Genomic DNA, 71956 nt, shown 5'->3' on the forward strand with positions numbered 1-71956 from the left:
AAATATTATGCAATAACAGTGGATTGTTAAAAACAGACAAGTCTTTTAGTGGTATTACACATTTAATTATACAAATTGAATGTGAATCTATACATACATAGTATACAGTGTGTAATACTTTAAACCTAATGCATTGTACTGTTAATTATAATACACATGAACTTGATAACTTTATGTTTCACATGGCGGTCCAGAGAAAGTGATATTCACATCTAAAATTGATATTCTTATGAACAAACTTGAAAGAGCAACTATTCTTCAAAACAAACTCAGGCGCTATTCTAAATGTAGATATGTCAAACACCAGCCAGTCATATCTGGTTTCTGTAAACGCGTAGTCCAATCAGCAGTCTCGTTATATTTCGGTAAAAGTGTGTATAAAAATAATCTAACTGAGATATTGACAGCACTGCTCTGTTTTAATTATAGTCATAAAATACTTATTGTATAATAGTGTCGTCGGGCATCCATGCCTATCGCCCGCACCAACGTGATATTCAGACAGGCCTATCGGCCTCGGTGAACACCACCTTGCCAAGCACTGACAATGATACGCTTGCAAGCAATATTAAACATGCGAAAAAGTCTCGGAACAGACAAAAGGCTGAATGAACATGTCATACGCGGAGAGTCGGGTCTTTGTAAAGCCATAACCGCGCTCTTAAAATATTAGTGCGTATTAACTTGCAGACATGATGTGCTGAGCAATGTATTTCAACAATGACATATACTAAGAAAAGTTTTCAAGCACCTACCTAGGAGTTACACAAGATACAAATATGAAGGTCAGTATCCACTTTCAAGAACACTCTTTAAAAGCAAAGAACTCCTCGGGCTACATCCATAAGGATTAAATCCCTTAACAACAACCAGTCTGTACAAAATGGTTATCAATTACTCTGTATGGCTTTGAATTGTATAACTCTGTGATTATAGCCGATTTTTTGCCAAAAAGATACAAAGTTTGCAAGTCACCCTCGGATATGGGCGAAGCAATACTTAGACTAATCACACTCTCGTCTGAAGTTGAAAAAAAAGCGAAATGTTTTCTTTCTTCACAGAATATCAACCATTCGGTGCGACACTATTCCTAGCGGCTTATTCTTGCGCAATTTCATCATGTACGCGACATAGGACAAGCCGGTAACAAGCATTTACATCCCAGATGTAAGTAAACTTCTGTAAAGTACAAGCCACATTATTTCAGTAATTACTTTTCCGGACAAGACATACCGACTTAACTGACATGGAAAACAAAGGTAAAGGATGTTATAAGTAGGGTATAATATGCATTGTGGCAACGCCACTTAAATACAGGCCCCGAGTTTGACTATTTCAAATTACTCCGGACTGACTGACACGCCATGGCCTAGTGAGTATAGGGAAATAACTAGAGATGTAATGGCAACATATGGACAAGATCCACAGATTTAACACGAGACTTATGTTCTAAATGTGGTATCCAACACGTCATAACACAATGCTCAAATAGTGTTGAATTTGCAATTAGTTCCAATCCTTACAGACAATAACAATGCCAGTATCAGTTGTTAAATGGAAAAATGTTTACTCTAAAATTGTTGAGAGTCATGTCTGAGAATGAGGCCGAGTATTCGCATGAAAGAAATATCGATTTTTAACGGCTCTGCTATAATTACATTATAGACTGATTTTGATTTTGATATGAATTTCGAGCAAATATTCGTACAGAAAAATGAAGAATCAATGGACATGAAAGAGCAGTAGAACTTTACCTTCTTCGTACATATTTGCAAATGATCGTAGTTTGTCTGGCATCATAATTGTATATATTACCTATGTCACCTGTACATAGGTGAAATGTAATAGCAACAGATGGACAATGTACTTTGATATGCATGCATGTGTATTGTTAGTTGTAATTGTAAATATACACCTGGCAATCTCCTGACTGGAGAAAATAAAGAATCAGTGCAGTTCAATATATCAAAAGAGAAATCAAAATTAAATCTGGTTACTAAAAGATCAATCAGAAAACAGTAAGCTTAATAGAAACAATAAAATGTCCTTTCAATAATTTCACAATAAACACGTGAAAGCTTTTTGTAAGTATTTGATTCTCATTAAGGTAAATCAATGATGTCAAAAGCAAAATAACACAGACATTTTGTCCAGTATATTGATGGTCACGGCTTCAAATAAAAAAGGTAAATGATTCATTCAATTAATATTTGTTTTCTATTCGGTGTTTAACAAAGCTGGATTAACTCCAATCTACTATCCCCTGGACTTGCGTACATCCGGGTTTTTTTATCTATTTTGATCGCAATAGAGTATTAAGTATTGACATTTTGACCTACTTTGTCGGCCTTTTTTCTATATTTAGTTTTAAACAGGAATGGTGTTTGCCAAAGGAATGTGACGAGTAAATGAATAGACAGTATGGATCCTTGATGTTCATATGCGTGTACGTGCAACAAACGTGTTCAAAAGGATGAAAAGATTAATTTATCTGATTTTCCTCTTTGCTTATCTGATTTTCCTCTTTGCTCACTGGGACTGATATACTTTGAAACTTTACTTCTAGTATGTTTCGACGGGCCTTAAATTATATTTTTGTTACTTTGTTTTCTGCATTGGCTACATATGTATATGATTCTTAAAGTTTCGCTTTTATAATTTTTTACTTCAGAGGTTTTGTTTCTGTTTTACTTATTGAGCCTTTTATTACTAGTACTTGTGTAAGAAATTCACCCAATGAGGCTTCTCTAAAAATATGCACATGCTACCTGCTCTAGGGTTAGTTTTAGGGAACGTGTCTTTTTCCAGTGGAATTTTATCCTGAGCGCCTTCCTCACTACAACCTTTTGTTGCAAATACCTCCAGTTATCTGCAAGTAAACAGAGCAATAATCATGTTCTTCGATTCAATTTAAGTTGTCTGGCAAAAACACATTTTGCGTTATTTGCATTAAACGTTGGCGTATGCAGGTATTTCATTGCACGGGTAACTGATGGTACGCTCTCACGATGTGGCAAAATAGAATCATTTATATTGGTCCTATCTTATTCATTCAAGTTGTACTATTCTCAACTTTTTTTTCCAATTTAAATCTAGTAAATTTTCATGAGATATATTTATCTTGGCTAAATGTATAAAATAATGTGTTTCTAAAGTTGCAGTCACCATTCAATATTATAAAGCAACAAACAGTTTTTCAAAAATAAACTTACCGTTCTTGCGTGGCTTTACATATTCAAGAAACATATCAAAGAGTAGTATATTAAACCTAACGCACGGTACTGTTTTCACACAGAAACATGTCATAATTCAAGTTTACAAAGTCTCTGTCAAAATCTGAAATTTAGCTATAATTTATCTTAACAAATTGCAATTCATCGACAGCCTATAGTTTATGTAAATGTGTAAGTATATCATTAACTATAGAAATAGTTCGTTTTTTACCATAAGTTTACATCGCATATTTACACGTTTAGGCCATACCAAATTGATTAATAGTTCTTCGGAAAATTTTCAAAAAAAATAGGAGCGAGCGAGCGAATTTTTTTTTTTTTTTTTTTCTCTCAATTTCGATTTTTTTCAGAGGCGGGCAGATTTTACATGGAGCGAGCGGGTATTTTTTTTCCAGCTTGGACCCTAAAAGGAGGCATAACCAGTTATGATTATACATGAAGTTAACATTTCTTTAAGAATAACACAGAAATCAAACATTTACAGTGTGACTAACACAGTAGATAGCTTTTCTATATGTTTTAAAGACTACATGAATGGTTTTGCAAATAAATTCTTGCCAAAACTCACTTAATCAGTTTGTTTTTATTTTGTATTTATAATTACTAAGGGATGAGTGTCTTATTTTTAATTTTGATTGTTCTACATTAATCTGAAGGCGTGCCTATTTATCGGCAGAGGATGGTGAGGAATATTTAAGACAAAACGGGCACCCAAGTGGAATAACATATCTTCTGAAACCCAGTTAGATGGCTTCGACACATGAGCAACTTTGTGCCCCTAGTGAAGCTCCAAACGGTAGAGGTGAGGGGAAAGTAATAAATCACTTGACCAATAAGACCAAACGGAGTTGGGCACACAAATGCTTCAACATTGCTTGAATCCCATTGGAATAATTTCTTAACAGATCAGGATAGCTTAAGTTTTTGTGGTAGAGGTTCATTTCAGTCAAAAATGATAACAGACGGACAAAAAATGATCCCAATATGGCCACTCTTAAAAGTGTTATTTGTTGTGCTTTGATTGACCAAGAAATTTTGAGTTGGGAAGGTCTGTTTTTTCAGTTTCTTTCTTTCAATCAATGTCACAGCCAATTAATATACAAACAGGGAAAATTGGGGTTACAATACGACAGAAATTATCTTTATATCTACACTACTTATTTGAAAAGCTAAACATTTTTTTAATTGAATATATGCATTTTGATAGAATATCTGACTGCCGTACTAAAGAATTTACGTTCAATATGATTTTGGCTCGAAACAATTAAATTTAATGTGATGGATCAGTCAGGATCAGTGAACAAACTTGTTTTTAAAGAAAGCACTTTGTTTTGGCTCTAGATCTAACATATTGAACTAAACAACTGATAACAAATAGTTTGAAAACTTTATCTGAACAATATTTCTATGTTTAATCCAAATATTTTTAAATGAATCCCCGTGCACGTCTTACAAGTCGGGCTCACAGGTGACAGTTACGTACCTAGGATACAGTATGGGTCCATGAGCCATATGCACTTAAATTTACTACAATTATAATGTTTTCTTAGGAAAAAAATGACAAAAGGCCATTTTGAAAAAATGGCTCATTGTCACAGGAGCAAATTTTTTTTGTATTGAACAATCGTAGAACGTGCCTACTTCATCACCTACCGGCACATCGAAGGCCAAGTGTGGCATTAGCACAGACACTCCATATTTAAAACAAATGATGAACAACATCATAATTCCTGACTTTTTTAGTTTCAGTCATCAGCTACATGTATTACGAACGCATGAATTCCGATCAATTTCACTTTGACGCATTAAAACAGCGATAAAACCTGTTTTTCCGTTATCATTCCGGACCGCGTAATCAAAAAAAAAATGCTTTTTCGGAGATTTTTACGTACGTGCGGGCGGGTGATTTTTCTTTTCTTTTTCTCGGGAATGAAATCATTGATGCGGTAGTTCCGACGAACGACAAATCAATTTGGTATGGCCTTAGATAACTGACAAATCAGGATAGACAATTGTTATATTCATACGTAAACGCTACCCTCTTCAAGTTCCCTGTACTTTTTTCAATTAGTGGACCTTTAACGGTTCAAATCACTGTTACGTAGAATATCTGATTTCGGTTGGAAACTGCAGTATATATCAGCGTGTGAAAAATATGAGACATTTAAAGTTCAGAAATGAAACTGAAGCGTAGGTGTGTAATAAAGCATTATGGATGACAAGAACAATTTGTATATGCTTGTGAAAAATGTAAACAATTAAAAATCAGAGATGAAAATAAAGCATAACTAAATTGCAAATCTTTGAATATGTATTTTAGCAAGAAGGAACACTTTAACTATTAATTTACCTCTTAATAACTTCTGATTTCTTTATTCTTGTATAGCCACTAGTATTTCATTCATGTATCGGCATATTTCACTTAAAACAATTAACCTGAAAAAAAATAAACAAACATATTGACCTGGGTCCTTCATTCATGATGGATGGTCATCAATGAAAATATCGAACGAACCACTAAACAGATATCAATAACCGGATTTCAAGAGATGTTTGTGCAAACAATTGACAGTGGGGGCATATTACCTTATTTTATAGACAAATAAAAACACATTTCATAAACAAATACCACAATGAATGAATTTTTTTTATTGAATATTCATTATAAATCCAAATCTTTCTGGATAGCCCATATCTTTCGTAGGTGAACTTGTAAAAAATGATTCTGAAATTTTTATTTTGTATATTTTTTCTTTTTGAGTTGGCATGTGGAAAATCGGTTCAAAAATATTTTGAAAAGGAGTCAAGAAAATCTATCTCAGTAGATGTGAAAAGCGTCAAAACTTTAGCTGAAAAGGATTGTTTAGTACGGTGTTTGGACGTGTCCTGCACGCTTGCGGAGTATAATAAAAGTTCCAGTTTATGCCGGCTTGGAGTGGGAAATAATACTAATCTAATGGATACGTCAGACACTGATGTTGTGGTTTTCAATCTCTTGAATAGTAAGATATGATTTTATTGTCAGTATTTAAGTTTTGTAATGTAAACAAAAAAAATGTCGGTATATGTCGTGTAATTTCGGCATATTCCGAGAATCGTTTCGTTATCACTATGCCTTCGCTACATTGTGTCAAACTTTGTTACTATATTAGCAAAACGGATTTTTTTTATATTTAATAGATCTAGTCGTAATTGGCACATTCTATACCATAGCATTAGCTTTTTAAGCTAGAATCACACAGCCCCGGATGGACTTGCGGATGAGTTCCGCATTCCCATCCCCGGATTGCTCCGGATGTGTAAGGAATAAAATGGGTTTGGCGAATTTGTTACGTTATAAATCTCTAAATCAATCGTAACAGAACCTTAATTAATCTTATTAGAACCGGAATAAAACCGTAATAGCTCGTATTATTTCACCACAGTGATTGTCTTCCGGACTGTTACGATCTTTTAAGATCTGTTACGATCTTTTCAGAACTGTAACGGATTTATTACGGATTCCTTACGGATGTATTATCCGTGGCAACATTTTGAGCATGTTCAAAACTTTGCACCCTTGCCCCCGGATGCCCCCGATTTCTGAACGGATACACCGGATGACTTACGAATGAGTTAAGAGTTCTACATATGCGTTACGGGTGCTATCCGGAACTCATCCGCAAGCCCATCTGGGGCAGTGTGATTGAAGCTTATAAGGTATTTTTAATTGTTGAAGCGGATATGTTTCATGTAGATATCCTTGATTTTCTATTGCAACGTACACAGAGGATATTACATGAATGTCTTTTGATATTGCATTTATCAAACCAATTAAATAAAACAATAAAAAGCAGGCTCTGTTGAGCATTTTATCAATTTTATTCAACGAGTTTAAGGATGGCCTCAATTTCACCAAAAGCGTGCATACAACTTGATAATGTAAGCTTTGAAAATGTCAAACGATAGAAATGAGGTGCATATTGACAAGTTTTATAGTGACAGAAGTTCTCCAAAATTTCCTTCAGATTACCTCCCCTGTTAATTTTGTTTTTTCATGAGTTATCTCCCCTGAAAATTAGAAAATAATAAATTTCTCCTTTTCCCTACGGGGAATTTTAGATTTCTTTTTGATATTTGTATCAGAATCATATAATGCAGCTTTCTACCGCAAAATTTTCTCGAAACTCAAGCTCAGACTCTCATAATCAAAGGAATTATATATTTCCCATAGGCATCAACGTTAACTTCAATAGCGATTATCTCCCCAAAAATGACAAAATTCGAAATAGCTCTCGGTGAAACGTTTTTTATTTTGAATGTCTTTAAAGTGACCAAATTTCATTTAAATATTACCATCCAGTTACAAGATATGAAATATGGCTATTACACCATGTTATCCTTAATAAATTCAATGTGGAAAGACATAAATGTAATATTCTTTTTATCACATGTAAGCTGTTCCTGCTTCTTATTTCTTTACCTGTTATAGACACCAACGTGTGCTATACTTAAAATGACGTTCAAGTCAAAGCTTTATATAACGCTAGTGTAATACCTTATTTATTTAATGGTCATATTTCTCTCCCACGACGTCAAACATGTGATAATCTAAAGTATTTAATGACAGTCGGAAAGTTACATATTCTCCGTTTGTGATTTCGGCATTCTCCGTGTCTTACGAAAAGCAATGTGCGCGTTTAGGTACACTTTCATCCGTAAAAGGCGAAATTGCTAACGAGAATACGTAATCTTACGGAAATTGCCGAGTGTCATTACAGGTTCATTCCTTTAATATAAATGCATAAAAAGTCATTTCATTACTTCAAATCAAATGCATAAAAAGTAATTTCGAGTGCCTTTTAAGCCTGCTAAATCATAATGAGCAACATCACGAAAATACGTGACAAATATAGTAAAGATAAATACTAGCATTAAAGTCTTTTGCGTATAAATATATTATTCACATTTGTACTTCGTATTTACTTTCAGTGTGTGGGCCTCCGGATGGTCCAGATTTCGGATCATTTGTTATCTCAAATGTGCGCACATTGTGTACTTTCACGTGCAACCCTGGGTATACACTGACTGGACATCTGAGCCTGCAGTGCGTCCAGGGAGAATGGGATGGGAATCCACCAGTTTGTGAAGGTAGGTTTTAATTCATAATGGTAAAATGTAGTGTTTACATTTTATACGTCTTTCCACTGTTAGCTTGAGTCTGAAAGATAATAAAAATGTTTAACGCCATGATACAAACGCCCTGAGTAACGCACTAATATATTGTTCAAAACGTATTTTGTCAAGTTTTATTTTTAGTTGACTGATTGGTTAAACCTTTTGGTATAAATGAATAAGGTGCGTACATTTTTAAGGGAGTTTATTGTAGCAGTTTGGTATACGTTTATTTTATGTGTTTTATATATTAATCAAGATTTTAAAAATCTGCGTTCTTTACCCTTTTTGTTTATACTTTTATTCAGAAATAAACGAATGTCTGAGTACACCGTGTCTGAATGGAGCCACGTGCAATGATGAAATAAATCGGTACAGCTGCACGTGCGTTCCTGGATACACAGGGATAAACTGTGAACAAGGTATTTTATTTTTCCTCTCCTTACTTAAGAGTCTAACGTCTTCATCGGATAAAAAGTGGTCACGTGGTCACCCCTGTATTTCTTTGAGATTTAGTAGATTATCTCGTCGCGCTAGGCTGAACTACATGGTCGACAAAACAAATCATTTTTTGGGGGTTTGCTAGTGTCCCTCCACGAAAATATGTAGGGTAAGTATGATACATGAGGGCAAGGGGACTCGGCTGACACCTTTCCCAATATCACCACTACCCCTTCCCTCACCACCCCACCCCCTCACCGTTAATAATACTGAACCCACATATTTCCATGGAGGGTCACTAACAACCCCATTAATTACTAGAATTTTTCATATTGCATCTATAAATGTGACCTATTATAGCCATTCCTTTACGAGCACGCATTATCTATTGACAGGCTATGCTGACCGGGAAAAACACATATTAAGGTAAAGAAGGCGTAATGAGCAAGTTGGATCCTTGATGATATGTTTAAACAATAGCAAAATCTGACCTTCCCCTCATGTACAATTATTATAAAGGTCAAATGCACACTTTTTACGCAAATGGCGTCGAAAATTCACGTTTTTGTCTTGCCTAAATAGTGGTGAGGTTGCCGTTTTTACGGACGTCTATTAAATTCAAAAAGTATTTTGTTTTTCTTTTATTATAACAAGCCCGTTGAAACCTATACGGTGATGCAATTTTCAAAAAATGTTCTCCCACTATTCGCCGACGGAAGGCATACTTTATCTGCCGTTGTCGTGTGTTGTATTTTGTTGTGCTACATTGCATTACTTTGCACTGTACTGTACTGTACAGTGTTGAATTACATTTTGTTGTACTGTCTTGAATATTTAGTCTGCTTGCAATAAATTGTGCTCTTTCGAGTGTGTGAAGCTGTGAAAGCTTCAGAATATAAAGCATATTAAATTGCTACACTCCACATGCATTTCCTCATTTTGCAGGGATCAAAATTTCCTAGAGTTACCCATGCATCATCGTAATGTTACTCTCCTAAAATCTAGCTAAAATGTTTTATAATGTTCTTTTTATTTTGTCATCTACCGTAGACATTTTCCGATATGTTGAAATATATATCACAAGAATCTGAGTCTGCGAATCCACAGAAAATAATGTCAACCTCGGTTTTTTTTTACCTCGGTTCACATAATGATAAAGATAATAGGACGCACAGTGCACCACAAACACTGCCTCAGAGCCAGGCATTTGCAAAGAAGGCCAATACTTCCCGGGTTCACAATTTTTGCCAATATAACATTTATAAAATGTTGTACAATCGCTATTAGTTTATTTAAAGTATTGTTTTAAATCGTTAATATATTTTCTAGAAATCGACGAATGCCAGAGTTCCCCGTGTCAAAATGGAGCGACCTGTACTGACATGATCAATCAATATTCATGCACGTGTTCTGCAGGGTATGTTGGATCGAACTGCGAGCAAGGTAAACCTTAATGATTCTGTCTTAACTACGAATCTATCTCAATAGAACGCCGTTTTTTATATTACAAATAGTGAGAAAGTAAGTTCCTATATGCAGTTAATTCGCAATACATGTATAGATAAAAGGGATATACCTATTTCTATACGGCACAAACTCATTTGCTTTTGCATGATATTTGATACATGCATCTTTTTTATGTGCTAAATGTCATGGAGCATCACAATTTTGATATATTAGTTTTCACATTGTAACATAGTAAACTGGTAAATGTATGGTATGAAATCTTATTATTGAAGTTTAAAGATTCCACTAGATGTAAATGCATATATGTGAGTTTGTAAAATCTTTATGCATCGAGAAAGTGAATAAAAGGGGTAACCCTTTTTGGGGCCTAAAAATAAAGTAAGATCACACTGTCCAAAACTTCTTTTGTTTTTTTAATGGTATTTGCCATACATTTTTCGGCGTAGCTGTCTAAGCCAACTGTTGACCTACGCAAAAAAACCATTAAAAGTTGTAAATTTATAATTCTCCAACCAATAAAAACATCGGGACAGTACAGAAATGAATACATGCATACTTTTAATTGGCTGAAATTAATATACTGTATCACCAAATGTTTCGTTACATTTCAACAGAGTATTACATAGATACAGTAATTACTGTCTCTAATGACGTTTATTGGAACCTGTAGACAGGAGGTATTTATACAGGCAATGTTGGGTTTTCACCTAAATGATGACTGGGTTTAAGTACAGCAATATTGTGTAACTATCTATGTATAGTGTAGTTGACGGTTAGTGGTGAGCTCGGCTATCTTCGTACTTGCGGATTGATATCTACAGCTTGATTAAATTAAAGTAATAAATGTAAGTGTTTAGTATGACTTTGAATCACCAAATGCCGTCTTTTTGCCGGAATAGATACCGAAAAGTGTAAGAAATGCAGTATTTACCTTAATTTGCACAGAAAAATTCAAAATCTTTTGCAAAGCGTCATAATTTTGTCAAGAAGTAATACATTTCTAGTATTGCGGGAGATTGTTCTTTATGTATAGTGCAATCCAACATTTTCAATACATTCGCCAACGCCGAATATCTTTTTAAAGACATTTCTTGTAACATGATATCTGTAGCTGGAATGCATGACTACTTTCATTTGACCACTTAGTATCATAGATATAGTAAAACTAGATTTTGATGCAGTTATCACTGTTGGTATAATTGGAAGTTAATATTCGACAAAATTAATAAACATTAATGTTCTTCTTTGTACATATTTATCTTACATCTTTCAGATTTCGATGAATGTCACAGTTCACCGTGTTTGAATGGTGGCAGGTGTGTTGATATGCTGAACGAGTACACGTGTACTTGTGTACCTGGATATGCTGGAACACATTGCGAACAAGGTATAGTTTTTGCCGTTCAATTTAAACACGCGCCAAAGAAAAATTGTATTCCTTTGCATTTCCATGAAAATACATTATTTCAGGTAGAGCCTAAATTGTCCACTTGTCAGCTTGTAGTGTAGCTGTATTATAGTAGTACTATCGGAATGATTTTCACGAAATTCATATGGGAGGAAAATGTAGGTCACCAGGTTGTGGTTTGAATAAGAAAATTACCTCCAATTTTCCGAAAATTTTAAAGAATTCTGGGAACAATTACATGCCTTGCTTGTAACATTGATGTCTAGATTTTCAAAAGCACGAAATTCTTAGTCACATTCATATAAATTGTTCGTCAACATCGTAGGTTTGCAGAAAGTATTTTACCAACAGCCATACGTCGAGGCTAAGCAATTCTTGAAAAGCAAAAGAAATTATAGGAAGGAGGGCTCCTACTGAAAAACAAAACCTTGTAAATGAAAAGTCAAATTGTTAGTGTTTTGTTTGTCTTCTGTTAAAATATTTTGGATCTTTTTCTGACATAAATCTTACGTTTCCTCTACAAAATTAGTATTGACAATCGATTTAGAACTTAAGGAGAAAAATAATGAAGATCATTCTGATAAGAAAGTGAATTTTTGGAATTAGGTTGAGGTATTCACTGTGATAATGATACAAAGAATATATCTTGAACTGGTTTGAAACGGTCCTGGGCTTCCGCTCTGATCGTTATGTAGATCACAAACCTAACAATCCTTTGTCGGAAGTTCAACTCCCTTGCTTTGTAAAAACCTGACAGAAGATAATGTGTCTGAGTGAGAGAAATGTTAAAATAGAAAAAGTGGAAACTCCACAGATCGCTCAATACGACAAAAATGAAAAAATGTTGCAGGCTCAGTTTGATTGAGCCTGTTCATGGGCGGTAGTGGAAATGTAGGCTACCGTTCATGCTCTCTAGCTCCGGGTTGAACAGAACTCAACATTTACACATGTTACAAGTACAAAAAACAATTAAGAGACATCCGTACATGTGTTCATACGACGGTGCACATAAAACCTTCACTGATACACTATAGCGTAATAATTCCCAGTTAAACAATGGGTAGAACTAATCGAAATGGAATGTAAACACTTGCGGAAAATAAGTCAGTTCTGATTAAGATTCCAGGAAATCTGATTAGGTTATATGATCGAAGAAACGTTTTAAAATGACTTGCTGACAGTTTAAAGCGGCATTGAATCATAATAGAAACAAAACAAACAAATATATTTTATTGATTGATATTACCCGTATTCCATTGAGTACTCCTTTTTCTCAAATTCTCAAATTTTAGAATAGTCTTTACAATTGTGTGTTGTTGTTGTTTTTTTGTTGTTGTTTTTTGAGGGGGTGGGGATTTAACGTCGCACCGACACATGATAAGTCATATGGCGACTTTCCGGCTTTAATGGTAGAGGAAGACCCCAGGTGCGTTATTTCACCACGAGCGGGCACCTGGGTAGAACCACCAACCTGCCACATGAAGAATTCAACTCTCCGAGTGAGGCTCGAACCCACATCCATGAGGGGCATGTGATTTGAAGTCAGCGATCTTAACCACTCGGCCACGGAGGACCCTTACAATTGTTGATAGTACACTGTTCTACTCTGTTGCCTGATCTTTATGAGATTATATAGGCTTTGGAACAAGACCACATTTTACACTGTTACAAGAAGTTATCACGTGTCTGTTCTGCCTTCACCATATTTTATTTAGAATAATTAATCTCATTCTAGTACGAATTTATTCTCACTGCACTGACTTAAAATATAATCAAACTGTTCCTTGCGGTCACAGAAATAAGCGGATGACAATTGATGTCGACAAATTGAATGCAGATATCGGACAGCCTTATTGTTTGCCTGAGGTTATCTGGTTTTGCATTCATGTATAATTGTTCATGTATTCCTTCTGTTGATCTACTGATTTCTTAATTGACATCTGGCGACTGGTTCACATATTGACATCTGGCGACTGGTTCACATATTGATTTTTTTTTTGCTTTATGGATGAAGGTACGATGAAATCATAAGCAGGTTTGGTTTAAAAATTTTAAACTCTATTATTGAATGTTAAAATGTTTATGTAAATTGTACATCTGATATAATGGTGTTGTGTGAGTTTGATATATTAACTACTGATTCTATTGTGCAGAACTTCTTACTGCAAAAGGAATTTGTATATATATTTATACAGTAATCTAAGACACAGAGGTTCCTTACTTTTTATTCTAATATGACTGACAATGCTTTAATCATCACAACGATGTTATGTTGACGTCACGTCAACGTGATATTTAGCGCCATGTACGCATCAAGAAATAGCGCTTTCATTTTTTTTAATATTCTCATTTTAACGTTGATGTGCCCGATATCGTAAGGAGAATTGATGTATTTAACTTCCAGAAAACATTTCAAAGCATTTTCCTGGTTAAATAGCAAATTTTGTTAAATAAATTTAAACACATTCTATTATAACTTCTGAATGTTAATTAACCAGTCTAATGTCCTAAGATGTACAACCTTTAGTCCTGTCAGATTTTCAACTCGTATCAGTCAGTATTGGTAACTATTTACTTATATAACTCTACATGTATTTGTCGTGCAAGTTCTTCTGTTTGAGCAATATGTTCCATGTAACTTCAGTGCTGATACCCATAAATTTATTTATTTTATTTTGTTGGGTTTAATTTGATGGTGGAGGAAGAACCCAGGCGCCCCAGTGTGCATTATTTCATCACGAGCGGGCACCTGGGTAGAACCACCGACCTTCCGTAAGCCAACTGGATGGCTTCCTCACATGAAGAATTCAACGCCCCGAGTGAGGCTCGAACCCACATCGATGAGGGGCAAGTGGTTTGAAGTCAGCGACCTTAACCGCTCGGCCACGGAGGCCCCACGATACCCATAAAGAACTGTTTGTAGAAAACACTGAAAACTGATCATGCTAAAACAACCATTTAATTACTTGAGTTGTTTCAAGTATTTCTTTAGATGATACATATATATTGTAGACATTGACGAATGCGCTAGTTCCCCGTGTCAAAATGGAGCGACCTGTGTTGACATGATCAATGAATATTCATGCACGTGTTCCGCAGGCTATGTTGGCTTGAACTGCGAGCAAGGTAAATCATGTTTTTATGTTGGCTATACGTATGCCGTACCAGAACGCAGCTATTATGATGAAAAAAAGAGTTATTGCGATCAAAGACAGAGAAAGCGTGGTTACGATCCCAACTGAAAGATCCCAGATATAGAAAGAATAATATAATCCCTGACGAAGAAAGAGTCAATTCTATCCTAGACGAAAAAATAGTTAATACGTTTCCATCTGAAGAAAGTGTAAGTAAGATCCCAGCTAAAAACTTCAAGATAAAATAAGAGTAAGTACGATCCAAGACGGAGAATCACAGAAGAATAAAGAGTAAGTACAATGTTACGTGTAAGGTTGCTTAAAATACTTAAAGAAGCAGAAAAAGAAATCGGCATAACAATAACAGAATTTCTTTTGAAATCAATTAATATAGATACTTTGAAAATGTAAACTTGCAGTAAAATTTAGTTATAATAAGTCCCGTCAGTATTAATTCCAAATTTCTCATACAATCCAAACTGAATTTAGTACATACAAAGAACATAAATCCTCTCTTTAAAAATGAATTTGATCCACAATCAATCAAACTTTAAATGTCCAAACTGGTAGTATTGTGTTGTTAAGGAATACAGGAAAGTTCTTACATTATGTTCTACCTGACTTCAAACAGCTGCCTATTTAAAGCATCATGGAAGGTTCCAGAACTTTCATTTACCACCAAGAATGAACGGAAGATTCTGGAAAATCCCAGAATAATCTAGACTTAAAATAGTTTTTACACCATTTTTGTCAGTATTTGTGATAGAAGATTCTGGAACACCATAGAAGTCTCAAAACTAGGACAGGCTTTACGATAAATAATGAGTTATCAAAATAAAAAAGAAAATAATACAGTGGACATAATTGGAAATTGCATACATAATAACAATCTCAGACGAAGAAGAAAAAGAAAGAAAGAGTTAAGTACGACCTCAGATGTAGAGTGAGTAAGTACGATCTAAAACATACAAAGAGTAAATTCAATCCCAGACAAAGAAAGACTCAGTACGATCCGAGTGACTTGTATGCAGTGACCATAATTTGGTGATATTTCTAATAGGAAGGAAGCAATGCTGATATGTTGAACGAGAATACGTGCACATGTGTACACATCTGTTAAAGAATATGACGAATGTCAAGGTTAAAGGTAGCTTTGATGGTACGTTAAACAAGTGTACATGTGTTTTACAAGTAACTATGTTGATATGTTAAACGAGAACATGTGTGCATGTACACACATCTATTATAGATTATGACAAATGTTGACGAAAACTTTAGCTGTCTTGATATTTGGAACGAGTATGCGTGTACATGTGCACACATCTTTAATATATGTGTTGACGAATGTCAAAGTTCAAGGTAGCTGTGTTGATATGTTGAACCAATACACGTGTATATATGTACAAATCTATTATAGATTATGACGAATGTCAAAGTTCACCATGTGAGAATGGTGGCAGCTGCACGGATATGTTGAATGCGTACGTATGTACTTGTGCACCAGGTTATGACGGGACAAATTGCAATCAAGGTAAAGATTTTTTCCTCGGTCATTTAAAGAGTATCATATGAGCCGCGCCATGGGAAAACCAACATAATAGCTTTGCGACCAGCATGGATCCAGACCAGCCTACGCATCCGCGCAGTCTGGTCAGGATCCATGCTGTTCGCTAACAGTTTCTCCAATGCCAATAGGCTTTGAAAGCGAACAACGTGGATCCTGACCAGACTGCGCGGATGCGCAGGCTGGTCTGGATCCATGCTGAACGCAAAGTCACTATGTTGGTTTTCCCATGGCGCGGCTCATATCAAATTTAGAATTTTCACAAATTTATTTCATATACTGACAGCAAAGTTGGTATGATACGCCTAAACCAGAAATTTAACGCCCGCGAAATTAAATGATTTCACTGAGACTACTAGAGTTCTCTCTGCATGGAACTTTAGTGCTGAAACTAATTGCTGAAACAGTATTTTGCACTGGCAATCTTCTGCTTCGTTGTTTCAGGATAGAAAGTAGGGTTAAATCATGAGTCCCTTAAATGTTTATTCACTTGATATTATCTAACATGAAAAATATATGTTTTAGACGTCGATGAATGCACGAGTAACCCGTGTCAAAATGGGGCAGTCTGTGTCGACAAGATAAATGAATATTCATGCACGTGTTCTGCAGGATACGTTGGGTTGAACTGCGAGCAAGGTAATGTGAAAATTTGAAACTGACCGTCGGCCAACAGTTAATTGATAAGCGTTACTCTTATAGAGAGATCACTTTAAGTGAACTAGACTGGACTACCTTGTAAATTGAATCCAAAAGTTTGTTGTGGAACCAGTCGTTCATTTACATACATCTTCCTGTACTAAGTATGGTTATATTTACTGGTCCTTTGGAATCATGCAGTGGTCGTTACACCTTCAACGCGAAGTAATAAACTCATATTGTGATATATATAAAATTTAACCTAAACACCCGTTACGTCGACTTTCTTGTACTTGCAATAGATCAGGTTATATTCGCATGGGAAACAAAATGCTGTTTTATCTTTTTCATTCAAGAAAATCAGCTCTTCAAAACGTAAATTCGTGCACATGCTTTGCAAAGCACTGATGTATATTTTAAAAGTTAGGGTGTTTGTTAATCAATCAGTTTATTTCTAATACTGCAATAATTATAGACTGATTAAGTAATAAGATATCGTACAGCATGTATTGACATAGCAAAGAGGTTATACAATACAATACAATACAATACAATACAATACAATGGAACTCATGTACATGTGCTGCTGGATTTGCTGGAACAAATTGTGGACAAGGTTCGAAATCTTTAGTTTTTAGCCCTTACCCTGCTTAATTTCTATAATGAACTTGTCCATCTTTCAATTTTGAAAGTACCAATAACTGTTAAAAGGGGAGCCTACCAAAAGTACTGACTGAATGGCGATCAGTGCAGATCATGATCAGACTGCACGGGTGTCATGATCTACACTGGTCGCAAAGGCAGAACCAATCGTGTTTAACATGATAAGGGGTTAGCATATCCGCTCAAATGAAAATGTTGAATATAGACGAACCTGTATAAAAACATGCTAGTAAGAAAACAAACGTGTGGCCTTTATTCTCGGGTTTAAATAGAATTAGAGATGTTTATTTGGTATGATAGAGCTGTTCTTGAGAGCCAAGTGCTCTCTGTTCACAAGTGCTTTTTACACAAATTTTACTATATATGCATCGATCTTTTCCTGGATACTAATGTATTACCAAATGAGATATTAATGAGAAAATAATGTTATTTACAATTAAAAATAAGATTATATTTAATAAGAATGTTTATTGATGAGGAGTTATGACGTCACTATGCTCTGAATAGTAATAAAATCTTTATTGTGTGTAGTTCCAGTTTCGTATTCTTTCCAGTTCTTAAATGAGCCATTTCTAATAAGATAACAAGAAATGTTTTCTTCGAAAGTTGCAGCTAAAAATAAAACCACTTCCTTAATTTAAAAACAAGTTACATAGAGGCTTTAGATCGGGGGCCAGAAAAATCTACCATGCATCCACCTAGATTGTTTTCATAGGTGCCCAATTGTTTGACAGGACCAACTCTTTCAAAAATAAAAAAAGGTTCCCATGAAAGACATTTTTTCAATCAAACTATGTATAATTTCACTGTTTCCATAGCAACCGTTCATTTTCAGAAATGATAACCATATATATAGGCGATAATCCATCATGCATTGCTCGGTTTATAGTGATAAAACAATAAAACTGGTATCAAAATTGAACTGAGCCATTGGCCTTTAGGTAGTTTTAATATTTTTATTTGATAATCTATTTTGCATATTCATGAATATAAATGAGAATGTTACAAAATGTCAAAATTGTTTTGAAAATAGCATTTTCTAAGTTTTAGATCAATTTAAATGTAACAGACAGTGATTTTTACTATCGTATTTTGTTACTTTGAAGTACTAGTAAATGCATGTAGTTTACTCCACATTAGGTATTTCAGCTAATTTGCATAGAATGGAACCAATGCTCGGGAAACAAGATACTATTGATACCGAATAACATGATTAGACAAATTGTGATCAATAAACTGATTTGAGCTGCATCGTATTAAAATATAGAGTGGACACTAAGTCTTATCTGAATGAAAAGTAAGTATGTTACATGCTTTGCAAATGTTATGTTACCGTTTCATTTATTTTGTTTCGTTGTATTTATTTTTTTTATTAAAGAAAATAGTCTATTATTCTGATATAAGGAATTCTTTCATTCACAAGAATATTCGGAATCTATTCACGGCCATGATTATGAGAGTTTGTTACGTTGTCATAGTATTAATATTATATCGGAGCATATTCTAGAAATTTTCTTTCTTTTTTAATCTATTGCCCACCATAACTTTCAATTATATATTTCATATATTTCATATATACTTTCTTAAAGGTGTCCTTAAATTCTAATATTGTTAACAATACTGGCCGCGATTTCCCAAGCTTTGAGCTGGATGGGTCTAAAATATTACCGGGGGTATTTGAAAACTGTTTATACATTTTAGTGATTATTTAGAATAAGAAATTGCTGGGTGTTTACATTAAAATGCACGTTCGCAATCGGAAGCAGCGTCGTATCTTGGCCTGGGTACGATTTCTGAATAAAAGAGATGGGTATGCCTTACAGTTTTTTTTATAATTTGAATCAATGGGAAATTTAGAATGGTTAAAGGTCTTAATAACTATCTCGAATAAGAATTTGTTGAGTAAAATAATTGAATGTCCATATTTCCCTGGACTGATCTAAAATATTAACTGGGGTATTTGAAACAAGTCAAAATGGAAGCGGTCATCTAACTATTTATATTATTAAGTAGGTTTGAAGAAAAATAAATGTTTAGGTGACACTTTTCTTTACACCATTGTTTAAGTCGAAGTTTCATGCTGTCACACTATATATATCATATCATTTCTAGGAATTTTCCGTCTCAGCGAGACCTTTGTTTCATAGGGTAAGAAAAATATGCAGCCAGACCGGGACTAGAACTAAGGACCTTGGAATTCCGTTCCGATGCTCTACCGACTGAGCTACTCGGCTGCTTACACATTTTCTCCCCATTTTAATATAATTATCAGGTCCTATACCGTTACATATTTCCCCACCATTTTTTGAAATTCGTCCTCGAATTTCAGCGGGTACTTTATACATAAGCAATTACAGCATCGGAGACTAACTAGTGTAATGCCGTCACGGCCCCACGTTGGGCGGCAAATGTCACAGGGTGAGAAAATGTGCAGTCAAACCGGGACTCGAACCCGTGGTCTCGGAATACCTTCCCGATGCTCTACCGACTGAGCTACCCGGCCGCTTACACATTTTCTCCCCATTTTAATACAAGCAAGTCCTATACCGTGACATTTGCATAAAATACACATTAGCACTGGCAAGCAGTGTCACATTACACATAAGTCACCAGTGTTCCTGGATTCTGTTCTAATCAGTTTTCCTCAATTAAGTGCTAACTTCTCAATAACTTCGGACACACTGTCTTTGATCAAATCTTCGCGGAGAATACAGGCCTCAACCGGATATCTGGCTCAATACCCTATGATCCTTTTTGGGGCTGAACCTACTTCCGCCTCTAACCGCAGTTGGATGCGGCTACGGAGGTTCTTTTTGGGCATTCGGCTATTCATTAATAGCTTCGTCCCCAAGAAAGATTGCAGCAGACTGGCTCGATTACATCAGACTTAAACTTTCAATTACTTCTATTTATATTACCTGCATTGAAATTTAGCAATTTGTTTTAGTCATGGTGTATCAGCCATCAGTGTAAAAAAATATTATTTTAGATAAAACTGAGAGACTTTAATGCCAGATTAAAAATTTATGGTACATTTAATCGAAATGAAACTTAGAAATTGTTACTTTGTAACAAAATTTGGTAATTTTGTAATATTTTCATTAATATTCATGAAAATTAGTTTATTAATATGAAAGAATTGCTAATAGACGGCCAAAGCCTCAGCTCCTTTTCATTTTTTTATGTTGAAAGAGTTGGACCTGCCAAACAATTTGGTACCTATAAAAAAGGATGCATGGTTGATGTTGCTGGTCCACGACCTAATAGGCATATCAGTTATGATTATTTTGCCTTAGATGAAACTTTACACAATTCAATCCTATTGAAATACTAATACCAATGTCTTTACTTTTATAGATATCAACGAATGCGCGAGTTCACCGTGCCAGAACGGTGGCACGTGCATCGATTTGACCAACGGCTACAGCTGTACCTGCTTATCAGTAAATAAAGGAATACACTGTGAACAACGTTTGTATCTTTTAAATAATTTTACTGTTTTATTGCCCGCCTGATCCGAGGGCTGATTACGAGAGAAGCATTGCAGCTTTACAGCGTTTTTTGTCTGTTGTCCTGACAAGAAATTTTAAATCATTGACAGCCCAGAAATAGTGTTAAAGAGCATTTTTGCTTTTCTAAATCCTAAGTACTGGCCTGGGCAGGGTCCACCTTTAAGTAATAAAACTTTGTCATTTATTTATATCAGTTTTCATTAACTGTTGTGATTTTCGTTTCAAAACTAAATTAAACTTTGAACTTCTTTTTGTTTTCAAAAATAAACTGTGAATTGAATTCCTGCGTCATATGTACGGTTCATGTATAAATTGTGTGTTAGCAAATGACATAAATGATAAGCGGTTTTTTTCCCAACAGAAGTTCTCTGTAGCAATGATATTACATAAAGCACTATATACTCCCTTAATAGCCAAAATATTAGGTTTAAGGTGATGTTTTTGTAGAACCTTAAAGTATCTTGTTATTCTCTTTAGACTGTTACCCTACAACACCATGGGCATACAATGGAAAAAAGGCAACGACAATTACGGGAATACCATGTCAGAGATGGGACTCTCAGACCCCACATCCGCATCCGCATACAAACTTGAACTATTTTCCGGAAACAGTACTTTCTGCGGCTCACAATTACTGCAGAAACCCTGAAGCTGGTGAATATAACCCCTGGTGTATGACAACAAGTCCCTCGAAGGAATGGGACTACTGTGGCATACCGAAATGCTAATATTGAAAGATTTATATATAGATCTATGTGGGCAATATATATTAAAAGGATACATAAAACGATTTTGTCGGATTAATACAAATTGTTTAATTGGTTCAAGGAAGTGAATCTCACGAGTTTAGTGTATGTGTTTTAAATTATTTTCTTTTGACTCGGCGCAATTCAATGGATAAAAAATGCTCCCTGTTAAAGCCATCAAACATATTCCAGTAACTGATGCTCGTAATTGTTACTAGGGCAAGTTATTTTTAATTATTTGTTTTTATGCTTGTTGCTGTTGTTTCTATTATTTGGGAATGTTACATAAACTCTGATTTTATGTAAGTACAATAGATATATATATGTGTACTGTCAAAATTGTATCATACTATGTTGTTTTTATTTTACTGGAGAGATATCTACAGGCGTCTTTAAACATTCTTCTTAATTCAGATGAAATACATTTTTATACAGTGCTCTGTTGATTTAACATGTGACTGTGTGACAGTGACTTCTTAAAGTCCAAAAAATATATAAAAAGATAAGTAATAACATGACAAGTTCCTTTTGGTTCTTTACAGAGTACAATATCAGGAATGTAGAAAACAGTGTGACTTGCGAAAACAAAGCAAAATAAACATAGGCAATAGCATATATGTTTATTTCTCACGAGACAAGAACATTGCGAGTTCCTGCTAAAAAGAAAGAAAAACGTGATTTATTTTTAAATTTAGTGTGCAGCCAATCACGACATGTTTATTAGTTCCTCACAAATCTCTGATTTTAGATATGACAACACTAAATTACCACCCAATAAATTATGGTATTACAGCACTACTTATTACAAAATCGTGTAACAAATACAGAAAAAAATCTATTTTTATTTGCGTAAAATGCTTTATTCGCTAAATCTGCAGAAACTTTTACCTATCTTATCATATTTATAAAGTATAACTTTATGTGTTTTGGAATAAACATAACATTTCCAACATAACAGGAAACCAAGTCAAAGTTTTTTTAAAAGAAAAACATATGATTTAAGTCCCTCCTGAAACAACGAAACAAAAGATGGCATTTACATATTATTATTCATTGGAAGAGATAGAGAACCAATCATAGACGAACTCAGCGAAGCTATTGACTCTCTTGTCTCTGGCAAGGTACCTGGGAAAGACTGTATTCCCGCCGAAGTACTGAAGTGCTGCTAAGAGACACACATCACTGAGTTGCATGAAATCCTCCGCCTCTGCTGGAGTGAAGGTGAAGTACCACAATACATGAGGGATGCTAACGTCGTCACACTGAACAAAAACAAAAGTGAAAGATGCGACTGTTGTAATTATCGCGGCATATCCCCCTCAGCATCTTTAGTAAAGTCTTTGCACGAGTCGTACTGAAGAGGCTCCAAACGGTCGCAGAGCAAGTCTACCCTAAATCGCAGTGCGGTTTCCATACCAACCGATCCACTAAAGACATGATCTTCTCCCTGAAATAACATCAGGAGAAATGTATGGAGCAAAGGTAGCCACTCTTCGTTGCATTCATAGACCTCACAAAGGCTTTCGATCTGGTCAATAAGGATGGCCCCTTCAAAATCCTTCCAAAGATACCCCGCCCGCTTAGCTCAGTAGATAAGAGCGTTGGTCTACGGATCACGGGGTCGTGAGTTCGATCCTCGGGCGGGGCGTATGTTCTCCGTGATTATTTGATAAACGACATTGTGTCTGCAATCATTAGTCCTCCACCTCTGATTCATGTGGGGAAGTTGGCAGTTACTTGCAGGTTTATACTGGTACAGAATCCAGGAACACTGGTTAGGTTAACTGCCCGCCGTTACATGACTGAAATACTTTTGAAAAACGGCGTTAAACCCAAAACAAACAAACAGACTTCCAAAGATAGGATGTCTACCCAAACTTCTCAGCATCATCAGCTCCTTCCACGAAGACATAAAAGACACCGTTGTCTTTGACGGCTCAAAATCAGATGCCTTCAACATACAGAGCGGACTGAAACAGGGCTGCGTCCTGGTTTCCACCTTGTTCGGAATCTTCTTTGCTGTGATGCTGAAACACGCATTTGGTCCTGCAGCTGTAAATATCTACCTCCGAACCAGGTCAGACGGAAAACTCTTCAACATCTCGAGACTAAGAGCCAACACTTAAGTCAAGCTGAGGTGCCTGCAAGACTTCCTCTTTGTAGACGACGCGGCAGTAACCTGGACCTGCAGCAGCTCAGCGATGCCCGCCAAGACTTCGGGCTTACCATTAGCTTGAAGAAAACACAAGCCATGGGACGGAATGTTGACTCTCCCCCCGCCATCAGCTTCAACGACCATGAACTGAATGTCGTCCACGACTTTGAGTACCTGAGCTCAACTATCTCAGACACCCTCTAACTTTGCGCAGAGCTCAACAAGCGCATCAGCAAGGCAACTACCACCATGTCCAGACTGACAAAGAGAGCATGGAACAACAGCAAGCTGACTAAGCAAACAAAGATTGAGATCTGCAGAGCCTGCATCGTGAGCACCCTCATGTATGGCAGCGAGTCCTGGACGTTGCGTGCCCGAAAGCTCAATGCTTTTCACATGCGCTGCCTTCGACGCATCTGGCAGGACTAGGTTCCAAACAACACTGTCCTGAAAAGTGCTGGATGCACCAGCATGTACGCGCTGCTGAAATAGAGACGTATGCGCTGGCTTAGGCATTTCGTGCGCATGGACGACGGACGGATCCCTAAATACCTCCTCTACGGGGACCTGGTGCAGGGAAAACGTCTCACAGGCAGACCACAGCTGCAACTCAAAGACGTGTGCAAGAGGGACTTAAAAGCCTTGAATATCTATCAGACTTACTGGGAAGCAACAGCCCTCGAACGGTCAGCCTGGAGACAAACTGTGCAGAAAGGTCTCTCCAAGTTCGAAGAGACACTTTCTCAGCAGCACGAGGCAAAGAGAATGAGAAGAAAGGTTGCAGCCCATGCACCCAGAGCGCAACTCCATCGTCTTTCGAGATTGAAGGATGCATACTATCCATTGGAAACTGCTGTTTCAGAATAGTCAGTTTCAGCATTGTTTATTTTGGTTAAGTGGATATGATCCTGTGTAATTTTGTACATATAAGGGCATTATGATTTGAAGACGGATATTAAAATTCTATACTAGTACTACTGTAGTAAAATGCAGTATTTTATTCTAAAAGGAGTCGTATTGTTCGAAAATTGATGACTGGTAAGCCATTTTATTCACTTTAATGATTTATATAATTCTCTACCATCGGTTCTATCAAATATATTTTTCATATTCTGAGTATAACTTAAATAATAATCTTGATACTAGTGTTCAACGTAATTACATGAAAGAGTTTATATTTCAAAATATGAATAATCGCTATACAGTATTTACGAATATATGTCTGCCTGTAAACATGCGTGTATTTGAAGAGTACTCCTTGTTGTGTTTGAAATACTATACTCTGATGAATACTGTGTATGAAGTACAGTTTGAATGGTTTCACCGAAAGCATGTGTCTGTCCAAGGAAAATGTATCTTTTGCTGTTTGTTATGAGTCTTTATTTGTGTTTTTTTTTTGTTTACTGTGTGAACATGAAACATTTGTTATTTAAGAAATGATAAGTTGCCAATCGTGGTTTATCGTAGAATAACCCGTGTTTTGAGTTCTTATGCGTAAGAATATAACACGAAGGCCGTAGGCCTGAGTGATATTTTGTTTCGCATAAGAACGAAAAACTCGGGTTTTTATACGATAAATCACACTTGGGAACTTATTATTTTGATTCTTACACGACATACTAGTATCAACAGTGTTAGAAAAAGTGGTAACTACTTTTTATGACCGTGCTACGTACCTGGATTAGATGACGTCAGATGACGCGAGATAGATTTTGCTCTACATGTATGTACGTTATTTGCTGGTCGTGTTAGAATTTTAAATTTAGATGTTATTGTTGCCCTGTAAATAACAGGTTGGCCAACCCATTTGACATTTTGGATACCGTACACGCGGATTCTAATAACATTTTGCTTATATTTCCTTATACTTGATGGGGTTTCATTTATTATTTTTTATTTTTTTATTTTTTGTTTGTTAGACAGATTCGAAAATATTGAGAAAATCGCACATTTTCGCGTATAGAATAAAGTTCCACAGTTTAGATCATGTTAATAAAACTTCTCATACTTATTTTAGATAATTATTTTAAGGAACTGTCAGGCATTTTGAAATAAACTGATTGCTCAATAAGAAGAGAGAATTTTTAACATTGACGAGACAGGAATAAACACGGAGCATGCACCACCAAAAGTTGTGTGTGCAGCTGATTCTCACAAGCAGTCACATCACAACAGTCTGCCAGCTGGATCCTCTAGCGAAATGTCAGACAGTGGGTGGTCTAACTCGGATAGATAGTCTACCTAAGTATCTCACACAGCATTTTGTGCTTCAAATGAAAAATAAAAACCATAAAGAAACACTTGTTCTTTTTGATGGACACAAGTCCCATATTTGGCTGTCACTTGTTGAATAGACCAATAGCCACAATATTGTGCTGTTTGTTTTACCACCGCACACTAGCCACATCACACAACCCTTGGACGTTGGTGTGTTTGGACCCTTAAATCCATGTATTATCGAGAATGTCAGCTATATTTACAGAAAAAAATACCTGGTCAGAATATTACGAGGCATGAAGTTGCCGAATTGACTTGTAAACCTTACATGAAAGCACTCTCTGCTGAAAACATTTACATCGTCTTTCAAGAAGGCTGGAATTTATCCATTCTTATGTGGTACCACATATGGAAGTAAGGTAGCACCTGCTACTATCTATCTCAAAGAATGTGAAATGAATGTGGCTAGTGATGTACGGGGAAAAGAAAATACTCCTAATACTGATGACTTTTTTCAGTCTCGCACCTTAACATCCGTTATCAAAAATAGAAGTTTGTGTCGCCTTTCTTGGCAGGGAGTCTTTCTAAGGAAAAGAACATACTTAGACTTAAATGATCCAGTACCAGCAAGTGTAACAAACCAAAAAATAACAACCTGTGAACAAGAAACCAGCAGCAAAAACCTGCAGGCCAAAAAAAACCACAACCAGTTTCTTCTACTGCAGAAGCTGCTAGTCCAAAATCAGGCCCTTCAGCATACTACGTTGACAATTTTGATATAGACTCGGTGTCTATATTTAAAGATGAATCGATGAACTAGTGTGTATGTGGCAAATTTTCACCGCCAGCTCTGACAAATTGTCTAAACTTGGTGATTGTTAAGTGGACACAGTGTCACAAATGTGAGCACAGGACCCATCTGTCATTTCGTACTGATAAAAGTGTTGTTAGAAGGCATAGTAAATTTCTATGCCCACATTTCTAGTAGTTACAAAAAAGATAAATACATTGTTGTTAAGTACTGTTCTGGTGTTTTTCATAGTTGCGACTGTTAACTGTTTTATTCTAGATCAACTGTAGATTTTAGATTGAACGTTGAATCTTTTTTAAAACCATATCTGGTTGTGCCATCTAGAATGTGGTGCTTTTCACAATATGTAAATTTTAGCAGCGAGATTTATCTGGATTTCCAGCTTGATTGGTGGCTAAAATGCTTTAAAGTTCTATACATGACGGTAAGTATAATGTAGAGATTTGACTGTTCCATAGTTCGATTACGCCGATAATATGGTGCTCTCCCTTCAAGTTGGAGGATGTACTCTTTGCTATCATGTATCAATGTTCTTACTTTCGTTAACACAGATTTTAGAAATGAAAATCTTTGCTCTCAAAAGATAGTTTATATGTCGTTTTATAAACAGTAAGTTGTATGTTTGAAAGAGTAATATATTAATTGAACAATCACTGTGAAAAGAATAAGTACACCGATTAAATGGCGTTCCGAGATATACGTCAATGTGCTTAAATTTTAACGTGTCGCCAAATATCATTCGAAGTCCTTAATTGCTGCAAACTAAATTCTTATTTTGAATAATATCACATCAGAACCTATTTATTGTATAGAATTATATAGACAGTTTTTTTTTTTCTGTGGAATGTATCATGGATGTTCTCCCAACCGTTTAGGAGGGGATTGACCCAATCATCCCGTCCCGGTTTGCATGCCGTGATGCATTTCACAGGCATCATACTGGTTTATTCTGTCTGTTCAAAATGTAAGATATCTGCTGTTCTATTCTGCTCTAACCTGTGTCTTTGATAGGCCAGTTAATGTTTTACGATATTGTATTTTGTTTCATGTTTTGACCTGTTTACCTTAAGTTTAAAATGATAGGTATCTCATTAGCGTAATGTAATTTTAAATTCTTTCTAAAATAGTTAATTGCTATTTTTATTGAACATTATGTAAGTTTTTTATGTAAAGCACTTTTGAACGTATTTTTATACGAAAAGAGTGCTATATAAATGTCGTATATAATAATAAATTGATAAAAGCTAATATGCCCCGTGAACATGCAGTAGTGTTGACTGTTTAATACCTATACCACAGGGTACAAAAGATTTCAAACAACATCTTGACAATCCGAATAACAACTTTAATGCATTATTCTTGATTCTCCGAAAACAAATGACGTTCTGTCGTCACTTCCGGTTATTCAAACGCGCAGAACATTCTTGCCGCGCAAAACTATTAGGTCTTCGAAAGAGGTTCGATCGGTTTAAACCCCTTAGCGGTGATTTTGCTGGCGGTTGTATGCTTGTTTTATCTTTGAAGTCTAAATTCCTTTATTTTCTTCATGCATTTAAGTGTAATTTGCAGTCACGTTTTCATTCTTAGAATGTGGCTATTCCTATATGAATTTTGTCCTTGTGTTTTTTCATCGATTATCGTGGAAAAATGAATTAAGTTAAACTTGACAATAGCATATTCTTTGCAAAATTGATGGTTAATTTCATCAATAACAAGAATAAATCTCAAGATGATTATAAAGATTATTAGATTTTTATGCTGATGATTGGCTGGAGAAACTGACACTGAGATGTTATAGTTCTTTTCAAACGTAACTACGAAACCGAAAAATACTTGTATATTAACTGGTCCAGAACTGAACGCGCAATCATGTAGAGTTTCATTATGGTGTCCTAGTTTTGTCAATCTGTCTGTCTGTCTGTCTATCCAACTTTGCTGATTAAAAGTAGTAAGTAAGTCAGTGAGTAAAGACTTCATTTTTGTGGCTACACATTTGGTTTCCTAATATTCCATGTGGGTCTCGGAATTATAACTAATTTAAGATAAATAAGTTAAACTATCTGTAAATGTTTAGTTTTAGTACAATCTTAGTTTATTACATGTTAGTCACGATGTTAGCTCCTGTTTCTATAAATGAAACATAATTCACACTTAATATGTTATCAATATAGCACAAGGGCCACAATGAAATAGAAAAGCTAGATAGTGTTAAAAGACCTTTACAAAAGACCAGACCAAATCGCCACCGTGACGTTGATTTTAAAAGGCCTCAAAAGGAAGGATGGGTATGTCTGTATTTTATCATATTAAATTTAAGTTACTTTTCATTGTTTAATATTTTATGTAATCTTCAAAAAAGACAAAAAAAAGTTCCGACAGCCTCCAAAACTTACAACATATGTGAGGACATTTGATTGAACAGCGCCTTGGATTGGTATGTACCAAATAAAATGTAAATAAAGTTATAAAATGAAGTTGAGATGTGAAGATAAGTATATCAAATAACAAAGCGTCCTCTTATTTTGATATCATACTTTATCTTTCTGTTTTCCTTTTCAGTCTTCCTAAAGTTGTTGTTAATATGCATCTTGATAAAGAGTACGGGTACGTAAAAATACAATTCTAGGTGGAACATCAGCTGTCTATTTTTGTTCTGACTGACCAAAATAATGGTCAGTAGTATTTTGTGTACAGTGTTTTACATTTAAAATTTGTTTAAATGAACTTTATGTATTAACCTGAAGTTTTGTGTCAGTTTATATTTCAAAACGGGCTGGCCAATATATTGATATACCAGGACAAATGTATGAAACAGAATTGCTTGTTTAAATATGTACAGGACAAACGATACCTCTACTTTAATGTTATTATTTTCTTTGCTATTCTTGTTCAAAACAGTTTTTATAATATACTGCACATATTGCGTACAATTGCAAGTCCTTCATAACGATATATTTCATTTTGCAGCTTCATTAGAATGCTTCAGCTGTCCAAGTATTACTGATTTGAATGCGTGTAACAGAACTTTGGCATGTGGAGATGGTGAGGTAATTACCCACATATAAATGGATTTCTCTAAACTGAACTGATCCTACCAAAGAACGGTGTGGCGCCTTATATTTCAAATTTTGGTGAGCTTCCGGCACAATCAACAATACACTCTTTAATTTCAATTTTTCAGGCCTGTTACCAGAACACTTCATCATCCAGTCAAGGACAGATATTCAGTTTAGGCTGTATTGCTAATAAGGTAATTTTTATATACAAAGCCCGTCCGTGGAGATAAGAAATCTGGCATGCTCCCAATAACGGACCGCTAGATACATAGAAAAAAGATTTCATCTGGAAAGTGAGATGTTTCTATTACGATTTTATTAGCTTTAAAAGTTATTGAACCACCAACAATATGTTGGGAATGTTAGGTATGTATTTTGTTGTAAAAGACGATGTAGGAACAAAAAAATAAGTATACAGGAAAATGAGTTATTAATCTCTTAATTACATATGTATATGCTCCGACACTTATTATCTTGAAATCAAACGATTTGTATATATACACCGCGCATCCAAAATGTTGCTTATCAAATGTCATATTAGCAGTGATAACCTCTAGGCCAGGCGCTAAGATATGTTAATATCTCATAAATAATAAGATATAAATCTATATTTGGAAGCAGCATAGAATCAAGTTATCCGAAAATATAGCAGAGATTGTTTATAAATGATAATGAAATATGCAGTTCCTCCGAAGCCCTCTAGCACCGGCTATATATAGCGAAACTCTATGCGGATAGACACCTTGATCTGAAATAAAGAAAAACTGAGTAAAATACTAACAAAGAAGTTTTATTTGCTCAATGACGTCTTGTTTTACTAGGTGTTCCTATGTGTTGTATTTACTTCTATGTACGTTTTATAAATAGCGATGTGATGCGCATGGCAATATTCCAAGTACCATAGTTGGTAGAGGTGTAAACAAAAGGCAGACAACAAATTGCCTTGAATGCTGTTCAACAGATCACTGCAATAAACATTTATGTGAACACCTGAAACGTAAGTCATGTTTTATTGGGTAAGTTCACATCGGAGTTTTTGGGAAGGGTAAGCTGATTTGTAAACGATACTTACTCCTACCAGTAAAGTAGCCGAGCAATCAAAATTGGGCTCTGGAAATATGTAAAACTTTTTTTCCCTGCACATTGAGCGCTGTGGTGAAAAGCAAGCAACCAGTAAACCCTACCTCGCCGTGGAGTTTGCAGAGTTCAGCTCTTCAACAGAGAAGGCACGATTGGTGTACATGTACTAACTTATACCGTTCATGTGGGTTATCGAGTATAAAGTCAGTCTCTACTTTACCCGAGATCACCCATGGGAATCGACAAAATGTCGAACTAAAATCTATGTTAACATCTGAAAAGTGTGGCTCGATTTAAATAATGCATTTTTCGTTCAGTCAAAATAAAAAGTCATACATACATAGTAAGCGTCAAAGATTCATGATCATAATAGATTTAACCTTTACTGACAGCTACTACGCATTATTCTTATCGGTATTTTTTATCATCGTATTTTTACAAAACATATACAAATCAATTGTAGAAGGTGAAACATGTTATATTTACTTTTTATGTCTGAATGACTAAACCAAATGCAGCAAATATCTGCTGTGGTAATGTCTTATAATAAATAAATGGTCTGGAAAACAGGGTTTTTAGTAATTGGTTTACATTGTAGGCTCACTGCATACATTTACCTAATACTTACTTCAGAATTTTTATTTAATTTCATTTACCGCTTATCAACAAAATGTCAACCAACGATCAAGTTAATAATAGTTGGTTATAACCTCTTCAGCTCAAGCATGTATTGATGACGAATCAATGGATTGTGCGAGACTCAACTCTTTGTTTAGCATTTGTAATGATATCAGCCAGGCTAAGAAAGTATGTCCAAAGTTTTGTGGATTATGCAATGTTGGTAAGCTATACAAATTTCATATTAGAAATTAATTGTGTTTTGTGCTTAATTATTAACTGAAAGTGCTGTCATTTTTATAGTGTGTAATATTGTAAAACTTGCATTAATAAACAGTTAAAAATAAATTTAATACTATTTGCAGTTGATGGAAATTGGACTCCTTGGTCCAATTGGTCCCACTGTGATGTGACATGCGAAAATGGAGTCCAGACGCGTACCAGATCATGTACGAATCCTGCACCAAAATACGGTGGTCAGAATTGCATCGGAAATAGTACAGATGTAAAAGTGTGCATGCTAGAACTGTGTCCTGGTAAGCAAAGAAGAAATAATTTTGTTACAAAAGGTTTATGCTAATTAGGAGTCATCCTTAGTATAGTTTATGCAATTTTGTTTTATTCTCCTTTTCTTATCTTTAACAGTGCCATTATGTATGCAAAAATATATATGTAACACAAAACGTTTTTGATATATAACATGTATTTATGTAACTTCCAATACTAAATATATATATTAAATATTTTCAGTATTTGTGGTTTTACCGTAAATGCACCTAATGACATTCGCTGTGTCTTACGACATTTTGTTTTCTCTCTTAGACATGGCTGTTTCTGTTGTTACGATTTACGTGCAGAAAAGAAAATGAGAACTTTTTAAATGAATATTCTCAGTTCTAAAAGAGCAACATTGCAACATCATTTGCTCGAATCATCTACTATTGGTCTTCCTTCAGTTTTACGATAAAAACTGGTTGGAGTCAAATTAACTAGCAATAGTGGACTTTTGCATGATTTGCACGTACTGCCCATAGGAAATGTACATGTCTACAAAAACGTGTTTTGTCAGTTTTTATACCTTTGGTAAAAGGAAAAACACATTAGATTTCAAATCTGTGCTGTAATAAAATGCCACGACTTAGTGAAACTCAGTGAATTAAAGCATTAACGGGGTGACAACGTTATTCACATCAGCAGAACGTCTGGGTGCCTAAGTAATGTCATAATTCTTTTGCATCAACAATTTCAGCAAACTGGTCAAGTTGCTGTACGACATAGATCCAGTAGACCTTGGTTGACAATCGCTACTCAAGAATGGAATAAAATTCCTCTTGGCGTCATTCTTCTGTTACTTTAGACCTAAATGTTGCCATATCAATGCTTGAATAAATAGTAGAGGTGGCCACACACGATATTTAAACTAAACAAAATAATGTTTGAGGAACAGGCAGCTTTTATATCATCTGACAAGAAAGAGATTTCCAACTTCCGTTTTTGACCCCTGTTGGCTTTGAACAGCCAAGAATCTCCATAAATGTCAAAAATTTGAAAACAATGTAAACACATCAAATTGACCATAAGCTGCACTAAATTTTGGTACCAAACATGACATACTTTTAAATAATAATCAACTTCGGACAACATAATCTACTTCAGTTGACGAAAACCTGAGTGCACACTTTCTTTTGCGTTTGAGTATATAAAAAGTTTTGAGCAGTTAAGAAATACTATATTTCATCCAGTGATTTGTTGTTAAATAAAATCATTGCCTGGAGTTCAGATGCGAATGAATTATATCACGAGGACGCACACTCTTCGTAGATTCTTTTTTGTCATGTTTATATACTCTTACTTTAAATCACAATAAACTTTAAATTATTGCTTCTTTGACCAAAATACGTATATGTTATGATTCAAAATCCTCAAAAATGTGTGCTTTACCTCTTCTTTTCTATTCATTTTCTCACTTTTCGTCGAGTTTTTTCTTGTTCTTTTTGTTTTGTACTTCATATTCCCCCCCCCCCCACCCCACCCCCACTTTGTCTTCTTCCTGCTTTATAGTATTTTTCCATCTCCTTTCTCTCTACCTTTCAATATCTTCTTTCCTGTTTCTTACATAGTTTGACTCCCCATTCTTCTGTCCGAAGTTACCGAAGGTGTTGGAGGAGGAGGAGTAGTAGTAATAGCAGCAGCAAAAAAAAACATCAGCAGAAGTAGTAGCAGTAAAAGAAGTAGCCTTTCTCAATGTTATAACAAATTATTAGTTTTTAAATAAAACACTGTTCTGTTTTAGTGCACGGAGGTTGGAGTCTTTGGGCAGAATGGGGAAAGTGTTCGGTTACGTGCGACATGGGTTTGCAGAGTCGCAGCAGAGATTGTTCTAATCCGGTCCCAAATCGGTTTGGTGACCACTGTTTCGGTCAGAATCGAGACACACGTCTCTGTATGCCGATGGCTTGTTCAAGTACGTGTATTAATTATGTAATGAAATTTATACTTTTAGGCATTATATTTCATGTAAACAGGAAAAGTTCATTCAACATGTGAGCGGTTTTATTATCTTGGTAATAAAAGCTTTTAAGAATACATGGCGGCTGATTTACAACAAAGCGGCACGCTGTATTTGTGTATGTCACACACTTTCATAATCTAAGCTATGTTGTTACTTGTTACTGTTTTCAACCATGGCAAAGAATGTATGAAAATTGAACCATTTGCAGATGGTGGATGGAGTGATTGGGAGCTCTGGAGTACTTGCAGTGTCACTTGTGGGGGAGGGGTTCAGTCAAGATACCGATCCTGTACCAACCCACGACCATCGCCATACGGAAAATACTGCCAAGGAACTCACAGTCAAACAGAGTCGTGTGCTGGTATAAACTGCGGTAAGTATGTATTGTATACTGAGAGAAATTATATATATACTGATGAGATATCATACCAAATGATAGTCTAAATGTTTCGTATTGTCTTTAGAATTCAACAATACTTTTCAAAATTTATTGGTTCTTTAGATATGGTGTGCATTTCAGCCTTATTTATCTTACTTCCAACAACGAGAAAGTAATATGATTAAAACTCTCTTTATGTTTAATTGTAAACAATTTTGTTAATGCAAAATGTTACCCTTAAAATGCAATAAATGAACTACACTTAATAATTTGGAGAGACTATAATAATAAGCACTGGTCAGCAATAGCATGTAATATCTATACGTTTTCCACATCCTTTCTGGGAACGGTAATTGCAAATATAATGAATTGTTACACTTTAACATCATTTAGAAACAAAGCATTGCACCTCAAACCCGTGTGCTAATGGTCAGTGCTACGAGGTCTTGCATGATTATTTATGTTCTTGTGATGATGGCTACAAAGGACGTAATTGCAATATTTGTAAGTATTTTCCTATATTTCAACCTAATGAATTCAATTTCCGAACTAGTTTCAACATATTGCAATACTGATATTGAAGTAAGAAGAACAGATAATTTTCTTCTGACAGAAAGACTTACAAATTGATGGGTTCTTCTGAGCTTGTGTTATGGAAACATTTAATTGCTTGGTGGACCTAAGTTAAATACGGTCGTTCAGCTGCAATTCAAGTATTGAATAAACTTGATTGGTACCTTGTTGTTGTTGTTATTCCGTGGATTTTGTTGTTTTGTAACTATGATGAAAAGCATTACCAATGTTCCATTATCTTCAGACGTCAAAGGGGAACGCACTACTAAAGCACTCATTTCTACTTTAATATAAATTAACAGTTGCCTATATTTTGGAGTTTAACATAAATTATTAATACTTAGTCTATAGCACACAAAAGGTATATACAAGAGCATCCTCTCACCTTTTTATACAGCTTCAACCCATTGTCAGCCAAATCCATGTGTCCATGGGTCATGTATGGATCTACGAAATGGCTATTTATGCACATGTGATCAAGGCTACGAAGGTCGAAACTGTAACATTTGTAAGTTACAATACACGTCTCTTTGTAGCACATTAAGCATGATAAACCCGTTTAAGCATACCTGTAACAATTTTATAACTTAATACATACATTTTGTACTGCAGTAGAAAATTACATTAGTACAATGATATAATAACTCGTGCAGTTATTTGTCATATTTACATTTTTAACAAAAGTAGTATTTACACATGATCAGTTAAAATTACACAGCATATATGCAATGCATAGCAATGCAATACAAAACAAATGTTATATCAAATCGGTGTAAAACAATGTACGAGGAATCGTGAGTATATTTTTGTTGTCGTGTTTTGCTTTGTTTTTTAAAGACCTCTTACTTTGTGTACTGACAGTTAACTGCTTCTTGCACAGTTTGTTTTGAAATGTTTTGCTTTTTTTTATTTCTTACTGCGCAGAATAAACATGATATAAAATGTGTTTGAAAATTACGCCTTTAGCATTTCTATTTACTTGATACTTAAACTGGTGTATTGTTTTAAACTAATATATTATTATGTACAGCAAATTCGTTGTGTAAATCCAGTCCTTGTATCCATGGAAAATGTTTCGATAGTAGCGACGGCTTTGTTTGTGTTTGCGATGATGGTTACAGAGGAAAACAGTGCAACATATGTACGTATTCCGATGGCTTCCCAGTAAAATTAGAATTTTACAATATCTTTTCATTACAAGTAATAAAATATAAATAGAGGGTATTGTTTGTTTCAGTGTAAGATCGAAATATATTTCACCGAGTGAACACAATATGATGCGCCACTGCGAAAATGTAAATTATGGTGTTCGCTGGTGAAAAACACTAAAATAATAAAAGATTTCCCGGAAGCGCGAACCAACCCTAAAACAGCCAGAGCCATACATCACAAAGTAAGCCAGCAACAAAAATAATGTGTAACTGAAAAATATAGCAGACGGGTTGCTTCTAAAATCCAACATCAAGTTCATATTAATTATATGCAAATTAGAAAAATGGGTAAGGGATAGATAAAAGGGTGGGGGTGTTGAGAAAGGTGGAAAACGTCAGAATTCAGAATGAATATTCAACAGGGAAAGCCACGCTCCAAAACAAGAAGTTTTTCTTCCCAACAAAATTCACTTATAGCGAACTCGGTTATAAATAAGGAACATATTTCTATGTCCCGACATAACATTCACTCGTTTATAACGAACTTAGTCGATAATTTCAAGATTCACTGACGTTGGTAACACACTAAAAAATGCAAATTTATAGATAAGTCGTTAAATATATAACTACATTACATTTTATCTTATTATCTTTTTTTTTTTCTTTTTTTGGATTTAACGTCGCACCGACACATGATAGGTCATATGGTGACATTCCAGCTTTAATGGTGGAGGAAGACCCCAGGTGCACCTCCGTGCATTATTTCATCACGAGCGGGCACCTGGGTAGAACCACCAACCTTCCGTAAGCCAGCTGGATGTCTTCCTCAACCACTCGGCCACGGAGGCCCCTATTTAATGATCAATCCATATATTTTATGATCAATTCATATATTTTTATAATAATTACAACGCTTATTTAAACGCATTTGTCTCTTACATACGGCAATAGGTCAACAAAAATACGTCGTCACCTCTCATTGTCATTGTGCGAGTACCTAACGTTTTAACTTTAAGCGATAAAGCTACTTCACGTGAAAGTACATAATTTTGTATACTTGGTCATGTATTATTTTTAATATTCTATATATAATTTCCAAATTTATGAAAGCAGTTAGTTCTCATGACGGTAGTTATACTCTCCACACGGAGACAAAAAATTAACCGAACAAAATATAATTTCTATCTGTTCGGTTTTTACCAATACTCAAAAAAAATTGAATTGAAATAAAAACAAATTAAATCAATGCCAAATAAAAAATATAAATACTATGTTTTCGGTTTTTACCAATACTCAAACAAAATGAATTGGAATAAAAAGAAATGAGAATTTAATCAATCGCAAAGTAATATGAAGCCATGTATTATGATAAAATACGTAGATATTTTGATAAAACAGCAACCTTAAAACATAATTTTCCTAGACCTGTTCGCTCCACGCCAGATGTTCATTTATAGCTAACTGTTGATACAGCGAACCTCGGATACAGCAAACATATTTTAATGACCCCAAAGAGTTCCTTATAACTGAGCTTTACTTTCAATTTTTTATAAAATTTTAACAAATTGACTTGCCCAACGTCATGTGCATTTTGTTCATAATAACACTATGTCGTGTCGTCTAGATATCTATGTTTGAAAATTGTTAGCCTTATGAAGTTTCCAGATTTTTTTTATATTTGAATACGGTGGAGCGTATATTTTATATTTGTGTTGCTTTTTGAATACACCTGTATCTTTATAAAAGTATATTATGTAAAGGATTCGATTATTTATAATTTATATTTTTTAGCATTCAAGTGTAGTTCCATACCAGTGTAAAATAAAAATGATATTTTCACGGCTTGGAAACAGTAAAAATATATATTCTATTTCACTGATATATTTAGGTTTTTCACTGAAAAGCATAAAATAAAAAGAAGTTTGTTGGTATTTCTACAATTTGATTTATAAGTTTAATATTGCTTTGTGTAAATAGTAAATCAACGTTTGTGATTTCTTTGGGTAGTTATAAATGCCAATATTACAAACCGGACATAAATTCGAGACGAACGAACGAACGGACACTGCAATTACTATATGCCGCTCCCGGAGGGTGGTGGGGGGGGGGGGGCGAGGAATAAAAATAGTTTTGCTTTCACTGTTTTACTTTTTTCAAATCATGCTACGTGAATGATTACATGTACGGCCAAATTAAGTAGAAAACGGGTAATAAAGTAAAAAAGGCTAGTGATGATATACATTTTTATGTGAAAGTGATCATACAGTATTTAATATTTGTCACATATCAAAGTGATCAAGATGGATTCAAATGCGATTTCCACCAAAGGTTTGTATAGCCACATTCGTTGAAGGGCGATATTATTGGAAAATGTAGTGAATGGGCCATAACAACTCAACAAGGCAGCTAGTCTGAAAGACAGCTAAATTCCCCGCCACTGCTATGGGTAGTGAAAGGGTAAACGTTTGACCTTTAGCTGTAACCTTGACCTTGAACTGACATGGCTGACTCATGAATTCTGCACAACGTCTTGATGAGGTGATCACTTGACCCAAGTTTCATGAAAATCCTTCAAGGGGTTTAGAAGATACAGAGCTCAAACCTTTGACCTTGAGTTGTGACCTTGACCTTGAGTTGACATGGCTGACTCATGAGTTCTTGATGAGGTTATCATTTGACCCAAGTTTGATGAAATTCTTTCAAGGGGTTTAGGAGATACAGAGTGGACGCAAAGTGGAAGGTTCAAACCTTTGACCCTAAGTTATGACCTTGACCTTGAGCCGGCATGGCTGACTCATACGTTCTACACATCGTTTTACTGAGGTGATCATTTGACCCAAGTTTTATAAAATTCCATCAAGGGGTTTAGGATATATAGAGCGGACACGAAATGGAAGGCTAAAACATTTGAACTTGAGTTGTGACCTTGACCTTCAGCCGGCATGGCTGACTCATAAGTTCTGCACATTGTCTTGATGAGGTGATTATTTGACCCAAGTTTCATATGAATCCTTCAAGGGAATTAGGAGATACAGAGCAGACACAATATGTAAGGCTCAAACATTTGACCTTCAGTTGTGACCTTGACCTTAAGCCGGCATGGCTGACTCATAAGTTCTGCACATTGCTTTTATAAGGTGATCATTTGACCTAAGTTTGATGAAAATCCTTCAAGGGGTTTAGAAGATATAAAGCGGACACAAAACGGAAGGCTCAAACCCTTCACCCTAAGTTGTGACCTTGACCTTGAGCCGGCATGGCTGACTCATGGGCTCTGCACATTGTCTTGATGAGGTGATTATTTGACCCAAGTTTTATGAAAATCCTTCAAAGGGTTTAGGAGATATGGAGCGGACACGAAAGTGCTACAGACAGACGGACGGAAGGACGGACGGAGCCCATTTCTATAACCCCCACCACTTGTGGCGGGGGATTAATAAAAATATTACAAATACTCTGAATGGACATCGCTACGTTTGTAGACATGATCGCTCTTTAAGAAGAAATATTTGCCAAATATGCCATTTTGAATTCGACTTTAACTAAAAAAAAAACCTACAAAACCATACCTGTCGTATATGTTGATCATGCATTCACCAAAGATTTCCAATCGATTCATATTACAAATGACAAAAGTAAGAGTACAATTTTATTTCTGTCTTTCCATCAGGGTATTCTAAGCATAAACTTGTAGCAAGCGTGCCTGGTTAACTATTTGTGTAATACAATCTAGAAATGTTTTACATTTTCACATAGATTTAATGTGTTGCTTTCGATTTTACTGTACCGGTTTGGCAATCAAAATAAATTACAAAACCAGTGATAAGAATGCCACAGATAGAATATGACTGTATATAGTCCTTCTTATGTATCTTTTTGAAGCCATCGACCACTGCTTGACAAAGCCCTGTCTCAGAGGGAATTGTGTCAATGGCATATCTAACTACACGTGCAGCTGCCCAGCGGGAGTAACTGGCCGACATTGTGAAACAGGTATTTGTTACTTCATATAGTAATTTTTATAGGATTATTTTGAAGGGCCTTCTTAGCTTGTGTTGGTAAGGTCTCTGAATTCGAATCATCTGTCCATAACCGTTGTGAGTTAAAATCTAGCTTGGGGTGAAGAACTCTTCGTGTGAGAAAGCCATCCTGCTAGCTTACGAAAGGCTGATCGTTCTGCTGGTTTTGCCTGTCCTGATCTGAAAAATGTCCTCCTGCACCATCAATAGTTGGAAAGTCAGCATATGCCTCTTATTTTGTCATTGTGGCGTTTATCTCAACATAAAGTTGCCATTCAAAGCTGTATAGGACATATATTAATCTTAGATATGCTTAAGTGTTAATAGTCTGTCTAGTATAGTGTCCCAGAGTAACCGTTATAGCTGCTCACTCAAAGCAAAGAAAAGTTTGTAAAATTTAATGAAACAGTGGAGATGGTTAGTAAATCCACTTTTTAAAGGATGTTAGAATGGCGTTGCAAACTCTTCAATGACAAAATATTCATTATTAACATAATGTCCGTCCATAATTACTTGACATCAGCATGGTTTTTGCCTATTCTAAGTAGCAGTATAAATCCAAATTGCAATATTATTCGTCCTTATAATTACCAGGGCACGCATATTATATATAACAGACTTTAAAGTTGAATCTTAATATAAATCATTTTTCATCAAGTGAACATCTGATTGTCTAATTCTAAAATATGTGATGTGATAATATTTTGAACTGTGTAAATGCTACAAATATCTTTTTAGTGCCTGCTTCTGATTGTTATGACATCAAGCAAATGTCCCTTGGTTACAAAAATGGCATATATGGTGTAAAACTATGGAAGTCTCATACCTATCTAGAAGTTCTTTGCGATTTAGAGACTGCTGATGGTGGATGGACGGTTTGTAAACTTTTAAAACTAGTTTATAAAGAACTGTGTCAGTTAAGACCGAATGTAAGGCATTACACTATTAGACTATCAGTATCATCTCATTAAAATGATATTAGTGTTGTTTGTTAGTTAACATTTATAGACTCAGAATTCCATAATTTATCTATACTAAATTAATTAGCCAACAACGGGAAAAGAAAGTGACTGTTTTATCGAATTAATTCCTTCTATGATAGTCACTCCATGACTATATGTAGAGTCGTGAAAATATGTGACAAATTGCTCGGTCAATAATCTGAACATGAAAGTCACTCTTATTATTTTACATTACCTATAGTTAAAATGAATTACATTTAAAGATGTTAAAATGAATTACATTTAAAGAGTAAAGTGAAATATGACATTTTATAGTAATTTTCCTGCGTTTTCCTAACCTGGCGTACTTATGTTGTCAAGCTAAGAAATAATCGCTTTATCTTAATATAGAATGTCAGCAAAATATAAGACGGATCGATTCTACCAAAATTAAAAGGGTTTCAATTTTTCAGTCATTATTCTGCATGCGCATTCTTTAACATGTGGTTATTACCTGCTGTTCTGGAATGTAAAGGTACTTATTCAAATGAATATTAATGCGATACTTTACCAAAATGCATTTCAATGACAGGTGTTTCAACACAGGTTTAATGGTTCAGTTGACTTTTATCGGAATCATGCCAGCTACACTATTGGCTTTGGAAATTTAACAGGAGAGTTTTGGCTAGGTATGATATAACTGTGTAAAAAGCATTGAGCACCGCTTGGTATTTATTTCATTATGACAACATACTTCCTATTCGCAAACCTGAAAATTGTTTGTACTAATTTATGTTAGTGTGTAGTGTTTCCGATCATATCGATCATGTTGCAATTTAGCCATTTAGTTTCTTTTAAAGAAACATAGCACTTATTATGTACTAACTAAAATGAGATCACTCGATACAGATTCCCAGTGTAGACGTTTGTTCGCGTTAAGTTGATCTACCGTCTTACAAACCTGTTCATATTCTTCTTTTAAAGGTCTCCATTATATATCTGAGTTATCGTCAAAGAACAAAACTGAACTGCGAATAGATGTAGAAGCTGCTGATGGTACGAAAGCCTTTGAAGAGTACACAAACTTCCGTTTAACCGATCCAGATTACAAACTGCAAATTGACAAAGGGTTTGGTACTGCTGGTTTGTATATTACTACATTAGCGAGATTTCGTTCGCCTGGTGCTTCAGTCTGTATTTTTCGTACAAAATACAAAAATTTAAAATTCAAAAATTATACTTTTTATATTGCAGGCTTCTGTATTTTGTGTTTTGTTTGTCTTTCGGGGGTATATTTTGTTATCACCTGCTGTGAAGAAGTGAGTGTAAAGGGACGATGTTCAGATATCTGTCCGCCCACTTCCTCAACCACAACTATCCCACTCAACAGATTTTTTTTAAATGTTTTATAACGTTAGAGCTCATGTATTTTGATATATTGTCTCTTAATAACCCGTCAACTACACTACCACATACCTTTTTGCTTTTACTCTCCTCTGATTTTGCATTTGGTAGTATACATTAACTCCTCAAAACTCTGCCCCATGTACACCCCGCCCACCAATAACAATACAATATTTGTTAAAGTGTCTTATTTTAATATTAAAATTTCGCTTGAGGGTTTTTCAAGAAAAAAGCCATTTTTGATGCACCTTTAGTATGTGTCTTAAATCATGGCATGTGCCAGTTAGATTAGTTATAACTTATATGCCAACTCATTTTAAAGCAGTTACAAAAAGCTATAATTTAATATTTTAGGCGATAGTACAGGCCTATATTACAGCGTTGGTCGCAGATTCTCAACATATGATCATGATGTTGATGACGACTCTAATTCCAATAACGCACAGCGTTGCAAAGGCGGATGGTGGTACTGGTATAGTCCATGTGCCTATGTAAATTTAAATGGGGAATACGTAACACCTGGAAGCGTAGATCCATCCGATGGCGGATTGGCGGGAATGATATATAACAATTTTAAGGGACTCGAGTCTCTTAAATCGTCGAAAATGATGATCAGGCGTACATAAACAATTAAAAGCATACATAAAATATCTTTTCAAGAAAGAATTATAAAAATGTCGGCATGTCTTTTACTATCAGTATAATAAAATGAGCATACACCATTGTCTGATTCATTGTGTTTTATACGGTGTAAGAAATTGGCATTTATTGGCTAGTCAGACAGAGAAAAAATACATGTACATCCAGTACATGTTTTGATAGTGGCCAGAGGTATATTGCATTGTTTGCACGAGCATTGTAAGGTATGACCAAATGAAACAATTTTTGTTTCTCTTCGTGTAGAGGATAGTACAACCCCTATTTTAGCCTATGTTTTGAATTCAACCGTCAACGTTAGTTTCACCGTTTCCGAACAACAATATCCTAAGTGCGCCATCACGAATCCAAGTTACAAGACGTTAAAATGAACGCCTGTGATTGATGCGTGTATCCTCAAGCGGTGGAGAGCAGCCCGATGCAATGTCTGTAATAAAGTCAATATGAATATTTTTAGACGTTAAAATTTACAGCAGCGTGACATGATGAGATTATTTGATTTGCTGCTAGAAAAAAAGCATAGGCTCTGCAAGCAGCCATAATCAGAGCTCGACTGTAGGAAATTAGATATGTAGGAAACATAGAATACAACCAACACGACATTTTTGAGAGATAATGAAATGTGCAACATCCCTCCTGCCACCTAGTACCGGCTTATTCGGAATTCTATTACACATATACTAAGTAGACTCTATGATCCAAAAGGACCAGATAATGTATCAACGTTTGGCTTAAATGTGTTTATTTCAAGATACCCTTCATAAAAACCTTCATTTGACAGTGTATCTTGTATGTTAGTGTGTCTTATTGTCATAAGTCTTGTGGACTCGCTATCATTATATTTTCCGGTGCTTTGGAATCATAAAGAATATTCATTTTATATAATAGACTGCCGTTTAAGCCGGTGTTAGGGAGCGTGAGAGGTGTTGCACATTTCATCGTATCTCATGAACAGACTCAGTCAAACGAGTCTGCTATTATGTTGCTTTATTGCGTTCTATGTTTCTAAAGGATCTTTTCACAGGTTTTATTGTATTCTTTACATTTATATAGGAACTATTACATTTCAGCAAATAAGACATCTGAGAGACCATTTGCTGAACTGCTGTGTGAATTTAAGCACTTACATCCATTTAACTTAGATAAGGAACTGGTCGATTAAAAGTGATTAGCTGACAGAAAGCTACCCTAGTGTTTTAATGTGTAGAATCGCATGGGCTTTTATTGACAACATTTAAGAGAAGGCAGCTATAAGTGAATGCAAACATTCCCATCAAATATTAAGTGGTGTTAGAAACTGTTACAAAGTTATGACACCCTTTTTATATATATATTAAGTATGTGGTTCTCATTTTCATCGAATCTATTGGCATGAAAATGAAAATCATGTTCATGAAAACTTAAACCTTGATTTTTCTGTTTATTACTCACTAATATAAACTCAAATGGTTGAAATTGTTATTTATGTAGAACTAGCGACAATAACAATGCCATTTCCCTGAATATAGGCTAACCATAATCTAATCTGATTATCAAAATAAATGATAAACGTTACTGTCATAGAGTAACAAAAGTCAGTCAGTTAGCCAAGAGCTTGAATTCATCGCTTAAAGGCGAGTACTCTACCAAATAAACAAACTAGCTGTCTGGCAAATTCGTGCCGCGATATAGAACCCCTTACACTGGAACATCAGAGGTACATAACATTGTAAGCGATGTTAAACTGACCAAGCAAGAATGTTATGGCTCATGTTGGACGCAAGATGTCACTTTGTAGACTATCCGGGGTTCAAACTGATTGAGCTAACACGCTGTCCGACAAAGAATCTTCCATAATAAGTTCGACAGTACCATTGTAGTGTCAACAAAGACATTAAAATTGTGCGGGGGCGCCAGAACGACAGAACGCCAAGACGACGTATTCTGGGGCGCCGAAGTGTCATTCTTTCGTTCTGTCGCGTTGCATTCTTCGTTATATCGTTTTGGCGGGTGCGCCAGAACGAGGGAACGAAACAACGCCAAAAGAGGAAAACGTCGTTCTGGCGGTTGCGCCAGAACGATGGAATGAGACAACGCCAAATGTTAAAACGTCGTTCTTTCGTTCTAACGGGGGCGCCAGAACGATAGAACGACACTGGCAGCCACCATAGGAAGTACCTCAATAACGCCGATTTTCATTAGTCGTTTCTTGTGATTTTGTGGACGGAGCGTCGGGGGCGGTAATTAGAGTCACAGATTGGGTCTGTAGCTTTCCCTACCCGAGTGACAATGTGGAAATCTGTCATTCACAGACAGAAATGTAAGATTCGCGTTCCAAATACACAGAAGTGGGTATTTCCTGGCATTATGCATATAGTTTATGATGTTATTATAGGGCTAGTACTAGGTTACGTCACTTAAGTGCACGCTATTTTAGACACGAAAGTAATTATTATCCCTGGCACGTGATCAGACAAATGTATACTTTCCCCGTTAGGTATCCAAGAAGGTTTTGATCAGACATTTGTTTTTGATGGTGTAATATTCTTATCGGCCAGTCATTTTACCAACATGCTGTGACAAACTTGTATCAAAATATTGTAAGTACCCTAAGTAGCGTTATCGCAGTATTCAGTTGTGGTGAAGAAAGACCCCTGACGCACCACCGGACACGATGTTCGGACACGGGAAAACACTTGTTTGGAACCTTCGACCTTCCGCAAGCCAGCTAGATGACATCCTCGCATGGAGGAATTCAACACATAAAGCGGGGTTACGAACCCACAGCGTTGTGGGACAAAAGACCGCAAGTCAGCGGCCTTAACCGATCGCCAACGGAGGACATTTTAAATATATATTTTTTTTTTGTTGGATTTAACGTCGCACCGACACATGATAGATCATATGGCGACTTTCCAGCTTAATGGTGGAGGAAGACCCCAGATGCCCCTCCGCGCATTATTTCATCACGAGCGTGCACATGGGTAGAACCACCGACTTTCCGTAAGCCGGCTGGATGGCTTCCTCACATGACATTTTAAATACGAAATAATTTTAAGACATGAAAATGCAACTGAGTTAAGTACATATTATTATTGCTCCTTCTAGAACAGTGAAACACAACAGAATATATACTGTTTGTTACTAACTGTTTTTTATATAAAACACTCACTGTTTATTATAAAGACAGATTTTAGAAAACCTTGTTTACAAAAAAAAATCGAATACTAATACAAAAGTGGTACCTGAACTTTATAAGCCGGAGTGATCTTAGTTTTCTCTCCTCGGTGGTTCTGGTTTTTATACACTAAAGTTCATTGTTCATTGCTTATCCTAAGAGAACAAATTTATTTCGTTAATAATGCTTCCCTTTTAGTAATAATATAAAGTATTATAGAAACAGACCCTTATTTTTAAGGTAGACAACATAAACATTTATTTCTAAAGTCCTTTAACCCTTAGCCTGCTGGCGGCAAGTGATTCACATCTGTGCAGTCTGATCATGGTCTGCACTGTTCGCCATTCAGTCAGTATATTTTTGGATAGCATCCCTTTTATTTATTTATTTATTTATTTATTTGGGTTTTACGGCACACCAACACAGTATAGGTTATATGGCGCCAAACAGGACTACAAAAGCACCCCTTTCAAAACTTAATGATACTGTCCAAATTGAAAGATGGATAAGTTCATTATAGAAATTTAGCAAGGTAAATAACGAAACATTATTATACAAACTTATATTTTATGAAAGTTTTGTAATATGAATAACTGACGTTCTGAAATAATATGTCTACATGTGATTGCATAGAATGACAACTTTTGTCTTAAGCTGATATTTATCACTAATCAGGTACTTGCAAGCATTATTGGCACAATGGAGAACAAACGAAAAAAAATGTCTATAGACATAATAATAATTAGGATATTTTGTCCTCACAACAAAAACAATATTTATATAATCGTACTTCATTTGCTTCACTGTACCAGAGGTTTTTGTCAGCCTTTTATTGAAATATGCCGCTTTTAACATTTCGATAACGAAGTAAATTATCGCTCACTATGATATAGAAAAGATAGGCCCTATTGCATTTTTTCTTCTAAAAATGTCATATTTATCAGCTGTTAATTAGTACTTCATATGTAAGATTAGTCGGTAAAACTATAATTATATTAAACTGTGCATTTACATTTAAGCATTACTTTTACACCAGAAAACAAATAAGTCTATAAAGCATAGAAGGCAATTGTGCCAACACTTTTTCCAAGGGAAGATAATTTCGCCTGTTGCACGCGACAGCATTCTCCAATAAGAGAATCTCCTTTTAAGAACGTGCTTACAATGAACTCGCCTTACATGATAATATATAATAAAACAACAGGATTGTGGGTACATAAGGTTTTATTATGTTTATCTGTAAAACAATATGTCAACTGGCAATAATGTCTCCTTTATTCAAACAATGTCTAGTTAATTTCAAAACATTTTGGACAGATGGCAATAATGTCCTGTGTCTTTATCAAACAAAAAGATAGCAGGCAGCATCGTTTCGTGTGTTTATCAATTAACATAATAGTATGCAATAATGTTTTGTACATTTATCAAAATATATGAGAGTACGCAATAGTGTTCCGCATGTTTATCAATCAACATGATAATCGGCAATAGTGTTCCGTATGTTTATCAATCAACATGATAGTTGGCAATAGTGTTCCGTATGTTTATCAATCAACATGACAGAAACTGTTGGCAATAGTGTTTCACGTGTTTATCAGACAATAGGATAACTAGCAAGAGAAGCTATTCCACATCTGTTTCCTTTATTTCGGATCATCTTCATATATCCATCCAGACCCCAGAACGTGCTCCAGCTATAAGACATGCAAGCACATAATTAACAATAATAACAGAACCTCGCAGTCGCATTGAGTATATCAATGTTAATTTATCAAACCCGACCACAGAAATAAAAGTGATTGCAGCTGCTATAAGTAGATAAATTTCGGTAGCATTATTTTTAAGAATGTGACATGTTTCCAGTTTTAAACATTAATACGGATTATTCGATGGGAATGTTATCTAGTCTCACTAACACCGCATAAGCTGGATTAGTTCAAATGAATAGTGTCTAAATGAAAAATAACAAACGTGGTCAAAATACAGGAATTAATTACAAATAATATATTCTATACGTAGTAAACGTCAAACCCCAACCGAACTATTCAGTAATTGCATTAGTATCTATATTATTGTACGCTTAAGTTGCTACAGAAAACGAAATTGTGAACTTTTCTGTCTCAGCTATTAATAACAAAAATATCAAGATTGTGTCTGGCGTATGTTAAGGTCGCTTGTTATATAACAGTCAAATGCAAGCAAATAAAAACAAATGTATCAAATAATTTCTATAAAAAATCATACATTTAAATCAGACTTTATGAAAACTTGGAAAAAATATACCCGTCAATAAATGGTACCTGTTCTTTAATAGCCAGTACTCTATCCCATCGCCGGTAGTACCATACCCAACTATCAACATGCCGTGGTTGAGTTTTTTAGAACTACACATGAAGTTGTCGTACACGCCATACGAATACAGTCTAAACAGTAGCCCTCGTGCATCCACTCCTACCGATACTGGACCAACACTACCAACTGCTTTCTATGGCACATAAATGCCACATATAAAATAGTTCAGTTACAACTAATATGGATATACATATATTCAAATCCTAAACAAAAGCGAAAAGATTTTATGGTTTGTTTTGGCATCCTTAAGTAATATTTCGCAAAGTATTCAAAAAGGGCAATTTTATTGTAAGTTAGAAACCAATAAGATCTCATATCAACCCTCTGAGTGTTTTCCTTAGGTTTCTGTACTCTACACATATCATCCTCTATGATAAATAATACTATCATCTTACCTTTAATTCGTATTCATCACCACGTGGAAGTACATCTCTGTATGACTGAACAGTAGCCCCAACTGCTTGCTTTTCGAACATACAGCGACCAACCTGTTCATTGTACAAATGTATATTCAAACAGCATCAAAACTGAAAACTACATGTACATTTAAATTTGCATGAAGTTTTAGAAGAAAACCATGAAGCACTGCAAAAAGCTTACATCATCCGCAGTGTATTCCTAACCGACATCGACTTAAAGTGCGGTAATTCACATTTGCAAAGATAAACATGACCATCATGTTGTTCTTGGAACATTCATTAAAATAGCAAACTGAATTCTAGTTAAATGTTAAATACAGAGTATCCTAGTCGTGTCCGTACTATACTAGATATTTGGTGCAATTTCCTAGTCGTGTCCGTACTATACTAGATATTTGGTGCAATTATGTTTGGGTCAACAATGCAATTATGCATATCCCTGCTACATTATTAAGAAGAACAATGCAAGTATGCATATTGACCCCTACCTCTTCACTGTAAGGGTACGATTTTTCAGTATCTATACCGCCATTGTCAATGATATACTGGAAGGCGTGGTCCATCAAGCCCCCTTTGCAGCCTTTGTTATCTAAAATATAATGCTATATCTAACAAACAAACAGTTTTTGAACGTTAATTCTAGTATTCGCCTTTCTTATCCTTAATAAATACCAAAAGACGCAAAAAGTTACTAAACAATATACTAGTGTTGTACTCTAAATCGTATCTTTTGTGTCTCCAAAAAGGGTACTAACATTATTGATAAACTATATATCTGAACAGTATGTAACAAACGAATACCTATTAAAGTACATATTTTGGAACAGTTTGTCTTAATTCCATTGTACCTTCTTTGTACTAGAATTTCACATTTTTAAATCATATCACTCTATTCTTGTGAAACCTTACATTTAAAATTAATTACCTTAAAATACTTGTTCTCTTATATCTAGAATTAGTTTGCAACAAAACGATTTTCTGCCTCATAAAGAAGATCCCTCGCTGAGTAATTCATATTCAGTTTTTCTCTTTTAATATTGCAAATACCTTAAGACAACCTTCTTGATCAAAATCACTTTCAAGATGCGCATGTACGTAGAAGGAATATTTTTTTAAAAATGAAAGAAATTAGGCAAAATCAGGATAACATACGGTATTTCTTGTTGTCCGTACAGTCTATAATGTTCTGTTCAGAAAGTGAGACAAGTGCTCCACTTTTCAGACAATGGTGAGACTCTAGGGAACCCGTTGTGGAAAATGCATAACAACTGCCACAAGCTCCCTGGAAATAAAACACTCTTATAGACACCGTTTGTGTAATTTTATATTGCCTGTATGTCTCTAATTTATTATATACCAAAGGCATTAAAAAGAAAGCAAATTCAAATTTTAACACTAATCTGGTATACTATTTTTAAAGTCTGACAACAATTACGGTCATTCTGAAATTATTCAAATATTCTTCGATCTATCATCAGCATGTTTATATTCGTTTTCTGTCTATATCACGTATGGTCAGGGGTATAATGGTAACATTTTCATCAGATCCGCATTTACAGTGCCCTTCTTACGTAAACAAACATCTAATATAAAAGTAAATTACAGACCTGGTTCTTGACAGACGTTACACATTTTTCATTTCTCCAGTCTACTTCTGTCGGCAAAGATGTTACGTTGTAACTACTTTTTGTTTGTATCACTTCAGATATTTCAGATGTTTTATTTGAAATGTCGACAGCCAAACCTGTCATCTTATCTTCATATTCTTCGTCAGTCTGAAATAAAAACAAGAGTGTGGATAATGCTGAGATTCGTAACAAAAATTGAAAAGAAATATTTTATCTTAATCTAAACTACCTTAAAGTTCAAAAATGTTTTAAATTTTATGCTAAAACAGATAACAACGTGAAAATAGAGAATAATTACAAATCAAGCATGTCCTGAAAGATTACAAGCTCCACTCTATTGGTCACCAAAGAAAATTAACATCTTAAAAATTTTGACAAAATAATGAATGAAAAGATTGGTGTATGAAAAAGAAATATAGTAAGTAGAAAACAGTTGATAGCCCATAGTGCAGAATGTCGACATCGCATTATTAGATCAAAGCAATCTGTAGCTTTTCTAAGCTAATTGTACTAACCATGTCAGCAAAATGGTTGATATTCAACCAGAAAGAGTATCGCCCCTTGCTGGCTGCCATATTGTGTAAATGGACCGCCTGGATGCTTTCTGTGAAAACCGAGTACCTTGAATATTAGCAAAAAGAAAATACAATTTTGATGTTCAAATAATGATGATAAAGAATCATTATTATTATTAGTAGTAGTAGTAGTAGTAGTATCATCATCATCATCATCATCATCAACATCATCATCGTCATCATTTTACCACCAACATCATCGCCATCACCATCATCATCATCATCATCATTACTATTATTACCATCATCGTCGTCATTATCATGATCATCATCATCTGATCCTGCATTAGGGTTTAAAAAGTAAAACTAAATTCGATGTCAAAATATTTAAGGATTATTATGACAGAAAATCAGTTTAGAGAACGAAATATTTCAATCATATTGAACTTTCAATTTTTCCAATAATCGGTATTATCGATTTTTTGACACATTAAATAAAGAAGGATATATTCGATTTATTCGCTATATCTTTTAAATGGTTAAAAATAACGAATTTGCTTCGGCGGCAATCGTTGATTTAATCTTTCCTCTAAATGATGATATAATTTTAGAAATTGTAAGTTTATTATTTCACTTACCTTTTGAACCATTTATGTTACCACCCTTATTTTCCATAGAAGTCAATAGTAAAAGTCTAATTTTGGACAAAATTTAGAGTCATTTTCGTTGATATATTGCTCAGAATAATCGTTTTTGCTTCGGTGATGTTGCAAAGAAAACTTAGAGCTCGACTCAACTGTGTATAAATAAAATAAATATTTTCATTATTTCGCTTACCTTTTGTGCCTTTTATACAATCACTATTACTTTTAAAATTGAGACTCGAACCGGATCGGAAATTTCCGAAGTTTCCCGAATGCGAGAGGTAATATCTAAGCAGACGGCTCGGTTACTTTAAACGTTTACACTTTGTGATCTAAGATAAATGTCTATGCCCAAGTCAATTTATGTTTTAGATCATCATTATTTATCAGTTTTAGCTCTTTTTTCATACTAGACTGATTTAAACTTGTTCAAAACAAAACGTTTTATCATCACATATTCGGCTAAAAGAAGGAACAATAGACATATACAGGATTTTTAGTGAAAAAATGACACCCACAAGGATGAAGTTGTGTGTTCTAAAAAGAAAGTGTCACCTTGGTTATTTGTTTTCTTTAGACCGCCAAAATATCACCCATGGATTCAATTATATTTGAACCGTTTCATTAGCATGTTCACATGTACATTAGAATCTCCACAACTAGAGACATCAAAAAATTAAAATGTGTATAGCAGACACTTATTTAAATTATCTATTTAAAACCAAAGAGCAATAAAATGATATAATATAACAATGTTATTAATACTGTATTTTATAGTTCTTTGTTTAAAGAAACTATTCTTGCTTTCCGAATCGGGCGTATAATTATGTATCTGATGAAGTTTAAAATGTTGATTAAATTATCCACCTTCCAAACAACGATCTGTTGTTAGCATGTTTATTTCAGAAAAGAATAAATGTTTGAATGTGCTTTGGAAGTTGACAAATTAATAATTTTTTGTTTTGTCAAAATTGTTCAAATATTTAGATATTCCAAACAGAAACATTAAATCAAACACAATTTTGCGTACGCACTGTTACTTAATTAGTGATCCATTGCTTGTTACTTTTATTGCCTTTTACGGAAAATAATCTAGAAACCATATTAGGGGGTAATAAATTGTAATGATGGGGACTGATAGCGGGTATTTTGCACCTTTATGACACTGTACACAATATACATGTTTCGTTGAAAGAACGGAAACATTTAATTGCAGCAATAAAATAAAAATCCATAAAATAGTTATGTTTAATTCTTTAATAAAACAAATTATGCTTTTCGCCGGCTTCTTCAATTTTAAAGTTGTACCTCGCAACGAATAAAGATTCTTAAATATTTTAATTGCTCATATCTAATTATCTAATGCAAAGTAACATAATCCTACTGCAAAGGAGTAAATGACATAATTATGCCAAATCTAAAGTCACTGGCATCCAGATTTAGGCTAAAAATGATCTTTCTTTAAAAGTGAATATAATTATGATGAACATATAAACATGATTTTTTGTTTAATGACTATCTTAAAAATGTCCCCCAAAAAAATGTTTACCTCCAGTATCTCGTTACAAACGCCTTTCAATTCTAAATGCAACTTATTCTTATATGTTTCCATAACTTATGAAAAAAATAGTAATTTTCTGATATATCAAAAGATTTTCTTTTTTTATTTCGCACGATCTGGATTTAATCATCTCATAATCATACCTACGCTTATTGTTATAGAAATAAAGGTGGAAAGAACGAATTAATCTATCTGCATATAAATATTGCTTTTTCTAGTTTTTAATAAGAGTTGGGACACTTTAATTAAAACATGAAAAAGAAAGCGTGTTTTAAACCAACAATATTATCAATAAATGATGAAACTGATTTTATTGTATGCAAAAACTAGAACCTGATAAATCTTCATTTTTCAAGGCAGACAGTTTATGCATGTGCTTTTATCAATTAAAAACAGAAAAAGAAGAATTATTCAAGTTTTCATAGAAGAGAATGCGTTTTATGCAAATAACGAAAAAGAAGGAGGTAGATAACGTGTTTTTAACAAGCATTATGAAGGAGAAATGTTAATATCTAGTTATTTTAGTTACAGCAAAGAGAGAGAGAGAGAGAGAGAGAGAGAGAGAGAGAGAGGAGAGAGAGAGGGGGGGGAGGGGGGGGGGGGGGGGAGAGAGAGAGAGAGAGAGAGAGAGAGAGAGAGAGAGAAACGTGGCTTCAGTAAGATCTTTTTGACTACATATTTACTGACGTTTTTCTACCACCAGTAAAAACAAGTGTCCATTGAGCCATTAATTAGATACAGCTTAAGGCAATAAATATCGATTTTATTGAAAACATGGTTTATGGGCCCCCGCTAAATTTCGGAGATGGACGTAAATTTACGGAAGATAACGATCAAAGTTACAAGATTATCAATTTTTTCAGCAAGGTTTACTAGCAGTCGCGTTTAGTACAGAAAGTTCGATATGGGATATATTCATCTACTGATCACATATTTCTTGGTTTCCAAACGAAAGAAATGTATGGTATAAATAATCATCTGTTTACTCTACCCCGTAACAGCCTGCAGGACTATATCATTTCAATACCTGGACAAGATACTAATATCTCAAAGAACTTTTCTATACACAGTTCGTTAAGTATGGCGACTGGAGGCAGAGAAAACGTTAAAAATGTTTAAGTTCAAGAAAAATGGCAAATCTAAGCTGTGCCGAATAGGAAGGTTCTATTGTAACTACATGTACATTAAAATGTGTCTAGTCAATATCATACAACCGTAAGCACTAACATTCTTCTTAGTACTTAAAATCGGACTACAATACTCCCATGAAGCTTAATTCTTTATCATACCATAGAAAAGAAGAACCGGTTGCTTACATTCTTATAGGACAGGAAAGAACAATGCGTTATGCAAAAATTAAGAGATGCTCCATTCTTTATCTATGAATTTTAGAAAATAATTTACCAATATTGGACAAATGCATGGTTACACTTCTGTTTGAAGATATCCTATTCAGCTGCTGTATGCTGTATAAGTTAACTTACCGGTTGTTCTCTTCGGTGTCGGACAGGAATTATAACAGTTAAACCCCTAACACATATTTTGTTTATACTTTTGACTACTAAAAATTTCATAGTGTCAGCCAAACACACTCCTCCGCGTCCGTCTCTAACCGTTTTATCTAACTTTTAACAGCAATTCACAAGAATAAATTTAGATAAACTCTGAAAATGCTGTAATTCCATTGCCCCGCCAAAAAAGTCTATAACCTTTCTTTGCCATTTTGAAACTACAGGAATCACACTCACCCGCTTATTCAACTGTAGTCTCTACGCCATATCCATTAATAAAGGACGTTCGATGCCACAACAGTTAAACTATAGTTACAATGTTATAGTTAAAAAGGTGGATATTTCATTATTTATATATATCTTTTAGAAGTTAACTTACCGGAAGTTTTCCTCTGATTCGGATAGGAATTCACGATTGTATATTCAGTTTGAAAATTCAAATGTAGTGCAATACTTACCTGTAACTGTAATTACTTATTATTTATAAAGGGTAATCCGTTTAGGAGTGAACTTACCATTAGTTCTCTTTTGCATCGGCCAGGAATGTACGATTATAATTCAGTTTGAAAATATTCGTTATCTTTATGTTATAGCCAGAAGAGTACTAATTATAGAAGAGTACTTACCGGTAATTTTCCTCTACATCCGACAGGAATGTACGGTTATATTTCAGTTTGAAGATATTCCATTCTTTATCTATGTCTTCCCGTAAAAGTGAAAACACCTCTGTGACCAAGAGCAAAATTATAACACTTCTGTACCTGTAATTACATGTAATATTGACAAATGCAAAATTATTTTGGTTTGTCGATACTGTTTAGATGAATTGCACCTAGCATTGAAATATGCTCATTGGTTTTGCCATAAATTTAATCCAAATATTAGAAATGTTTCACTTTTTTTTTTAAAAAAAAAACTTAATTTTTATATTACTTATACTCATTCCACATCTCGAAAACAATTCTGTAGCTTGACTTACATGCTTTTAATCTGTAGACAAGTTCACATATAATTGATTTGCAATCAACTGATCAAATCGTGATCATGACAAAAGTATTTTAGACTCAACGTATATCGATACAGGATGCGATAAGTTGTACATCCGCAAGGCATGTATGTCATCAGGACATGTAGAAAATTGATAGCAATTTAAATCCAAACATGAGTGGGAGTAAGCAGGCTCGAACAACAAATTTTAGAATAACAGATACATGCATGAGGACTTGCCTATTTAATGTTTTATATTGTACATAGTTTGCCATTTGTCATTTATCTATAGATGGGTAAATAGTTTTAACTGGATACAATGAACCCCAAAATGTAAGATTTATACTGAACTTCTGGGCCTTAACTTATTGACTGAAAAATATTCTATCTTAAATATAAAATACACAAAAGCAATCTCTTAGCTTTCTGTTTCTGATCATATTTCAAATCAAGAATGGACAAGGACAATTTTCTTTTCAATTGAAACGGCACATCACGGATATGTTCATTTCGCGGAAATGGGCGCTTTCCGGTAGCTTGGTTTGCTTTCCGGTAGTTTTTCTTTAGCCATAACAACGGCGTGTAATTTTTACGGTTCACCTCATGACGTCAAAACAACCAACATGGCAGCCTCCATGTTCCAGCGAAATATTCCAGTTTTTAAACAAAATGTTTCCGCTGCATTTGGAAATAGCAGTCTAGTTGTAAAGACAATTGCAGTTCTTGTTTGTTTAGGCTACTTTTTATCCTTCATTCCAGGCGGAACGCCGTATATCACCGTCACCCCAGGCTATGTCCTGCCCCCAAATTTCTGGGTTTGGACATATCTCACTCACAGTTTTATTGAATTCCATTTCTGGGACGTATTGGCAGACGTTTTAGTTGTTATTTTATGTGGCAAGTTACTTGAACCGTTATGGGGTGCCATGGACATGCTGATTTTCTTTTTAATTACAAATTTTTGTGTTGCCATAGCAACTTCTTTTACATATTTAGTGATTTACTTGGCAACAAAGAATGAGGAGTATCTGTTTGACACCTACATTCATGGCCTTGCAGGATATATTGCAGGATTTTCAGTTGCAGTTAAGCAGGTCATGCCAGATCATGTGTTGATAGCCTCGCCTTTTGGGAAACTCCGAAATACACACATTCCATTGATCCTCGTGACAGTTGTAATAACATTAAGATTACTTGGTGCACTGGATGGTCCGTACCCTCTTATGTTCACTTGGGGAGTAGTGATAAGTTGGATTTACCTGAGATTCTACCAGAAACACACAAATGGAAACAGAGGTGATATGGCTGAGAATTTTAGCTTTGCAAGGTAATGAAATAAGAATTGCAAGGACATACATATTATAACACATTTATACCTGTTTTTACTATCTCCTGATGTACGTTTCTAGACAGAGAAGAAAGCTCATTAGGTTCTCAATGTCTTGGGAATATTGACCTTATCGACATAATAGGATAAATCCAGTTTTCTGGTATTAGCCACTAATAAATACCCCTTTCCGGTCTTACAGTGATGGGGGTGTCGGTCATTCTGCTGTATTGAGGTAGTGTTTAGTATTACCCGTTTTTCAAGGTTTAAGCAAAGAAAATTTATAGAAAATATTGCAGAGGCAGCAAAAATATCCCCAAAGTTTACTTTATTTTTGAAATATTATCTTTTAATGTTTTATTCTACACAGCCGCTTCTGTAGCTCGATAGCCCTAAAGTTGTTGAGGTTGTAAAATAGTATTTTCATTTTGAGAAAGTAAGAATTATCCTAAATGCTTATAAATCTTCTGACAAAAATAATCACTAATATTGTACACTGTCACTATATCGGTTAATCTCACTAACCTCCCCTATCCCTTTTATGGAAATAACGGAGGAGGAAATTTATTCTATAATGTCGATATGGAGAATATTTAAGATAAAAGTTTTTTGGTAAAAGTTTAGACTTTTTAGGATGATATTAATATTATTCCTTTATTAAATTGACATAAAAACATATGATTATAATTTTTCTTTAATTTCAGCTGGCCATTTTGTGTTTTCTCACAAAGTATATTTGATGCAGGACCTGAAGGAGCACGTTTTCTTGACAATGTTTTTATTATGAGTGCTGTTTGACTTATTTAGATATAAAACTGTAGGGCTTTTGTAGAACATGGCATTGCAGTATTCTTTTGTATAATTATGATACCATTGTTTAGCTTTTATTTTGAGCCAGCTGATAAATTAGTGTTTGTTTTTCAGCTTTTTTCCAAGCCAGATGCAGCCTGTTGTTGGAGTGTTGTCAAATTCTGTGTTCTCTGTTTTTGTCAAACTGAAGATCTGCAAGAAGCCGCAAAGACACTATGATGTTAGTTCACCAACTACAATAACAATTACTCTGCCGGGTACCGATCCACAGGACGCTGAAAGGAGGAAGTATGTTAACCTTAAATCTGTTGCTAGTTTGATATATAGTTAATTGCCAATTTCCAGTGTTCAGTATCAGCCATCTTAGATTTCATACAGGTACTGACTTTTCTCTGTTGAAATGACAGCTTCCAAATCAGAGGTTTAGAGAAAAGTATTGACAGTTTTCTCCAATAGGTCTCTATTCAATCTACCAGAAGAGCATGTGAGCTGTGTACAGGGATTGGACTTGTAGATTATATAGCCTTAAATAATGGTACTGGTGTCACACTTTGTTATATTTTGGACATAATCAAACATTCATGTTTCACAGTTGATAATTTACTTACAACATCAAAATTTTAATGGCTTAAAATGTATTACAAACCGAACTGTTTTTTATTTAGTAAAATATCCCAAAGTAGTTGGACTGTAAAACCTTACTTAAAGTTCATTGACTGTTAGTGCACATGTACAAAGTTGGCTGAAAGAAATTTTAACCCCTTGCATTTCAGTTCTTTGAGCACATAAAAACTTTTTGGTATTTTAGAAGTTTAAAATTTATGTTTTTCATATTTACAGAAACTTGGCTATAAAAGCATTAAATGAGCGTCTGAGTAAAGCAAGTGAGCCATCAGCAAGCTGGCCATCTTTGGAGGAAGAGGATGAAAAATCAGAAGACAAAAATAAATCAGCGGGTGAGGAGACATCACCATCTCCTCAGCAAAGTGAAAGCTCAGCATAATTTTACAGCTGTCCTTTTTTATTTTTTTCTGTGATACTCAAAAGGAAAGCAAGCACCGCCAAGAAGAAAGGCCCTATAAGTAACGTGGGCCAAGGTTTTTATAACTGAATTCGGAGAGCAGCCTCAAAATGCTGACTTTCCATTGGCCAATTTCAAATTTGTGCTCAGAATGCAGACTTTCATTGGTCAATTTCAGATTTGTGCACAATATGAAGACTTTCCATTGGTCAGTTTCAAATCTGTGCTCAGAATGCAGACTTTTCATTGGTCAGTTTCAAATCTGTGCTCAGAATGCAGACTGTTCTTTGGTCAATTTTAAATTTGTGCTCAGAATGCAGACTTTTCATATGTCAGTTTCAAATTTGTGCTCAGAAACAAACCAGTCAGATGCTTGGAAGTTGAGACTCCAAATTCAGTTTTGTAACCTTGTGCCCAGTTCTCACTATCTCAAATTTTGAGCTGAACCTGTTAAATATTGTGTATATAAAGCTATGTTGAAATTATATAGATGGTACATTTTGTTTATTGTACATCATTGTAAAAAAATGGTACCCAATGGTTTGCTTAGAAGAAAGTTTTGAGTTTTATTATTTCAGTATAGGAAAAGTTATTGTTGTATATTCTACAGAATATATTATGGTATACAATACCTATATATGTGTACTTGTTACCTATATATACTTGAAGGAAGATGTTGAGACAGGGCTCACAAATACTGTTCTAGTGCTCCACTTCACTAACATACTGCATACAAATTACAAAAGCTGTCCCCAAAATTATGACACAGTATCTTTGATATGATCTGCTTCTGATTTAAATGTATAATACAGAACATGAAAGTCCCACAATATCTTTCCTTATTGTATACTGCAAAGGTTAGATAAACAAATACGGCTATGAACTTGTTTAGCTTCCTTGAATCTTATCTGTACTAGGTAATATACTCTAGTATCTTACAATTTATATTAATGATATAAATAGGTTTGACTGATTACTTCCCTTTAGTAGGATTGAATTTTGGTCACAACAAGAAGTTAAATTTTTTTTATTAGCTTCATTGTTCCAAAGTTTTGGTTTAGGTAATTTAATAGATATCTTGGCCATATTCTTGCATTAAATTGGCAATTTATAAAAAAAAATAATATGAATTATTTGTCAGCCTGTCAGACGGTATTGTTGACATTATTGAATCTGATTACATCCTTTCTATAAGACTGATTTTGTTAAATTTTTCATAACTTTGCATTAGATGCTTTCTTCAAATGATTAGTTTTGAAAACTGTTCATTTGTTTTCGCTTTAGATCACTGAATAAAAAGCTCTTGTGACTTAGGTTTTTTCTATTTAAGTCTGTGCTTCGCATTTTAATACATAAAATTTACAATTTTGTGTGTATATACCTTGTGTTTATTTAAAGGACTTCTTTTAGGTAATGCAGAAGTCACTTTCTTCATGACATAATTCCAGCAAATATATGAAATGATGTGCTTGTATTTTTTTATCCATAACTCATTATTTTTCAATTGTTTTAAAGTTTTTCGTGTGTGCAAAGTCTATGGTAGGATGTGTGTATTGCAAAATATTTTTGAAAACATATTTTAAACGTTATTGTTTATTAAAATGGAGTGAATTTTGATAGTGGAGTTTGTGCTTGAAGGGTAATTCTGATTGAATAATTTATGAAAAATCCACCCAGTTGTTATTAAACATTTTATTGACATTGTTAAGAGAAAAAGGTTATTTCTGACTGCACTTCCTGAATAAATAGATGCAGATATGGCAATGTTTGCATAAGCATTATTATGCCCCCGAAGTGAGGCATATTAGTTTTCAACTGTCAGTCCGTTAGTTCGTTCGTTTGTCACAACGTTAACTTTTTGCATGAAGGCACTTTACTCGCGAACCACTGCACCCAGGACCTTCAAACTTCACATGCTGATAGTACTTAGTGAGTACACGACCCCTTTTGACTTTGGGGTCACCAGGTCAAAGGTCAAGGTGCTGCGGGGGCATTTGTCACCATTAGTGACAGCTCTTGTTTTTTCTATTGTATTGTTTACAAAAGCTTGGGCGATTTTATAACAGCGGTGCATTCACTGCAAATCAGGGGTAGTGTCAGCTTCAGAGATTGACTTCTTAACACAATTATTGTTGTGAAAATCGCCTTATAAAAGTGATATGACAAATACATGATCTATAGTTGTATAAACATTTGTAGGTCAGGTTAGCATATATAAAAGGCTAGAAAAAAATAGCCTTGTACACAGTCTTAATGGAGTATCTGTCAGTACAGAGATGAATAGTGATCATTTCTTTATCAGCACGCAACAGCTTCTTTAGTAATAATGCGGAATATTTTTAAAAGCTTCAGTGAATAAAAATTTTTTTTTTTAAATTTCGTGGCCTCAACGCGAAACTAGTCTATCTGCTTCTATTTCTGTATACACATAGACTAGTTTCGCGTTGAGGCGACGTATTGTTTTGTAAAATAGGGGGTTTTTGTTTGCTTTTCGGTATTTATTATTTTTCTGTAACATGTGTAAATAGCATTTTATATCTGTATGATTGTAAAAAAGTGCAGCAACTATTTTATCATTATTAACATTATTGGAATTGTGCCACTACGGTATGTTTTCGCTTATAAGACGCACTCGCTTATAAGACACACCCTGACATCAGACATGGAATCTGGGGTTTCTTTTTCTTTTAACTCCCAACTCTTAGTAACTACAGTTCAGAACTGGAAATATGACTTATAATAATGTGTCTTATAAGTGAAAATATACTGTAATCATGTAATCCCTAGACTTTTTGTGTCAGATTTAACAGCAGAAATTTTTTTTTTAATTTGAATGTCATACATTTCCAGGCTGTTTGGTTTACTCTCTCTCTCTCTTTCTCACTTTCTCTCTCTCGCAAACTTTAAAGAAATTTTAAGATTTTGGTGGGAAGTCTTGTAGGGAAATGTTTCATGAATGGACGGTTCTGAAATTAATTTGAAATGAGTATAGTTGTGTGCACAGTAAAAAGTTTTAACTGAGAAATATTTACAAATTCTGCAGTGGATATTTTGCATAACTTTAGAAGCGCAGTATAATTCCATGAAAAAACCTTGTTTAAAAATGACACACGAATTAATGTCATGCACTTGATATGAAATTTGAATAGCAGTATGGAAATACTATGGAGATTCCTTGTTTCAGTTGAGCTGAGTAGAGTCCAGAGAACTGTCAGTGTAATGTTAAGCCAATAAAAAAAAAAAGAAAATTGTATATACAGTCACATCTGACTGGCCATTGTTGGGAGCAAACTGTGGTTTACAAAGGGCTTCAGTTTCTGCATTATTATGATAGCTTATTAGGGCCTCAACTGGGCCTCAGAACGTTGTAGCCACTTTTTGAGAGCAACTGCCAAATTGAAGCTGAATTGCTGAAATTTGACCCCATTTTAATAAAATTCTTGTAGCCACTTTCAAAAACCTGTAGTCAGTTCTTTAAATTTGTTGGCTATGTTTGCGAATGGTAGAGGAGGCCCTGGCTTAATGTACTTGTATGTAGTTACTGCAAAAGAAAACTCATATATAAATGCACTAGTATTTTTGTAGGTAGAATATATGTATCTTACTAAAAATTATACATTGTCTGAACTTGGAGATTTCCCCTTTTAGGCATTATCTGGTTATTGTATCCTCTATAAAATAAATGTTATATCCACCTTGAGCAATGACCACAATCACTATTACATATATAGATAGTTTTACATGCTTATAAAAGGGGTACTAAATTTACATTTTTCTGTCTTGTTATTTTTTATTGACTCTGTAAAGAGGCGAGACCTGGAACCAGATAATGCCAATAGATCATATGTTTCAAAGCAGATTTTTATTTCCATTGATAAGAACCATTGTGCACTAATAAATCGTGTACACAGTCATGTATTTAAGACTGAGTAAAATTGAAATTTTCACCAATATATTAACTTTTTAACGCAATGAGTCAATGTCACATTAAAATAATATCAAAAATAATGTCTGATACCCAGAAAGGACTTAACATGAAAAAAAACATATATACTATATATATGAGCCAAGCCATGAGAAAACCATCATAGTGCATTTGCGACCAGCATGGATCCAGACGAGCCTGCACCTCCGCACAGTCTGGTCAGGATCCATGCTGTTCACTTTTAAAGCCTATTGCAATTAGAGAAATTGTAAGGGAACAGCATGGATCCTGACCAGACTACGCATCTGCACTTGTCTGGATCCATGCTGGTTGCAAATGCACTATGTTGGTTTTCTCATGGTGCGGCTCATATATACTGTATGTTGAACTCTTTTATTCACTTGCAATGAAAAACATGAAATCAACATGATTAGAATTCCATTTATTAAAGAAAAAAGCCGCATTTTATGAGACTTATGAAAAAAAGTTTGAGCCACTTTCATGACATTATAGCAAAAGCCTCAAGTGGAGAATGGCATCATTTAAACTCTGACTATGTGAAAAAGATTACTAAATCAGCTTAAATGGTCCCATTTAATCAAAAGCATTTTCCTCAAAATGATCATATCTACCGATAGTCTTTATTTGATGGTAAAATAGACAACACATGAAAAAAGATATTTCTGTGCACAGAACTGTTATTTTCTCATTGGCTTCCATTGTTAGAACTTGTTCACAGAAATAAGTCTAGCCAGAACAAACATTATGCACACTCACACTGTATCTTTAGACTGGTCCATCATTCAGTTTGGGCAATACCGTTGATTATTCGAAGGATGTTCACTAAATTTTTACTGACTGAATAGCGAACAGTGCAGATCAAGATCAGCCTGCACATCCTTGTAGGTAGGCAGATCATGGTCTACACTAGTTGCAAAGGCAGAATCACTTACCACCAGCAGGCTAAAGGTTAGTTATTTGCATTTTTTTCTTATTTAGAATTTCTTCGGAAATTATTTGAATGAACAGAGTAAATTGAATTTTACATTGTAGATTTTTTTGGACCCATACATGTAGATCTACCTTTATTAAATCATATTCTACATTGTAGAGCCAGATTTTATGTTAATGTGCACAGCTACCTTAAGGAAAGTCATTTATTCTTCAGTGCTGTTTTGTACCGAGATTTATGTTGGTGTATTTATTCTGCTATTAATGCTTTATAACTTATTTAAAATTTGCAAGTACTGGTATCTGTTGTGTAATGGTTTATGATATGAGCCGTGCCATGAGAAAACCAACATAGTGGCTTTGCGACCAGCATGGATCCAGACCAGCCTGCGCATCCGCGCAGTCTGGTCAGGATCCATGCTGTTCGCTAACAGTTTCTCTAAATGCAATAGGCTTTGAAAGCGAACAGCATGGATCCTGACCAGACTGAGCAGATGCGCAGGCTGGTCTGGATCCATTCTGGTCGCAAAGCCACTATGTTGGTTTTCTCATGGCGCGGCTCATATGTTGCAAATAATGGTATATGTTTATGGATTAATAAAAGATTGTCTTTACTATTTATGGAAATAGTGTTTCCTTATCTTTTTAGTTCATCCTGAACCACAGGGTTTTGTGCATCCTGAACCACAGGGTTTTGTTTATTGTCTGTCAGTTGGTGTTAGCTTTTTACAGTTAAACAACTTCTCCACATGACCCACTTGATGGATCATCACCAAACCTGGTCTGTAGCATCTTTGTAAGGTCTTATCTCAATTTTGTAGGAATAGTTCTGCTTGACTGATAATAGGGGCAGCCAGTGCCGAAAAATATAGAAAGCATTAAAGGGACTAACCCACACATTTTAGGCAAAAAAATTAAATTGCTAATTGCTCTCAGAAATCAATAAAATGTGAGTGCTCTGAAAGTGACGAGTGGTACAAATTTATTGACATAAGATTTTTCAAAGATATTCTTATAAACAAACAAAAATATTGTACAGAATGTAGTAAACCGTTGAATAATGCAGAAAATTACATTCTTTGATTATTTCAATGGCAATATTTTACTCATATTATCATTTTTAAGTGTCATATAAACACTTTATGCCAAACTTGGTGGAAATGAACATGTTGAAACATTTCACCCAAACTGTAAGCAAGTAAATCTTCAAACAACTTCTCAAGCCCTGATGGATGGATCATCACCAAACTTGTTACGTGCCAATCTTTTAAGGTCCTCTTTCAAATTTATTCAAATTGTTCTGTTTGACTCATTCTAGGGGCACAGAGGTAAAAATAGAAAAAACACTTCTCATGAACCCCTTAATTGGTCATCACCAAACTTTGTCTGTAGCATCCTTGTAAGATCCTCTCTCAATTTTATACAAATGGTTTTGCTTGGCTGACTTAAGGGGCTGCAAGAGCTGAAAATAAGATAAAACAACGTTTAAATGATTTCTTTATGGATCTTCATCAAACTTGGTCTGTAGCATCCTTATAAGATCCTCTCTCAAATTTATTCAAAATGTTCCAGTTGGGTGATTATAGCCAAAGCTAAAACCATAAAAACCTTTAAACAGCTTTTCCTTTTGAACATTCTGATTGGTCATCATCAAACTTGGTCTAGTATCCTAGTAAGTTTCTCTCTCAATTTACTCAAATGCGTTCAGTTAACTGATTGTAGTGGCTACCAGAGCTATGAATAGAACAAATATTTAAACAACTTCTTCTCTTGAGAAGTTTGATGAATCATCACCAAACTTAATCTGCAGCATCTATGTAAGGGCATCTCAGTGCTTCCACTTAATTGATTCAAGCAGCCACAAGAGCTGTTAAAAGAAAAACCCTTCTCGTGAACTGCTTGATGGACAAACACCAAACTTAGTCTGTAGCATCCTTGCGTGAACCTCTCTCACATTTGTTTAAATGGTTCAGTTTACTTTCAGGGGCTGCCACAGTCAAACATAGAGAACCTTTAAACAAATATTACTGAGCTACTTTGTGCATGTTCATCAAACTTGATGATCAGAAGTAAAGTCTATAAAAATCATAGTCCTCCTCAGGTGACTGAATTAGACCCACATGGGCCTCTTGTTAACTTTTACCCTGCTGAATTTCTAAAATGAATTGGTCCTTCATTCAATTCGGGCAGTGCCACTTGTTTATCAAAGGGCACTGACTATATAGCGAACAGTACAGACCATGATCAGCCTCCATGTAACTATGCTCTTGGTCTGCATTGGTCACAAGTGCAAAATCACTTGAAGCCAGCAGGACAAAGGTTTAGATGTGCTTTCATTTGCCTGTTCATTTGCCTATGTATACGTAGTTAACCACATTTGCCTGAATGAATGCTGTCAACATGTGACCTTACCAGGGTGTAGTTAATGCTTGACAAGTTACCTTACCTGTGTGTAGTTAATATTTTAACATGTAACCTTACCTGAATGTAGTTTTGTTTGACATGTGACTTTCCTGGACGTATCTGGTGTTTGACCTGTTTCCTTCTCTGCGTTTACATGGTTTAGCTTGTGTTGCTTTTATAATGTGACCTTACCTTGGTGTACTTGATGATTGACATGTGACCTTACCTGGGTGTAGTTTGTGTTTGAGGTGTGACCTTACCTGAGAGTAGTTTGTGTTTGTAGTGTGACCTTACCTGGGTGTAGCTATACCCCCACAAAATGAAGTTGAGGGTATATAGGAGTTGTCGGTCGGTCCTTTGGTTTTCATGGTTTCCGGATGATAACTCATGAAAGGCTTGACCGATTTTAAATGATTTTTGGTACACAGGTGTAACATCAGAAAATACAGGTCAGCTTCAACTTTGGGGTCAGTAGGTCAAAGGTCAAGGTCACAGTGACTCTGAACAGTTAAACGGTTTCAAGATGGTAACTTGAGAATGCTAAGGCCTAGGATCATGAATTTTGGTACACAGGTGTAACATCAGAAAATACAGGTCATGTTCGACTTTGGGGTCAGTAGGTCAAATGTCACAGTGACCCTGAACTGAATTAAACGGTTTCTGCATGATAACTTGAGAACACTTGGGCCTAGGATCATAAATTTTGGTACACAGGTGTAACATCAGAAAATACAGGTCAAATTGTACATGTACTTTGAGGGAAGTATGTCAAAGTTCAAGGTCACAATGACTCGGAACAGTTAAACGGTTTCCAGATGATAACTTGAGAATGCTTGGGCCTAGGATCATAAATTATTGTACACTGGTGTAACATCATGAAATACAGGTCAAGTTGGACTTTGAGGTCAGTAGGTCAAAGGTCAAGGTTACAGTGACAAGGAACAGTTAAACGGTTTCTGGATGATAACTTGAGAACGCTTGTGTCTAGGATCATAAATTGTTGTACACAGGTGTAACATGATAAAATACAGGTCAAGTTCGACTTTGAGGTTAGTAGGTCAAAGGTCAAGGTCACAATAATACGAAACAGTTGAACAGTTTTTGGATAATAACTTGAAAACGCTTGGGACTAGGATCTAGAAACTTAATAGGGAGGTTGGTCATGACCAGCAGATGACCCTTATTGCTTTTGAGTTCCAAAGGTCAATGGTCACAGTGACCCAGAACATTTAAACCTTTTCCGGACAATAACTTGAGAACGCTTGGGCCGAGGATCATGAAACTTCATAGGGAGGTTGATCATGACCAGCAGAAGACCTCTATTGATTTTGAGGTCAGAAGTCAAAGGTCAAGCAAGTTCAGCTTTGACATTCAATGGCTTAGTTCTGTGACAAGGCCATATTGTGGGGATATAATTCGTCACTCCTGTGACAACTCTAGTTTGTGTTTGACATGTGACCTTACCTGGGTGTAGTTTGTGTTTGACATGTGACCTTACCCCAGTGTAGTTTGTGTTTGACATGTGACCTTACCTAGGTGTAGTTTGTGTTGGATATGTGACCTTACCTTGGTATAGTTGGTGTTTGACATGTGACTTAACCTTGGTGTAGTTGGTGTTTTACATGTGACTTTACCTGGTTGTAGTTGGTTTTCAATATATGACTACCTGAGTATAGTTGTTGTTTGATATGTGACTTTACTTGGGTGTAGTTGTTGTTTGGCATGTGACCTTACCCGGGTGTTCCTTCATGTTTGACATTTGACCTTACTTGTGTTTAGTGGGGCCTCCGTAGCTGAGTGGTTAAGGTGGCTGACTTCAAATCAGTTGCCCCTCATCGATGTGGGTTGGTGCCTCACTCGCGACATTGAATTCTTCATGTGAGAAAGCCATCCAGCTGGCTTACAGAAGGTTGGTGGTTCTACCCAGGTGCCCGCTCGTGAAGAAATAATGCACAGAGGGGATCCTGGGTTCTTCCTCCACCATTAAAGCTTGAAAGTCGCCATATGACCCTTACCGGTGTAGTTGATGACATGTGACTTGACCCTAACTGGGTGTAGTTGGTGTTTGACATGTGACTTTACCAGGTTGTAGTTGGTGTTTGACATGTGACTTAACCTGGGTGTAGTTGGTGTTTGACATGTGACTTTACCTGGCTGTAGTTGGTGTTTGACATGCGACTTAACCTGGGTGTAGTTGTTGTTTGACATGTGACTTAACCTGGGTGTAGTTGGTGTTTTACATGTGACTTTACCTTGTTGTAGTTGGTGTTTGACATGTGACTTAACCTGGGTGTAGTTGGTATTTCACATGTGACTTAACCTGGGTATAGTTAGATTTTGACATTTCACTTAACCTGGGTGTAGTTGGTGTTTGACTTGTGACTTTACCAGGGTGTAGTTGGTGTTTGACTTGTGACTTTACCAGGTTGTAGTTGGTGCTTGACATGTGATCTTACCTGGATGTAGTTGGATTTTGACAAGTGACTTTACCTGGATGTAGATGGTGTTTGACATGTGACTTAACCTGGTAGTAGTTGGATTTTGACAAGTGACTTTACCTGAGTATAGTTGTGACTTTACCTGGGTGTAGTTGGTGTTTGACATGTGACTTACTAGTAACCTGTGTGTAGTTGGTGTTTGACATGCTACTTTACCTGGTTGTAGCTGGATTTTGACTTGTGACTTTACCTGGTTGTAGTTGGTGTTTGACATTTGACTTTATAGTTGTTATTTTGTTAATATGACTTTACACGAGTATAGTTGTTGTTTGTCGTGACTTTACCTGGGTGTAGTTGTTGTTTGACATGTGACTTTACCTGGGAATGTAGTTGGTGTTTGACATGTGACTTTACCTGGTTGTAGTTGGATTCTGACATGTGACTTTACCTGGTTGTAGTTGGTGTTTGATTTGTTACTTCACCTGGTTGTAGTTGGATTTTGACTTGTGACTACCTGGTTGTAGTTGGTGTTTGACATGTGACTTTACCCGAGTATAGTTGTTGTTTTATATGTGATTTTACCTGAGAATGGTTGTTGTTTGACATGTGATTTTACCTGGGTGTAGTTGGTGTTTGACATGTTACTTTACCTTGGATTTTGATAAGTGACTTTACCTGAGTAAAGTTGTTGTTTGAAATGTGACTTTACCTTGTTGTAGTTGGTGTTTAACATGTGACTTACTAGTAACATGTATGTAGTTGGTGTTTGATATGTTACTTTACCTGGTTGTAGTTGGATTTTGACTTGTGACTTTATCCAGTTGTAGTTGGTGTTTGAAATGTGACTTTATTGTTGTTATTTTGTTTGTGTGACTTTACCTGGCTATGTAGTTTGTGTTTGACATGTGACTTTACCTGGTTGTAGTTGAATTCTGACTTGTGACTTTATCTGGTTGTAGTTGGTGTTTGACACCTTACTTTACCTGGTTGTAGTTGGATTTTGACTTGTGACTTTACCTGATTGTAGTTAGTGTTTGGCATGTTACTTTACCTGGATGTAATTGGATTTTGACATGTGACATTACCTGAGTATAATTGTTGTTTTATATGTGACTTTACCTGAGTATGGTTGTTGTTTGACATGTGACTTTACCTGGGTGTAGTTAGTGTTTGACATGTTACTTTACCTGGTTGTAGTTGGTGTTTGACATGCTACTTTACCTGGATAAAGTAGGTGTTTGACATGTGACTTTACCTGGGTGTAGTTGGTGTCTGACATGTGACTTTACCTGGTAGTAGTTCGATTTTGACCAGTGACTTTACCTGAGTATGGTTGTTGTTAGACATGTGACTTTACCTGGGTGTAGTTGGTGTCTGACATGTGACTTTACCTGGCAGGAGTTGGATTTTGACCAGTGACTTTACCTGGGTGTAGTTGGTACTTGACATGTGACCTTAGCTGGGTATAGTTGGTGTTTAACATGTGACTTTACCTGAGTATAGTATAGCTGTTGTTTAGCATGTGATCTTACCTGGGTATAGTTGGTGTTTCACATGTGACTTTACCTAGGTGTAGTTTATGTTTGGTATGCGAGTTTACCTGAGTGTAGTTCGTGTTTGAGACATGTGACTTTACCTGGGTGTAGTTTGTGTTTCACATGTGACTTTAGCATGTAACTGGATTTTGACTTGTGACTTTACCTGGTTGTAGTTTGTGTTTGACATTTGACTTTATAGTTGTTATTTTGTTTATATGACTTTACACAAGTATAGTTGTTGTTTGTCGTGACTTTACCTGGGTGTAGTTGTTGTTTGACATGTGACTTTACCTGGGTATGTAGTTGGTGTTTGACATTTGACTTTATAGTTGTTATTTTGTTTATATGACTTTACACGAGTATAGTTGTTGTTTGTCGTGACTTTACCTGGGTGTAGTTGTTGTTTGACATGTGACTTGACCTGGGTATGTAGTTGGTGTTTGACATTTCACTTTATAGTTGTTATTTTGTTTATATGACTTTACACGAGTATAGTTGTTGTTTGTCGTGACTTTACCTGGGTGTAGTTGTTGTTTGACATGTGACTTTACCTGGGTATGTAGTTGGTGTTTGACATTTGACTTTATAGTTGTTATTTTGTTTATATGACTTTACACGAGTATAGTTGTTGTTTGTCGTGACTTTACCTGGGTGTAGTTGTTGTTTGACATGTGACTTTACCTGGGAATGTAGTTGGTGTTTGACATGTGACTTTACCTGGTTGTAGTTGGATTCTGACATGTGACTTTACCTGGTTGTAGTTTGTGTTTGATTTGTTACTCTACCTGGTTGTAATTGGATTTTGACTTGTGACTACCTGGTTGTAGTTTGTGTTTGACATGTGACTTTACCCGAGTATAGTTGTTGTTTTATATGTGACTTTACCTGAGCATGGTTGTTGTTTGACATGTGATTTTACCTGGGTGTAGTTGGTGTTTGACATGTTACTTTACCTGGTAGTAGTTGGATTTTGATAAGTGACTTTACCTGAGTAAAGTTGTTGTTTGACATGTGACTTTACCTTGTTGTAGTTGGTGTTTAACATGTGACTTACTAGTAACATGTATGTAGTTGGCGTTTGATATGTTACTTTACCTGGCTGTAGTTGGATTTTGACTTGTGACTTTATCCAGTTGTAGTTGGTGTTTGAAATGTGACTTTATTGTTGTTATTTTGTTTGTGTGACTTAACGCAAGTATAGTTTTTGTTTGTCGTGTGACTTTACCTTGGTATGT

The 71956-nt window shown here is 35.2% G+C and overlaps 4 protein-coding genes across 4 annotated transcripts; 3 read left to right on the forward strand and 1 right to left on the reverse strand.

The window, feature by feature from the left end:
• The first annotated feature begins 6189 nt into the window (after positions 1-6189).
• LOC123542736 (fibropellin-3-like) lies at positions 6190-21943 on the forward strand. The gene is made up of 7 exons (XM_053531256.1): positions 6190-6235; positions 8205-8363; positions 11569-11682; positions 14716-14829; positions 16255-16368; positions 16927-17040; positions 21693-21943. Exons 1-7 carry the CDS (start codon positions 6190-6192, stop codon positions 21941-21943), a joined length of 912 nt encoding a protein of 303 aa, XP_053387231.1.
• Positions 21944-29297: 7354 nt separating this feature from the next.
• On the forward strand, positions 29298-43548 carry LOC128551238 (neurogenic locus notch homolog protein 1-like). Its single transcript, XM_053531946.1, has 17 exons — positions 29298-29429; positions 29704-29748; positions 30112-30191; positions 30326-30394; positions 31068-31197; positions 31999-32121; positions 32264-32434; positions 34192-34362; positions 34619-34783; positions 35183-35293; positions 35760-35870; positions 36393-36503; positions 40396-40506; positions 41271-41407; positions 42066-42162; positions 42458-42616; positions 43232-43548. Exons 1-17 carry the CDS (start codon positions 29426-29428, stop codon positions 43501-43503), a joined length of 2067 nt encoding a protein of 688 aa, XP_053387921.1. The 5' UTR covers positions 29298-29425; the 3' UTR covers positions 43504-43548.
• Positions 43549-47897: 4349 nt separating this feature from the next.
• On the reverse strand, positions 47898-56452 carry LOC123542787 (procathepsin L-like). Its single transcript, XM_045328789.2, has 9 exons — positions 56301-56452; positions 55948-56082; positions 51606-51711; positions 51070-51237; positions 50615-50744; positions 49951-50051; positions 49439-49531; positions 48992-49176; positions 47898-48385 (listed from the first exon to the last, which is right to left on the reverse strand). Coding segments are annotated over exons 1-9 (1020 nt in total). The 5' UTR covers positions 56303-56452; the 3' UTR covers positions 47898-48285.
• A 437-nt stretch (positions 56453-56889) lies between these two features.
• On the forward strand, positions 56890-64969 carry LOC123542786 (transmembrane protein 115-like). The gene is made up of 3 exons (XM_045328788.2): positions 56890-57635; positions 58560-58733; positions 59286-64969. The coding sequence occupies exons 1-3, from the start codon at positions 56932-56934 to the stop codon at positions 59446-59448; spliced, it is 1041 nt and encodes a 346-aa protein (XP_045184723.2). The 5' UTR covers positions 56890-56931; the 3' UTR covers positions 59449-64969.
• The last annotated feature ends 6987 nt before the right edge of the window (positions 64970-71956 follow it).

Source organism: Mercenaria mercenaria, chromosome 19 (assembly GCF_021730395.1).
Source record: "Mercenaria mercenaria strain notata chromosome 19, MADL_Memer_1, whole genome shotgun sequence".
NCBI classification, from domain to species: Eukaryota; Metazoa; Mollusca; class Bivalvia; order Venerida; family Veneridae; genus Mercenaria; species Mercenaria mercenaria.

Coding starts and splice junctions, on each gene's coding strand:
- LOC123542736 (XM_053531256.1), top strand. CDS start 6,190: ATGGATACGTCAGACACTGATGTTGTGGTTTTCAATCTCTTGAATA. Junction 14,830..16,254: donor TGGCTTGAACTGCGAGCAAG/GTAAATCATGTT, acceptor AATCTATTATAG/ATTATGACGAATGTCAAAGT. Junction 16,369..16,926: donor CGGGACAAATTGCAATCAAG/GTAAAGATTTTT, acceptor TATATGTTTTAG/ACGTCGATGAATGCACGAGT.
- LOC128551238 (XM_053531946.1), top strand. Junction 35,294..35,759: donor AGGACGTAATTGCAATATTT/GTAAGTATTTTC, acceptor CTTTTTATACAG/CTTCAACCCATTGTCAGCCA. Junction 42,163..42,457: donor AACAGGAGAGTTTTGGCTAG/GTATGATATAAC, acceptor CTTCTTTTAAAG/GTCTCCATTATATATCTGAG.
- LOC123542787 (XM_045328789.2), bottom strand. Junction 51,712..55,947: donor GATGTAGAGGAAAATTACCG/GTAAGTACTCTT, acceptor CTAATATTCAAG/GTACTCGGTTTTCACAGAAA. Junction 51,238..51,605: donor TCAACCATTTTGCTGACATG/GTTAGTACAATT, acceptor TTTTTATTTCAG/ACTGACGAAGAATATGAAGA.
- LOC123542786 (XM_045328788.2), top strand. CDS start 56,932: ATGGCAGCCTCCATGTTCCAGCGAAATATTCCAGTTTTTAAACAAAAT. Junction 57,636..58,559: donor GAGAATTTTAGCTTTGCAAG/GTAATGAAATAA, acceptor TTTGTTTTTCAG/CTTTTTTCCAAGCCAGATGC. Junction 58,734..59,285: donor CAGGACGCTGAAAGGAGGAA/GTATGTTAACCT, acceptor TCATATTTACAG/AAACTTGGCTATAAAAGCAT.